General features: G+C 43.8%; 1 protein-coding gene across 2 annotated transcripts; it reads right to left on the reverse strand.

Annotated features, from left to right (window-relative positions):
* Window positions 1–4,638: 4,638 nt before the first annotated feature.
* On the reverse strand, window positions 4,639–59,301 carry LOC147123333 (cytochrome P450 4V2-like). Of its 2 annotated transcripts, none has more exons than XM_085970938.1 (11): window positions 59,159–59,301; window positions 55,327–55,439; window positions 51,451–51,536; window positions 48,228–48,418; window positions 34,896–34,965; window positions 31,642–31,768; window positions 27,963–28,157; window positions 20,194–20,296; window positions 18,282–18,416; window positions 11,345–11,524; window positions 4,639–5,813 (listed from the first exon to the last, which is right to left on the reverse strand). In XM_085970938.1, the coding sequence occupies exons 2-11, from the start codon at window positions 55,384–55,386 to the stop codon at window positions 5,650–5,652; spliced, it is 1,311 nt and encodes a 436-aa protein (XP_085827064.1). In that variant the 5' UTR covers window positions 55,387–55,439; window positions 59,159–59,301; the 3' UTR covers window positions 4,639–5,649. The 2 variants fall into 2 exon arrangements, with proteins under 2 accessions (XP_085827064.1, XP_085827055.1); XM_085970929.1 differs by having other exon boundaries at window positions 58,886–59,301.
* Window positions 59,302–72,089: the final 12,788 nt, after the last annotated feature.

A 72,089-nucleotide genomic window follows, 5' to 3' on the forward strand; every position in this document is an offset into this window, starting at 1 on the left:
ATGATGTCTCACCACTTTGTGTTGTGTTGCGCTTTACTATGCTGTTTAACAGTTTTCTTTATGTAATGCTGCAATATAATTCTTATTTCTGTGGTGGTGGACAATTATCCAGTATGTATCTCATGATGCTAAACTCAATAGAGATATGATTGCTGTGTTGACGTGTACTTATCCTTGGTTGAGTCCAGACTCTACAATGTTAGTACTGTATTGTAATTAGTTAAAGGGAAATGTGTTCTGGTTAAAATCGGAGAAAAAGCATCCCTTCATGGCCAGTTTGGCATCATACCAATACATGTAGACCAGTAGATCTCTGCGTCAATCCCCTTGCAATTACTTTAGTAAATATAACTGGCCTTTGTGCCCCTTGAATAAAAGCCACTTGATAACCCACAGACTCTCAGGGTTTTTGGTTCCCTATGTGTCTCACTACTAAATCTGGCACTAGGATCTCTAGGAGGAATTGCTCCCATTTAGTTTATTATGAGAGAAGAGTAAATTTTTGTCTTCACCACCTGGGTAATCTGGCCCATCCACAAGTCAATGGGATGAAAACAGGGTGGATTCCATAAAAGGCAGGTGATCCACTTTGCCAGATTACCAAAACGGCTCTCATCAAAGTCACAAATGACATCCTTTGTGACTGTAGCAAAGGTAAACTAGCCCTCCTCATCCTTCTCAAACTGTCTGCAGACTTTGATACGGTTGACCACTCCATCCTCCTCCAACACCTCTCCACTATCGTCCTGCTGGGTGGGACTGCACTCGCCTGGTTCCATTCTTATCTAATTGTAGCCAGAGAATCATCTGCAATGGCTTCTCTTCCTGCTACCACATCAGTACCTCTGGGGGTCCCCCAAGGATCTATCCTTGGCACGCCCCCCCCCCCCTCCTACTTCTCATCTACATGCTGTCCCTTGGTGACATCATCTGAAAATAGGACCTCAAAAGGCAGTAATCTCAGGATTGCTACCACTGCCACATGCTAGTCAGAGTAGAAATAGAAGGATATTTCAAATGAATACTTGGCTAGAGGAATGGTGCAAGGGGGAGGGATTCAAATTCCTGGGACATTGGAACTGGTTCTGGGGGGAGGTGGGACCAGTACAAACCGGACAGTTTGCACCTAGGCAGGACCGGGACCGATGTCCTAGGGGTAGTGTTTGCTGGTGCTCTGGGGGAGGGTTTTGTTGTATCCGTGTGTTAATGGAGACACGGAATGCAGGAGTTGGTTTAACAGGTGTTTACTGAACAAAGTCTGGAGGTGAACTAAAAAGATACAAGACACTATACAGGCTTATATAGCCCAAGTGGCCATTACCAGCATTACAGTACACAGGGGCTCAAAGGCATATACACCACAGGTTTAAACTAAAATGGCAAGGGGTTGGGAACCTGAGCAGGGAGACAGAGGAAAGGGAAACAAGGATGGAAGCAAGACATGAAGGAGAAAAACAAACGTGGCAGTCAGAGAAATCAAGGGTTTAAATCAAACATGGCCACAGTAAATAACAATTCTAAGATCTAAGAGCATTAAAAAAACAAGCCTGAAGGCTCGTCTTAATGCGAGGAGCACTCGTAATAAGGTGGATGAATTAGCTGCGCAAATAGAGGTAAGCGAATATGATATGATTGGGATTATGGAAACATGGCTCCAGGGTGACCAAGGCTGGGAACTAAACATCCAGGGGCATTCAATATTCAGGAAAGATAGGCAAAAAGGAAAAGGAAGTGGGGTAGCATTGCTGGTTAAAGAGGGGATTAACACAATTGTAAGGAAGGATGATGTGGAGATGCCGGTGTTGGACTGGGGTGGACAAATGTGAGAAGTCAACACCAGGTTATAGTCCAACAGCTTTATTTGAAATCACAAGCTTTCAGAGCGCTGCTCCTTTGTCAGGTGCACCTGACGAAGGAGCAGCACTCTGAAAGCTTGGTGATTTCAAATAAAGCTGTTGGACTATAACCTGGTGTTGTGTGACTTCTCACATAAGGAAGGATATTAGCTCTGATGATGTGGAATCTGTATGGGTAGAATTGAGAAATACAAAGGGGCAGAAAACGTTACTGGGAGTGGTATATAGACCCCCCAAACAGTAATGCGGAGGTTGGGGGTGGCATTAAAAGGGAAATTAGAGAAGCGTGCAATAAGGGCACAGCAGTTATCATGGGTGACTTTAATCTACATATAGATTGGGCTAACCAAATTAGTAACAATACTGTGGAGGAGGAATTCCTGGAGTGTATACGGGATGGTTTCCTGGACCAATATGTCGAGGAACCAACTAGAGATCAGGCCATCTTAGACTGGGTATTATGTAACGAGAAAGGATTAATTAGCAATCTTGTTGTGCGAGGCCCCTTGGGTCAGAGCGATCATAATATGATCGAATTCTTCATTAAGATGGAGTGTGAAATAGTTGACTCAGAGACTCGGGTCCTGAATTTAAATAAAGGAAACTATGATGGTATGAGGCGCGAGTTGGGTAGGATTGATTGGGGAATGTCACTCAAAGGGTTGACGGTGGATAGGCAATGGCAAACATTCAAAGATCCCATGGATGAACTACAGAATTTGTTCATCCCAGTTTGGCATAAAAACAAAACAAGGGGACTCAACCGTGGCTAACCAGGGAAATTAGGGATAGCATAAGACCCAGGAGAGGACATATAAATTGGCCAGAAATAGCAGTAAACCTGAGGATTGGGAGCAGTTTAAGATTCAGCAAAGGAGGACAAAGGGATTAATTAAGAGGGGGCAAATAGAGAATGAGAGCAAGCTTTCAGGGAACATAAAAACTGACCATAAAAGCTTTTATAGATATGTGAAGAGAAAAAGATTGGTGAAGTCAAGCGTAGGTCCCTTGCAGTCAGAATCAGGGGAATTTATAATGGGGAACAAAGAAATGGCAGACCAATTAAATACATACTTTGGTTCTGTCTTCACAAAGGAGGACACAAATAACCTCCCAGAGATGTCGGGGAACATAGGGTCTAATGAGAGGGAGGAACTGAAAGAAATCAGTATTTGTAGGGAAATGGTGTTAGGGAAATTGACGGGATTGAAGGCCGATAAATCCCCAGGGCCTGATGATCTACATCCTTGGGTACTTAAGGAAGTGGCCCTAGAAATAGTAAACAACAGAAAATTCTGGAAAAACTCAGGCAGGCCAGGCAACATCCGTGGAGAGAAATTAGAGTCAACGTTACGGGTCAAAACCCTAGAAATAGTAGGTGCATTGCTGGTCATCTTCCAAAATTCAATAGACTCTGGAACAGTACCCATAGATTGGAGGGTAGCTAATGTTACCCCGCTGTTCAAAAAAGGTGGTAGAGAGAAAACGGGGAATTATAGACCAGTAAGCCGGACATCAGTAGTGGGGAAAATGCTACCCTCCCCCCTCCCCCCCCCCCTCCCTCCCCCTCCCCCCCTCCCCTCGAGTGGCAGGCAGTGACTAGTGGGGTACTGCCGGGATCAGTCCTAGGACCCCAGCTATTCACAATATATATTAATGATCTAGACGGGGGAAACTAGATGTAATATCTCCAAGTTTGCAGACGACACAAAGCTGGGTGGGCGTGTGTGCTGTGAGGAGGGTGCCAAGAAACTCCAGTATGATTTGGACAGGTTGTGTGATTGGGCAGAAGCATGGCAGATGCAATATAATGTGGATAAATGCGAGGTTATCCACTTTGGTGGCAAAAAAGGAAGGCAGATTATTATCTGAATGGCAATAGATTGGGAGAAGGGGAAGTGCAACAAGACCTGGGTGTCCTTGTGCACCAGTCGCTGAAGGTAAGCATGCAGGTGCAGCAGGCGGTTAAGGCAGCAAATGGTATGTTGGCCTTTGTAGCGAGAGGGTTCGAGTACAGGAACAAGGATGTCTTGCTGCAGTTGTACAGGGCCTGGGTGAGACCACACCTTGAGTATTGTGCACAGTTTTGGTCGCCTTATCGGAGGAAGGATGTTCTTGCCATGGAGGGAGTGCAGCGAAGATTCACCAGGCTGATACCTGGGATGGCAGGAATGACGTACGAGGGGAGATTGGGCTTATACTTGCTGGAGTTTAGAAGAATGAGAGGGGATCTCATTGAAACTTATGAAATTCTAACAGGACTAGACAGACTAGATGCAGGAAGGATGTTCCCTATGGCCAGGGAGTCCAGAACCAGAGGTCACAGTCTAAGGATAAGGGGTAAGCCATTTAGGAGAGAGATGAGGAGGAATTTCTTCACCCAGAGAGTGGTGTACCTGTGGAATTCTCTACCACAGAAGACAGGGGCCGAATGGCCTACTCCTGCTCCTATCTTCTATGTTTCTATGAAAACACAGCATCAGTTTTCACATGTATGCTGATGACACCCAGCTCTACTTCACCACCAGTTCTCTCGACCTCTCCATGGTAAACTGGTCATTTTCAGGTTGGCAGGCTGTAACTAGTGGGGTACCACAAAGATCAGTGCTCAGGCCTCGGCTATTTACAATCTATATCAATGACTTAGATGAGGGGGCAGAGCGTAGCGCATCCAAGTTTGCTGACAATACAAAGATAGGTGGGAAAGTAAGTTGTGAGGAGGATGCAAAGAGGCTGCAAAGAGATATAGACAGGTTAAGTGAGTGGGAAAGAATGTGGCAGATGGAGTATAATGTGGGGAAATGTGAAGTTATCCACCTTGGTAGGAAAAGTAGAAAAGAAGTGTGTTTTTTTTTTAAAAAACAGACAAGATTGGGAAATGTTGTTCAGAGGGACCTGGGTGTCCTTGTACACAAATTACAGAAAGTAAACATGCAGGTACAGCAAGCAATTATTACAAAGGGATTGGAACATAAGAGTAAAGGAGTCTTACTGCAATTATATAGGGCTTTGGTGAGATCACACCTGGGGTACTGGAGTTTCCTTACCCAAGGAAGGATATACTTGCCTTAGAGTGGGTGCAACGAAGGTTCACCAGACAGATTCCTGGGATGACGGGATTATCCAATGAGGAGAGATTTAGTAGACTCGGCCTATATTCTCTAGAGATTAGAAGAATGAGAGGTGATCTCATTGAAACATAAAATACATAAGGGGCTTGACAGGGTAAATGCAGGGAGGATGTTTCCCCTGGCTGGGGTGTCTAGAACCAGGGGTGTCAGTCTCAGAATAAGGGGTCGGCCATTTAGGACTGAGATGAGGAGAAATTTCTTCACTCAAAGGGTTGTGAATCTGGAGTTCTTTATCCCAGAGGGCTGTGGATGCTAAGCGGTTGAGTATATTTAAAGACAGCAGTCGATAGATTTTGGATACCAAGCAAATTAAGGGATATGGGGAAACGGCAGGAAAGTGGAGTTAAGACAGAAGATCAACTGTGATCTTATTCAATGGCAGAGCAGGTTCAAAAGGCTGAATGGCCTACTCCTGCTCCTATTTAAGTTCTTGTGTAAATATCTGGTGCTAAATGTTGTAATGCTCATTAGTGCATAACAGCTATATTTGGAAAAAAATCTAAGATCAACACACACAATTTACATTAGTCACTAACAATATAGAAATATTTTTGGATTCATATAATGATTGCCCCTCAGTTAAGGGAGGAAAATTGCACAACAAATTTCCCTGCATCATTTTAAATGGCACTCGTGGCTGGGCGTGTTTTTCCTGACAATATTTATTGCATTCTGTGGTGAAGTTCAATCCAGATGCCATCTTGTGGTCGCAGAATCAATTCACCCACAAGATGGAGCTCTTCACGACTCTGCGTTGCTTCTATGTGGAATCGTCGAAGAATGGAGGACAAAATTACCTTCTCCTCATTTAGTGCAAATTTTTGGCCTAAATTGAATTAAAAAATCATTAGGTCTAAAATTTCAAAACATCACTGCAGCCTGCACTATTATAGTGCCTTTAATATAAAGCATCCCAAAGCACTTCACAAAGGCAAAACCGGGCACTAAGGAGTGATGGGAGAAGAGCCAAGGAAGATGGCTGAAGGCATGGTCAGATTTTGAGGGGAAAGGGGTAGTATTCCAGAATGTGCAGCCTAGATAGGTAAAGGCTTTATGACGGAAGATGGAGTTTGGGGGGGGGGGGGGGGGGGGGGAGGAAAGAGAGAAAGAGGGAGGATGAAAAAAAGGCCAGAGTAGGAACAGGTGAGGGCACACACTGGTACATAGGGCTGAAGGAGGCTGCAGAGATAGGAAGGGGCGAGGCTATGAAAGGACTTTTTGACGAGGACCAACATTTTGAATGTTACGTATTGGGGGGACAGGTAGCCAGTGGAGGTTGCCAAGGGCAGGGGTGACAGAGGACCAAGCTAGGGTGTGGGCAAACCTTTTCTCTTCCTTTCAGGTGTCAAGGATCTTAAGCTTCCACAACGCTTGGACATCAACACCCCTTCGGAACCTTCTTCCCCTTCACTTTCCTCTGACCCCATCCCTTCTTCCAATCTCACCCGACGTGTTTTCACTATCCCCTTTGACCTTCCACTCTCTGACCCTGAACAATCAGTCCTCAGCAAAGGCTTGAGCTTCACCCCCTTACACCCCCACCTCATTGAATTGCGAGCTCTTTTTCCATCACCTTCGTCTCCGAGACCACTTCTTTGGCCAGGAGTCTTCCCCCCCCCACCCCTCCCCCACCGCTGACCCTTTCTCCCATTTTCACAATTCTCGTTCTAACTGGACCCCTCCCTCTGGCCTCTTGCCCTCTAGATTTTTCATTCCGAACTGCCGGCATGACATCGGCCATGAAATATCGCTGCTCCCCTCCCTCTGAACTTGCAGCACTCTGTTCTCTCATAGGATATACAGCACAGAAACAGGCCATTCGGCCCAACCAGTCCATGCCGGCGTTTATGCTCCACTCGAGCCTCCTCCAGTCTTTCCTCATCTAAATCTATCAGCATAACCCTATTCCCTTCTCCCTCATATGCTTGTCTAGCCTCCCCTTAAATGCATCTATACTATTTGCTTCAACCACTCCCTGTGGTAGCGAGTTCCACATTCTCACCACTCTGGGTAAAGAAGTTTCTTCTGAATTCCCGATTTGATTTCTTGGTGACTATCTTATATTGACGGCTGATAGCAAAATACTGCAGATGTTGGAAATCTGAAATAACAACAGAAAATGCTGGAAAAACTCAGCAGGTCAAGCAACATCCATGGAGAGAAATTTGAGTTGACGTTTCGGGTCAAACCCTTCTTCAAAACTGGAAAGAAAAGAAACTAGATCGAAGGCAGGGCTGCGATCGGACAAAAGCATAAAAGAAACAAGTAAAAGAGATTAGAAGCTAGACGAGATGGTAATAGGCTGAGATTAGGTATAAAGTGTACTGGCAGGGCAAGAGATAGCTGCCAGGTGTGAGAGAAACAAGGAAGGGGGGGGGGGGGGGGGAAGGAGTGGAAAAATTACAAGAAAAAATGAAATAGGGGCCGGAGCTTATGATCTGAAATTGTTGAACTCGATATTGAGTCTGGAAGGCTGCAGAGTGCCTAATCGGAAGATGAGGTGCTGTTCCTCGAGTTTACGTTGAGCTTCCGTGGAACAATACAAGAGGCCAAGGACGGTGAGGTCCGAGTGGGAATGGAGCGGTGAATTAAAATGACAGGCGACCGGAAGCTCGGGGTCACCCTTACGGACTGAATGGAGGTGTTCCGCAAAGCGGTCACCCAATCTGCGTTTGGTCTCCCCAATGTAGAGGAGACCGCATCGTGAGCAGCGAATACAGTATACTAGATTGCGAGAAGTACAAGTAAATCGCTGTTTCACCTGGAAGGGGTGTTTGGGGCCCTGGACAGTGGGGGAGGTATAGGGGCAGGTGTTACATCTCCTCCACTTGCACGGGAAGGTGCCAGGCGAAGGGGAAGGGCTGTTTGGGGTGATAAAGGAGTGGACTAGGGTGTCTCGGAGGGAGCGGTCCCTGCGGAATGCTGAAAGGGGAGGGGAAGATGCGTTTGGTGGTGGGATCACTTGAGGTAGCGGAAATGCCGGAGGATGATCCGTTGAATGTGGAGGCTGGTGGGGTGAAAGGTGAGGACAAGGGGAACCCTATCGTGGTTCCAGAAGGGAGGGGCAGGGGTGAGGGCAGAAGTGCGGGTGATAGAACTGACACGGTCGAGGGCAGTGTCAACCACGGTAGAGGGGAATCCTCGGTTGCGGAAAAAGGAAGACATGTCTGAAGCACTGGTGTGGAAGGTGGCATCGTCGGAGCAGATACGGCGGAGACAGAGAAACTGGGGAGAATGGAATAGAGTCCTTACAGAAAGCGGGGTGGGAGGAAGTGTAGTCCAGGTAGCCGTGGGAGTCAGTGGGCTTGCAGTGAATATTGGTCGATAACCTATCTTTTCTTTCCAGTTTTGAAGAAGGGTTCGACCCGAAACGTCAACTCAAATTTCTCTCCACGGATGTTGCCTGACCTGCTGAGTTTTTCCAGCATTTTCTGTTATTTTATATTGATGGCCTCTACTTATGCTCTTCCCCACAAGTGGAATCAGTCTCTCTGTATCCACTCAATCAGAACCTTTCATAATTTTAAAGACCTCTATTAGGTCACCCCTCAGCCTTCTTTTTTCAAGAGAAAAGAGACCCAGCCTGTTTATCCTTTCCTGATATGTATACCCTCACATTTCTGGTATCATCCTTGTAAATCTTCTCTGCACCCTCTCCAGTGCCTCTATATCCTTTTTATAATATGGCGACCAGAATTGTACACAGTACTCCAAGTGTGGTCTAACCAAGGTTCAATACAGGTTTAGCATAACTTCCCTACTTTTCAATTCCTTCTAGATATAAACCCTCGTGTTTGGTTTGCTTTTTTTTTTTTTATAATGGCCTTGTTAACCTGTGTCACTACTTTTAGTGATTTGTTTATTTGCACTCCCTTTGCTCCTCTACCCCACCCTGCAAGTAATAAGTGATCGCTCTATTCTTCCTACCAAATGCAATACCTCACATTTATCTGTTGAATTTAATTTGCCAATTATATCCCCATTCTGCAAGTTAATGTCCTCCTGTAATTTGTTGCAGTCCTCCTCAGTATTAACTATCACCCCCCCAATTTGGTGTCATCTGCAAATTTAGGAATTGTGTTTTTGATCCCAAAGTCTAAATCATTACTATAAATTGTGAACAGCAGTGGTCCCAGCACTGATCCTTGTAGACCACTACCCACCCTCTGCCACTGTGAATAGCTACCCTTTACCCCTACTCTCCGCTTGGTCTTGAAGCCAGCTAGCTATACATTCTGCTACTTGTCCCCTGACTCCGCATTCTCTGACCTTATTCATTAGTCTATTATGTGGTGCCTTATCGAAGGTCTTTTGAAAATCTAGATAAATTACATCTACTGCATTACCCTTGTCTATTCTCTCAAAAAATTCAATGAGGTTGGTCAAACAAGACTTTCCCCCTTTTGAAATCCATGCTGACAATTCATTATTATATTTTTGGCTTCTAGATGGTCTTCTATTTTCTCCTGCAGTAGGAATTCCATTATTTTTCCTACCACCGATGTTAAGCTGAGTGGCCTATAGTTCACTGGATATGTTCTATCTCCCTTCTTAAAGATAGGTATTATGTTAGCTATCCGCCAGTCCTCTGGCACTAAACCTTTTTCTAATTATTAAATAGATGTAGTAATGCCTCTGCTATCTCTTCCCTAGAGTCTTATAAAATATGCAGATGTAATCCAGGAGTTTTTCCCCCCCGAGTTTGATTAGTTTATTTAATTTGTTTTTATTTTAAATGCAGTTATTTGATTACTAATCTCATGATCCAATGTCATGTCCACCTGTTCTATCTCCCTGGTAAATAGAGAGGCAAAGTAATTATTTAATATTTCTGCCAACTCAGATCCAACCCCCAACATGGTCATTAAACCTGCTGACAAGGGTGGCGCTGTTATTTGGCGAACCGACCTCTACCTTGCGCCAACTCTGATGCCTCCTCTTACCTCCCTTGGACCATGACCCCACTACTGAACATCAAGCCATCATTTCCAGGACGGTCACTGACCTCATCGCCTCTGGAGATCTTCCCTCCACAGCTGCCAACTTCGTAGTTCACCAACCCCGCACAGCCTGCTTCTACCTCCTTTCCAAGATCCACAAACAGGATTGCCCTGGTAGACCCAGCGTTTCTTGCCCCATGGAACTGATTTCTTCCCATCTCAATTCTATTTTTCTACTTGTCCAGTCTCTTCCCCACCTACAGCTGCGACTCTTCCGACACCCTCCGTCACTTTAACAGTTTCCCGGCTCCAACCGTCTCCTTTTCACCATGGACGCCCAATCTCTCTACACCTCCATCCCCCACCAGGATGGCCTAAGGGCACGCTCCACTTCTTCCTTGAACAGAGGCCCAACCAGTCCCCATCCACCACCACCCTCCTCCACCTGGCTGAACAACTTCTCCTTTGACGCCACTCACTTCCTCCAAATTAAAAGGTGTTGCTATGGGAACCCACATGGGTCTGAGCTGTGCCTGCCTTTTCATGGGATACGTGGGACATTGTTTCAGTCCTACTCTGGTCCCCTCCCTTACCTCTTTTTCTGGTACATTAATGACTATCGGTACCATTTCCTGCTCTGGCCCTGAACTAGAAAATTTCATTCACTTTGCTTCCAATTTCTACCCTTCTCACAGTCCAACTCCGACTCTTCCCTTCCTCAACTACTCTGTCAATAGCCTATCCCCAGGAATAGAGACAAACATTCACTATAAACCCACTGACTCCCAGAGCTACCTGGACTACACTTCCTCCCACCCCGCTTCCTGCAAGGACTTTATTCCATTCTCCGAGTTTCTCCGTCTCATCTGCTCTGACGATGCCACTTTCCATGCCATTTACTAAGAAACTGACTAGTGTACGCCAATGAAACTAGTAAATGGTTCTGTATAGTTTTTTTTTTTTTTTTAAATTGTCAGTGATTTAAAATCAGCTTACTCACAAGTGGAAGACTAGACAACGCTTATTAAAAATCTTGATTAAACCCTTTTTCAGCAGCAATAAAACTGCACCAGGTTACCACTCAAATACATCAATCAATAATTTTTAATGCAAAGAAAAAAAAAATTACGCTCCACTACACTGCCCGATTGCATGGGTGTGAGATTATGCAAATAAGTTCAGGCAGAAACTTAAACCATAACTTCACTTCGGAAAACAGCACAATTTCAAGCGCAATTTGCGCCCAGTTTCCCAATTGCGCCCAAAGCGGAAACTCTAACCATTTGGCTTTATAAGGTTAAGATAAAAGCAATATTATGTTAAAAACTAGATGGATAGTTATTCACATATAGCTGTACTGGGTTTCCAAAGCACATCACATGCTGGATGTTTCTTGTACTCTAAGGTATACACATACCTATGCAGTTTCTCAGTCCAGCAGAAAATGGAATAAATGCATATGGATTCATTTTCCTTGAATTCTCCTGTAAAAATCGCTCAGGCCTAAAGGCCTCAGGGTCTGGGAAATACCTCGGATCTCGGTGTAGGGCATAAGGAATGATCATAGCGTTGACTCCTTTCGGTATCTTAAACCCTCCTGAAAGACAAAAGTTGAATAATACAACACTGATAAGTATCATTCACGTAATCATCTTATCGGGTCCATGGACAGTCTATACATAGCCCAGCCAGAACTGGACACATTTTTGCGCCTTGTTGTTGGATTCTGCAAGATCTGCAACAGTGCAGGGTTCCTCTAACGATGGGCACTGCAGGAGATGTTGCATAGTCTGTGTCTCAGTTCCACATTCACAAGTTGTCGGGCTGGTTGAATATCCCCATTTGTTTAGTGACACCTTTGAGCAACCTACACAGGTCCTAAGTCTGTTAAGGCACTTCCAGATTGCCCAGTTGCAATTAGCTCCTGGGGGAAGGCTTTCATCAGGTAAAATTTCCATCGCTGGCGAGCCGGTCTTTCCACAAGGCGATGCGGGCTTCAGATGAGGTTGATTGTAATGGAACAACACTGTTCATGAAGCTCTTCCTTGACTTTAGGCGGCTGGGTGTAGGTGTATGACAATGCAGAGGGTGCCTCTCATCTGATGTTTGACGGAGTCGCTCTTTCTTGCTGGCTACCGTTCTTATATCAGGGGGAGCGATACTCGCCAGGATATATAGGCTGTTGGTGTTTGTTGGTTTTAAGCAACCGGTGATAAATCGGCAGCTTGCATTCAGAACGTAATGAGCTGCCCTGAGGAAAATGTTATATAGAAACTTAAAATCATTATGGGGTGGTAGCAAGTTATGTTTTTTCTTTTAAATATACCATTACGTGGCAAAATACCTTTTAATGACTAGCAAACGGAGCCCCATTTGAAAGATCACAATTTCAATTCATATACAGTATGATCAGGTATTTTTATTTTGTTTTTCATATTTCCCTTTTCATACCGTTCCCTTGGAGAACAGTGTTAAGTAGCAGGAGGATCACAGGCTGACAGGCCACAGTGTGAATGCTACTGCCATGGCTGTAACCCATCTTTATACCAGCCCATAGGGTGGTTAGTCCTCCACAGTGGGAGGTTTTTATGGGCTACGACAACCCATACAATGGGGAGGGGTGGATACCCACACCCATCGGGCACAAGTATCCTGCTGGACATCAATCCAAAATTCAGAGCTGAGACTGTCTGGAGAGCAGTTCAATCCCAGCAACTTCTGACTCGGGGGCGGGATTGCTACCACTAAGCTAAAGGCGCACCCCCACCAGGCAATTAAGGGCAGTAATATAGTTGGGCACCGTATGATGCCATTTCATGTTAACTGAACCCTCCAATATATCACAGCTTTGTAACACATCATCCGGCATTCCATTTTAGGTGGTTAGTGACAAACTATGAATCTTCAAATAATTTTTAAAACCCATAGACAAGACGATTTGGTATCTGGGATGGTTAAATTCACCATTTCTAGCCAGATCATCAGTTCAGCCCTAGTGCTCTCCAATAATTCAGTTGAACTATCTTAATTGGACAAATGTTGCCAACTCTCCTAAATCCTGTCCAGTAACTGTGTACTTACTAGCTAATCAGAGGTGTTAAAGTTTCCAGGGAGAGGTCAGCACCCCAGTTCATCCTGGTCTTTCAATGAAAAAGAAAAATCGGGCGCAGTGCAAAATGGGCTGCTGATTTACTATCAGCCCGTTTGGTACTATTGGCATTGACCAATTTCACTCCTGTTGTGTTTGCAGGCATTGTTCTTTACAAGGTTTGGAGGGCTTTGGCTAAATGGCATGATTGGAGCGGTGCGTGTTGTGACATCACCATGTCTTGACTGCCTCATTTAAATACACCTGACCATTTTAGGACAGGTGCTGTTGCCATCCACTGGAAACGATAGTGGAAAATTTGACAGGTGCTAAAGTGAGCGGGATCCAATGCAACAGACAACCACCCACTGCCCAAAATATATGAGCAGCACGAAGAAAGTCCAGGCTTAGGGGTCCCTAACTATGCTCTACATGATGCTTGATGATAAAACTTGTTGCACTAGAAAAGAAAAAAAGTAAAAGTAAAAGTTTCACTTTTTTTTTTTAAAAAAGGCACACAGCCAAGACCATCAAAAGTAGAAGATATTTTATCTGTACTTCACTTACCAGATGCAGTTTAGCAACTTCAATAAAAGTTCATTTGCATTACTCAGTAGAACAAATATTGTCCTTAGGAAAAGATAAAGTTCTGTTAAACTCTTTACCCCAGTGTGACATCAGTATTTGTTCAGGATAAATGGAAAGTATTGAATAAAAGGAGCACCAGCACAGAAATATATAAAACGTGCAAGTCCTTTTGTCAGAACAGACAGGATGTCACTTATAATGTGATCTTGATATACAACCATTCTTTCTCCCTATTTTATTCATGGGTCAACTGATCCTGCTCACCCATCACCTTTGTCCTCGTAATGTTTCACTGACTCCTGTTTAACCAACAAATCAACTTCAAAATTCTAATACATCCTCAATCGAGGACTCCCCTCCACTGTGGTTGACAGTGCCCTCAACCATATCTGCTCCATTTCCCGCACTTCTGCTCTCACCCCTTCCCCTCCCTCCCAGAACCACGATAGGGTTCCCCTTGTCCTCACCTTTTACACCAGCCTCCACATTCAACGGATCATCCTCCACCATTTCCGCCACCTCCAGCGTGACCCCACCACCAAATACATCTTCCCCTCCACTTTCAGCATTCCAAAGGGACCACACCTTCTACGACACCCTGGTCCACTCCTCAATCACCCCCTCTCCTTACCACGACACCTTCCCGTGCAAGCGCAGGAGATGCAACACCTGCCCTTTTATCTCCTCCCTTCCCACTGTCCAGGGCCCGCCTTCCGGCTGAAACCACGATCTACTTGTACTTCTTGCAATCTAGTATACTGTAGTCGCTGCTCACGATGCGGTCTCCTCTACACTGGGGAGACCAAACTCAGATTGGGTGACCACTGTGGAACACCTCCGTTCAGTCCATAAGCGTGACCCTAAGCTTCCAGTCGCCTGTCAATTTAATTCTCCGCTCCACTCCCACTCTGACCTCTGTCCAGCCTCTTATACTGCTCCAACGAAGCTCAACATAAGCCAGAGGAACAGCACCTCATCTTTCGATTAGGCACTTTATAGCCTTCCGGACTCATTGAGTTCAACAATTTCAGATCATAACCCCTACCCACCCACCCCGCTCCATTTTTTTTCCCCCCAGATAGCAGCTGCTGATGATTCTGCTGTTGCCATTTACAGCTCCACTGCACCTATCTTTTGTTCCTTTACTTATCCCAGTACCATCTCCTTTTGCATTGTACAGTACCATCATCCCTTTTGTCATTCAATCTCTCCTGCCTTCCTCCCCATCACAGACCTTCTATTTTGTTCTTTCCTCCCATTCCACTTTCCCTGCCTCTATACTTGCTTAAAACCCGTTACATCTGTAACATTTTCCAGTTCCGACAAAGGGTCATCAACCTAAAATGTTAACTCTATTTCTCTCCACAGATGCTGCCTGACCTGCTGAGTATTTCCAGCATTTTCTGTTTTTATTTTAAAATCCTTGGCCTCACTCCACTCTATCTGAGCAATCTGCCCCAGCCATAAATCTCTGCCTGCAGTAAACCTGAGGATTGGGAGCAGTTTAGGATTCAACAAAGGGATTAATTAAGAGGGGGAAAATAGAGTATGAGTGTAAGCTTTCAGCAAACATAAAAACTGACTGTAAAAGCTTTTATAGATATGTGAAAAGAAAAAGATTGGTGAAGTCAAGCGTAGGTCCCTTGCAGTCAGAATCAGGGGAATTTATAATGGGGAACAAAGAAATGGCAGACCAATTAAATACATATTTTGGTTCTGTCTTCACAAAGGAGGACACAAATAACCTCCCAGAAATGGTCAGGGAACAAAGGGTCTGATGAAAGGGAGGAACTGAAAGAAATCAGTATTTGTAGGGAAATGGTGTTAGGGAAGTTGACTGGATTGAAGGCCGATAGATCCCCCGGGCCTGATAATCTACATCCTAGAGTACTTAAGGAAGTCGCCCTAGAAATAGTAGATGCATTGCTGGTCATCTTCCAACATTCGATAGACTCTGGAACAGTACCCATGGATTGGAGGGTAGCTAATGTTACCCCACTATTCAAAAAAGGTGGGAGAGAAAAAACAGGGAATTACAGACCGGTAAGCCTGACATCAGTAGTGGGGAAAATGCTAGAGTCCATTATAAAAGATGTAATAGCAGAGCACTTGGAAAACAGTGACAGGATCAGACAAAGTCAACATGGATTTACAAAAGGTAAATCGTGCTTGACTAATCTACTGGAATTTTTTGAGGATGTAACTGGTAAAATAGATAAGGGAGAACCAGTGGATGTGATGTATTTGGACATTCAAAAGGCTTTCGATAAGGTCCCGCATAAGAGATTAGCGTGTAAAGTTAATGCACATGGGATTGGGGGCAAGGTATTGACTTGGAAAGAGAACTGGCTGGCAGACAGAAAGCAGAGTTGGAATAAACGGGTTTTTTCCCCCCGAGTGGCAGGCAGTGACTAGTGGGGTACCGCAGGATTGGGTCCTTGGACCCCAGCTATTCACAATATATATTAATGATCTAGGCGAGGGAACTAGATGTAATATCTACAAGTTTGCAGACGATACAAAGCTGGGTGGGCGTGTGTGCTGTGAGGAGGATGCTGAGAAACTCCAGTATGATTTGGACAGTTTGGGTGATTGGGCAGAAGCATGGCAGATGCAATATAACGTGGATAAATGCAAGGTTATCCACGTTGGTGTCAAAAACAGGAAGGCAGATTATTATCTGAATGGCAATAGATTGGGAGAAGTGCAACGAGACCTGGGTGTCCTTGTGCACCAGTCGCTGAAGGTAAGCATGCAGGTGCAGCAGGCGGTTAAGAAGGCAAATGGTATGTTGGCCTTCATAGCGAGAGGGTTCAAGTACAGGAACAAGGATGTCTTGTTGCAGTTGTACAGGGCCTTGGTGAGACCACACCTTGAGTATTGTGTGCTGTTTTGGTCGCCTTATCTGAGGAAGGATGTTCTTGCCATGGAGGGAGTGCAGCAGAGATTCACCAGGCTGATACCTGGGATGGCAGGAATGACGTATGAGGAGAGATTGGGCTTATACTCGCTGGAGTTAAGAAGAAGAGGGGATCTCATTGAAACATAAAATTCTAACAGGACTAGACAGACTAGATGCAGGAAGGATGTTCCCGATGGTCGGGGAGTCAAGAACCAGGGGTCACAGTCTAAGGATAAGGGGTAAGCCATTTAGGGCAGAGATGGAGGAAGAATTTCTTCGCCCAGAGTGGTGAACCTGAGGAATTCTCTACCACAGAAGGCAGTAGAGGCCAATTCATTAAATATATTCAAGAAGGAGTTGGATATATTTCTTAAGGCTAAAGGGATCAAGGGATCTGGAGAGAAGGCAGGAACGGGGTACTGAATTTGGATGATCAGCCATGATCTCATTGAATGGCGGAGCAGGCTCGAGGGGCCGAATGGCCTGCTCCTATCTTCTATGTTTCTATGCACCCGCTGCTCAATACCGTTTTTTCCCCCACCTTGGAGGCATTTGTAGACTTGGACAACGAATTTGAAGTTGTTGCAGTGAGGAACGGAGAACCAATCAAGATCCATGAGGACAAGGGCGATAGATGAATGTGGTTTTTTGCAAGTCAAAATTTGAGCAGCAGAAGTCTGGTAAGTTGCAGTGTAAATAGGGTAGAGGATGGGAGGACAGCGAGGAAAGGATTGGAAAAGCAGAGACTGGAAAAGGAATGAATCAGAATTTCAGGTGCAGTGGGGTGAGAGTCAGAGAGGGGTGATACTGGATGCTATGAATTTTCAAAATTTAAACAATTTTTTTTCAATTGTTCAATCAAAGCCTTGGTAAAGTTCAACCTCAACATCAGTAAAATGCTTTCTCCTGCACCAGTGATAACTCGCATTGGCCATCCTCAGGATTGTTCTGAGCAAGATTGCCAGTCAGTGCTAAATAAAGAGCAGATTTATGATGAGAATGTGTGTCCACTGGGAACAGGTTTGAGACTCCTCAATGCCATCGGAATAATAATTTAATTCCATTATTCCAGGTTAGGTTTAGATGAAAAGATACCATTCTAATCAGTCTTCCAATTCACATTTTTTTTACATTTACATGGGAGGGGGTGAATTTCTTGGGGCTTCTCCCCGTTCCACTATTGTAACATTGGCAGAGCGCATAAATGGGGTTTCCGCTGAAGTGATGGTGGTGGAGCGGGAGACAACCTGAGGAAATCCACCCCTGCTCTTTCCAAGTTGATTAAACGTAAGAAGTCGCACAACACCAGGTTATAGCCCAACAGTTTTATTTGAAATCACAAGCTTTCGGAGCGCTGCTCCTTCGTCAGGTGAAATCACAAGCTCCGAAAGCTTGTGATTTCAAATAAAACTGTTGGACTATAACCTGGTGCTGTGTGACTTCTTACATTTGTCCACCCCAGTCCAACACCGGCATCTCCACCCCAAGTTGATTAAATGCATCCATGATGTATTTTACACATTGAATCAGACCAACAATATATGGATGTTACTATAACTAGAACGCCAGCATTTAAAAAAAGTTGCTATTGTGTGTGGAAATATGGCACACCCTACCAAGATGCAACCATATTCCATCAAATGTTGCAGTGACATACTTACTTTTGAATATCAGGACTCATTATTTTACAAAAAACATTATAAAACAGATGATGGATTACACTTACTTCCCAACACTTAGAAAACATAAAAAAGGATAAAACCTGTAGCAACTTACCAATATAGCATTCCTCAAGCAAAGTACGGCCAAAAATTGGAACAGAAGGGAACAGACGCAGAGATTCCTTAATAACACACTGAAGAAACTGGAGATTCTTCAGATCTTCCATCGTAGCAGGACGATCAGAATTACCTGATGGAAAATGTAATCAAATCCAAAAAGTGAATTTTCAGGCGAAGCACATTTATATAAATATCTGCAGAATAATTCAGCCAAGGCAGAAACAGCAGTTATAAGGGAAGCAGTATACATCCCTTGGAGGGGGTAGGAAGGGTTACAGGAGGAAAGCTGGAAGGGGACACTAAGAGTGGGCGTGGGGAAGAGGAGAGGGGAAGAGGGATGTCACATTTTCAAAAGTCAAGATCTTCCTTTCTAAATCTATATGATCGTTTACCAGGTTATTATTATACCTATAATCCTCAAGTTTACTCTTAATAATGGATCCCATTATAATTACCTCAGAACTTAACTAGATGTGTACAGCAAGATCCATGACCTGTAAAACCATGCTGACTGCTTCTTTTCATATATTTTTTCTGATGTCTACTACTACGGTTTCAGGATGCTTCCGATCATACCCATTACGGAGGTCACGTGACAGGTCATTCGTTCCCTGGGTTGTCCCTTTGTTCTTCTATAAATTGGCAGCATCTCTCTCCAGCATCTATTTGCAACTTTCCTTGAAAGGTGTCAGGGAGTAACCGATTTAATTTGCCACCTGTTATTATGCTTCATTGAAGACAATCAGGACTTTGCTTCTTCTAGTGTCACTAATCTCCCTTTCACCTGTTTGTGGGCAAGTTCTATATCTTTCAGTTTTTATTCCTCGTGCCGTTTAAATTCAAGCCCTGTATGGGGAAGAAAAGCTTCAAATTCCTCACAAACACAAATAAATCATTAAGGACATTGTCCATTCTTCTCTTGTTTGATATCACTTCACTGGAATCCCTCAGGTGGCACAGTTCTCATTAACACTGGTTTTCCCCAAATATAGGGGGTAATTTTAAACTAATCTGTCTGCGGGGAAACTGACATGATCAGATTGGTTGCCTGTTTATACCCATGTAAGTTGACCCCATGTCTGACTATGATGTTGCCAAGAGGCAGCATGTAGATGAGGAATAGGTGGGGCCAAGGACAGCTCCTTGGGGGAACCTGAGGCAACAAACTATGGTGCTGGAAAGAGAATAAAAGGCAACAGAGGAATAAGTGTCTGGTAGTGTCTTGTTCATGTTCCTCCACTCCCTCACCACCACTGGCAGCTGTGCTTTCCGCAGCCTAGGCCCCATGCTCTGGAATTCACTCCAGAAAACCTGCCATCTCTCCACCTTCCACTCCTCCCAAAACCCTCCTTTGAAACCCAACTCTTTGTCCAAGTTTTTGAACTCCCCTCCTAATTTTTCCTCTCGTTTCGGCAAAAAACTTTATTTATTTATTTATTTAAATTGCACCTCAGTGAAGTGCCTTGGCATGTTGTTCTAAATTAAAAAGTGCTATGCAAGTGCAAGTTGTTATTTTTAGTGGATTCCATTCTATGCAACACATACAATTGCTTACTTCGGTGCAGTTCTGACAGAGTACTGCACTGCTGGAGGTGCAGTCTTTTGGATGAAACATTAAACAGAGGCCCTGTCTACCGGTTTATAACTATTCTTTGATTATAAATCACTTGGGTACATCCTGAAGAGATGATAAGGTGCTGACAAACTGCAAGTTCTTTCTTTACTTACTGTGGCATATTTGCATCTAGGACATGTTTAGGTATGTAGTACTGGTCACATTGAAAGTGCTCCTAATATATCAAACATTTGAGATGGGCAAGTTACCAAGATGCACAAATGAAAATTACTACAATGTAAACATTTTGGTGAAGTAAATGTAGGAATGTAAAAGTCCCTCAAGACCTTACCAAAAACATCATCCAGCTCTTTGTGAACACTCTTCAGCACATCAGGATGGGAGCCCAAGAGGTGAAGGGCCCAGTTTATTGCAGCAGCTGTAGTATCGTGACCCTGATGGAAAAAATAGAAAGCAAACTTTTTGCTTACTCAGGTCAAAAAAAATATTTTCCAATAGAATGGATCCATTGCATTTTCACTGTACACTGAACAGACTAGCAAAACAGTTGTCCCCACGGTTGAGGATTGGAGCTAATTCTTAAAATAATCAGTTGTATTAATGTAGTTTTATTTTACAAACATGACAGAAAACAGAAATAATTATTGTAACTAAAGTAGAATAGGTCTGTTCTTTAATCACCGACTTACCCTGGACGATCTCTTTCCTATAATTCGCAAACCTTGTACTTTACACTCTGACCTGTTCTTCCACAGCTAAATGGAAATTATATAGCGAGGTAAACATGTTTATATAGGATCAATTTACACTTTAAAAAGGACCTTATAAAATGTGTCATAACCAGATATGTTATAGCCAATAAAAGACAATGAAGACAACAAAGATTTAGAAAAAAGTGTTAAGTTAATGAGAGAGAGACTAAGAGGAATAAAAATAATGGCAAGGCAAGCACTTCATCCATGGTCTTTTTTTATTCCTAGGTTGCCCTCACTCCAAGAGCGTCGCCCTTTGAGCAGGACCTCCAAAACCTGGCCTCGTCACTAAATGGGGCTGCAACAAGTTTGCAGCCTAATAAGATTGACCTTTCAGTGCAGCTAGCAGCTATTTAATTATGTTAATCAATAGGCCACATTATCGAGCCACGGCATCTACACTATGATCAGGGATCACTATTGTAGGGAGCAACAGTAAAATAGCATTATTCTTGAAAACAGAATAGGAATCGATTGAAAATGCGTAACAAAATAATGTTGAATCTACTATGGATGATATAATATACCTGAAAATCAATTTTAAAAAGTTGTTATAACAAATACACTGGATTTTTCTAGTAAAATTAGGGGGAAATAAATCATGGATTGAAGTTAGCACAATATGAATAACCACTAATACAATAGCAAAATACTGTGGATGCTGGAAATCCGAAACAACAGAAAACACTAAAAACTCAGCAGGCCAGGCAGCATCCGTGGAGAGAGAAACAGACGTTTCAGGTCGAAGACCTTTCATCAGAACTGGAAAAAAGCAGGAAATGGAAAGCAAGTTTAGGGGCTGGGAAAAGGGGAAGGGGATGAAAGAACAAAAAAAGGTCAGGTCAGTGATAGGATAGCAAGCAGGAGAGATTAAGAGGCATTAAGAGATATTCAAGGCAAGAGCAGGTGGTAATGGGACAGGTTAAGGAACAAAGGATGGCTCTAGATGAAGTGTGAATTGTGCTGGCAGAATGAAAGACAGCTGCCATGTGGGAGAGAAGGAAAAAAAAGGCACAAACAAAAAGTGTGGATTAAAAAAATGTGTGATAGGGGCCGAGGTTATGATCTGAAATTGTTGAACTCTATGTTGAGTCCAGAGGGCTGTAGAGTGCCTAATCGAAAGAGGTGCTGTTCCTCGAGCTTACACTGAGCTTCCGTGGAACAATGCAAGAGGCCGAGGACGGCGAGGTCTGAATGGGAATGGAGCGGTGAATTAAAGTGACAGGCCACCGGGAGCTTGAGCTCCCCCTTACGGACTGAATGGAGGTGTTCCGCAAAGCGGTCACCCGATCTGCGTTTGGTCTCCCCAATGTAGAGACCACCACATCGTGAGCAGTGAATACAGTATACTAAATTGCAAGTACAACAAGTAAATCACTGTTTCACCTGGAAGGGGTGTTTGGGGCCCTGGACAGTGGGAAGGGGGGAAAAGTATAAGGGCATGTGTTGCATCTCCTGCGCTTGCACGGGAAGGTGCCGGGTAAAGGGGAAGGGGTGCTGAGGGTGGTAGAGGAGTGGACCAGGGTGTCGCAGAGGGAGCAGTCCCTACGGAATGCTGAAAGGGGAGGTGAGGGGAAGATGCATTTGGTGGTGGGATCATGCTGGAGGTGGCGGAAATGGCAGAGGATGATCCTTTGAATGTGGAGGCTGGGGGGGGGGGGGGGGGTGAAAGGTGAGGACAGGGGGAACTCTATCGTGGTTCTGGGGAGGGAGGGGCAGGGGTGAGGGCAGAAGTGTGGGAGATAGAACGGACACGGTTGAGGGCCGTGTCAACCACTGTAGAGGGGAATCCTTGGTTGAGGAAAAAGGAAGACATGTCGGAAGCACTGTTATGGAAGGTGGCATCGTCGGGGCAGATGCAGTGGAGAGGGAGAAACTGGGAGAATGAAAGAGAATCCTTACAGGAGGCAGGGTGAGAGGAAGTGTAGTCCAGGTAGCTGTGGGAGTCAGTGGGCTTGTAGTGAATGTTTGTCAATAACCTATCCCCAGAGATGGAGACGGAGAAGTCGAGGAAGGGAAGAGAAGAGTCAGAGATGGACCATGTGAAAAGGTGAGGGAAGGGTGGAAATTGGAAGCAAAGTGAATGAAATTGTCTAGTTCAGGGAGAGAGCAGGAAACGGCACCGATACAGTCATCAATGTACCGGAAAAAAGTGGTGAGGGAAGGGACCCAAGTAGGACTGGAACAAAGAGTGTTCCACATATCCCACAAAAAGGCAGGCATAGCTAGGACCCATGCAGGTACCCATAACAACACCTTTGATTTGGAGGAAATGAATGGAGTCAAAAGAGAAGTTGTTCAATGTGAGAACGAGTTCAACCAGGCGGAGGAGGGTGGTGGTGGATGGGGCCTTTGTTCAAGGAAGAAGCGGAGCGCCCTCAGGCCATCCTGGTGGGGGATGGAGGTGTAGAGGGATTGTACGTCCATGGTGGGGGATGGAGGTGTAGAGGGATTGTACGTCCAGTGCAAAGGAGGTGGTTGGGGCCAGGAAACTGGAAACTGTTAAAGTGACGGAGGGCATCAGAAGAGTCGCGGATGTAGGTAGGAAGAGACTGGACAAGGAGAAAAAAAGAGTCGAGATAGGAAGAGATAAGTTCTGTGGGGCAAGAACAGGCTGAAACGATGGGTCTACCAGAGCAGTCCTGTTTGTGGATCTTGGGAAGGAGGTAGAAGCGGGCTGTGTGGGGTTGGGGAACTATGAGTTTGGCGGCCATTGGGGGAGGGGGGGGGGGGGGTGGTGGGGGAAGATCTCCAAAGGAGATGAGGTCAGTGACAGTCTTGGAAACGGTGGCTTGATGTTCAGTAGTGGGGTCATGGTCCAGGTGGAGGTAGGAGGAGGTGTCGGAGAGTTGGCGTTCAGCTTCCGCTAGGTAGAGGTCGGTTCACCAAACAACAACAGCACCACCCTTGTCAGCAAGTTTAATGACAATGTCAGGGTTGGATCTGAGAGAATGGAGTGCTGCAAGTTCAGAAGGAGATAGGTTGGAGTGAGTGAGGGGAGCAGAGAAATGGAAACGGCCGATGTCACAGCAGTAGTTTGCAATGAAAAGATCTAGAGAGAATAACCGCTAGATGGAGCTATATTATAGGACATGAAAATACCCACCAAAGGGGTTTTACGGTGGTGAATCAGCTTTTTCTACTTTTTTCTTAACAAGTTGTTTATAAGCAGGCTTTCATTTAACTCCGATCAGAAACTAATTGGAGCTCACTGGATCACAAATCTGCCTTCATTAGAAGAATCACACACTGTACATTCACCTAACCACACCGAGTGATATTTTGTAAAACGCCATGGAAATTAAAATGAAAATTAACCAGCACAGGTACAATTGTACCAACAACCCCAGCATATCAACATACTCTCCTGGAGATGTGGTGTACAAAATATAGTAGGTTTTGTTCGGAATTAGCATTTCAAAAAAAAGGTTTTCTCAGCCAGATATTTACCCTAGACAAAGGTTGAGTGTGTATAAATAAGAAACAACTTGAAAGCAGTAGAACATGGTCAGTCAATCCTTAGACTAGAAGCACTCAAAAGATTAGTGGGGAGGGCAGTTCTTGGAAGTCTTTTATTCTTTATTGCACTCCAACTTTATAAAATAAAGAAATCGGAGAGGCTTTTATCACATTCTGAAAGTGCCTGAAGCAGCCTAGCAGGTAGAAAAACAGGTACTGTGACCACTTACAAACAATGGAATACCTACATCAAGGCCGAAAGCTGGATAATAATAATAACAATGCACCAACTCTCACTTGTTTTAGTTGAACAAACAAAGAAAAAGGTGTTTAAGAACATTAAATACATTCCCACATTTAGTCAATTCCTGACCATTAATAATCAAAGAAATGAATTTTAAACAATAAATGAATAGTTAAAAGAACTAGCAGCTATAAGTACTCACACACTGCTGAAAGACAGGGTTATTTATGGTGCAGTTCCATTTTACACCAGAAGGGTGCGGTAGTATTGTGATTTAGTTGTTTGACAGTAAACTACTCATAGTTCTTGGTTTTTTTTTTCCCCCCCAGTCTCCACTCAATAATGCAGATTTAATTTAGAACACTTTCTAAAATAGTCATCTGTGGTTAAAAATACTGTAACCAGGTTTTCTTTTTGACTATGCCAGTTTCGAAGTAATATGTAGAACAGAAGTCTCATGAGTTGATTAGAATCTAAACTTAAAATGGTTCTGTGTGCCGGCCACTAAATTAAAAATACTGAAAACTGATTTTTTTTGACCATCAATGTGATGAACTATGCCACTGTTGATTCTAACCAATATTCAAATTCTCTGCTGCTTGTGATGTGACCATTTGATGCTGAAGTACTTTGGAAACAAAAATTGTGCAGGGTGTATAATGGGTGTTCGATCTGCTACTGCTTATTCTGCATTCCCAGCTAGTTGAATTTTACTCAAAATGTTTTCCCTCATCCTTTGAAAGTTTCTAATTATCAGTTGAGTTTTTTGGTCATTCAAAATTGCAAACATTCTAATTACTGACACCTGGGGGGACACCAAGGGAATGAAAAGACAGGCATGAAAGAGGTACAGGCAGAGACACAGACAGCATGTCTTTCCTCATCCTAATTTGAATTCTTGAGAAAATAAGTGTGTTGAATTCTGAAAGCAAACAAAAACCCTCTAATTATCACCTGAATTTTGTTAATAGAAAATAAAAGCATTCAAATCATGGCACCCGAGAGGCAGGGAGACAGAGACATATACAGAAATATACTTCCAAAACCAATCACAAAATAACAAATTTAATTTTTTTCCAGAAACCTCTTAGAAAAAGTTACAAACCAGTGCTACCAGACCAGATATGTCCCCCTACCCACCACCACCCCAACCCCCCACAATTTGTCAGAGTAATGCTTGTCACTTCCCCTCAAGAAGCAACCAGTACTGATTGGTCGCACGAACACCATTTTCAAAATTAATGCAAAGTCAGTTTCACATAAGGAAGTCCAACAACATCTTTTAAAGAATCAAAATAACAGAAAAGCACAGGTAATCATTTAGCCTAGATTTTTTTTTAAACTCATTCACAGGATGTGGGTGTCGCTGCCAAGGCCAGCATTTATAGCTCATCCCGATGGTGCCTGTGCCTCGTTCCTCCTATGGAGCTATCTATTCTAATCCCATTACATTGTTCTCTCTCAAAGATTTTGATTTCAGGCATTTATCTAATGCCCTCTTAAATATCTTACTGGCTTTAATTCCATAGCAATTTGAGGTAATACATTTCAATAACCCTTTGCTTGAAAATATTGTAAATTTATGCCCACCCGTTACTGATTCACTGAACAGCAAGAATCATCCATCACAATTTACCCCGTCAAACCATTACAAAACTTCGAACACTTCCCTCTTAACCTTCTCTGCTCTAGTGAAGGTCTGATTTTTTCAGGCCTCTCAGAAGAGAAAATAGTTGTGATGAGAGATTTGAAAAATTAGGAGTGCATTCACTAGAGCAGAGCTTTTCTTATAAATCTACACAACCTTTTGTGAGGCTCCAATATTCTTTTATAACCTTCACACACTACTCTAACTGTGGCATAGCCAGTATCCTGTACTGGCTCATCATCACTTCCTTACCTTTGTGTATATAGCTATTCACAATATATATTAATGATCTGGATGAGGGAACTAGATGTAATATCTCCAAGTTTGCAGACGACACAAAGCTGGGTGGGAGTGTGTGCTGTGAGGGGGATACCGAGAAACTCCAGTAGAATTTGGACAGGTTGGGTGATTGGGCAGAAGCAGATGCAATGTAACGTGGATAAATGTGAGGTTATCCATTTTGGTGTCAAAAACAGGAAGGCAGATTATCTGAATGGCAATAGATTGGGAGAAGGGGAAGCGCAACGAGACCTGGGCATCCTTGTGCACCAGTCGCTGAAAGTAAGCATGCAGGTGCAGCAGGCGGTTAAGAAGGCAAATGGTATGTTGGCCTTCGTAGCGAGGGTTTGAGTACAGGAACAAGGATGTCTTGCTGCAGTTGTACAGGGCCTTGGTGAGACCACATCTGGAGTATTCTGTGCAGTTTTGGTCGCCTTATCTGAGGAAGGATGTTCTTGCCATGGAAGGAGTGCAGCGAAGATTCACCAGGCTGATACCTGGGATGGCAGGAATGACAGATGAGGAGAGATTGGGTCGATTGGGCTTGTACTCGCTGGAGTTTAGAAGAATAGAGGGGATCTCATCAAAACTTATAAAATTCTAACAGGACTAGACAGACTAGATGCTGGAAGGATGTTCCCGATGGTCGGGGAGTCCAGAACCAGGGGGTCACAGTCTAAGGATAAGGGGTAAGCCATTTAGGACAGAGATGAGGAAGAATTTCTTCACCCAGAGTGGTGAACCTGTGGAATTCTCTACCACAGAAGGCAGTAGAGGCCAATTCATTAAATATATTCAAGAAGGAGTTAGATATATTTCTTAAGGCTAAAGGGATCAAGGGATATGGAGAGAAGGCAGGAACAGGGTACTGAATTTGGACGATCAGCCATGATCTCATTGAATGGCAGAGCAGGCTTGAGGGGCCGAATGGCCTACTCCTGCTCCTATCTTCTGTTTCTATGTGTTCAGTGCCCTCCCCCCACCCACATATAAAATCCAGAATCCAATATGTCCTTTATATGGCTTTTTCCACCTGCAATCCTGCTTTTAAAATCCAAATCTCCAGCTATCTGTATTTCTCTACCCCATTAAGGATGTTACTGTTTGGGTTGTATTGCCATTCAGCAACCGCCCCCTCACCCCCCCAAAGAAATTACCATTTCACATTTATCTATATTCAATTTCAATGGCCACTTCTGTAACAAGCATTTATCTTCCTACAGTCACTCACATTCTTCCACACTTTCTTTAAGATGTTCTTTTAATTTGAAATGATATCAGTAGAAACATGCATCTTGAACATCAGTTGCACACCAAACAGACTAAATTTGTGTCTAAAGACTGAGCTCTGATTTAACTTCTCTCTGTCTCTCCACAATGAATCCATTTAACCAGATTACAAATAGTGGTGTAATTGGCCTTTCACTGTTTTAAAACAATTTTAATGTTACCTTATAGCCTGGAAATTATTGGCCAATATTAGCAGACAACCACTCAATGGGTTCACTATTTTATGACATGGCCCACTACTTTAATGGCGGCATTAACCCACTTATAATAAATGGGTTAACACCTCCATTAAGAATGGACAGAAGATCATCTAAATATGTTAATAGTCCATCCACTAACAGTAATTTCAAACCTTATATTACCATTTGATCCTATATATCAAGTGAAGTATAAAACTGCTTGCCGCTTCCCTGCGTATTAGATCTTACCTCAAACATGAATGTGTTCACTTCTTCGCTGATGTCCTGCTGACTCAGCTTCTTCCCATCTTCATCGGTTGCACTGAGAATCAGGTCAAGAAAGGCCTTGTGCTTCGGTTTTCTCGGTGAATTAGAGTCTGAATCAGAACCGGAATGGTTAAATTCTTCAGAATTCTCCATTTTACGAAGCCTCTCAGCAACCACCTAATAAAAAGCAACAAGTGAATGTTCTTAGAACTGCCCTTACCAAGTGATTAGAACGGATTATAACTGTTGTAGTTTTCAAACCCCTAGACTGCCTTTCTATTGCTTCCAGCCACCAGACCCCCCCCCCCCCCAAAAAGATATCCTTGCCTCAGATCCCAGGACCCCTCACCCAGCAATCTCAGATTCCACGACCTGCCACAGTGCTCCCAGACACCCTCTCTGGAGTGTTCATCGACTCGGGATTGCCTCCCTGTGCAACTAAACCCCATGGTGCCACTTAAAGTAGAGCTGGACTAGACATCCCACACCCAGTACTGCCAGACCCTGGGCCCATATGCAGTGCTCTCAGTCACCCCCAATGTGGAAAAATCAATGTCCCTTATAATACCCCATTCTTATCAAACCTGAGAGTTACCGTTAGCAACACCATGGGATCAGTTTGAATATATTAAAAGTCTTTGTTATATAGAACACACTTCCAGCTCACTATAGAATCTTACAGCACAGAAGGGTGCCATTCGGTCCATCGTGCCTGTGTCGGCTCTTGAAAAGTTATCCAATTAGTCCCATACCTCCACTCTTTCCCAATAGACCTGCAAATTTTTCACCTCAATCCAATCCACTTTTGAAAGTTATTATTGAATCTGCTTCCACCACCCTTTCACGCAGTACATGCCACATCATAACAGTTGGAAAATCATGTGCAATGCTCATCTGAATTTCTGACATGCAAGACCAGGTAAGGATCTCTGCTGGGAATCAGAGTTTGAAAATTACCCCCTTTATCTGCATGACCCAAGCTGCAACTTTCACCATTTCATATTATCTGTCTTTTTATTTCAACTTTACTATCTATTCCAATCTTATTTATTTTAAGTAGAAGATATTTTATTTACCTTTCATTTTTCCCACCCTGCTCCTACTTTTGATTGGAGAGATAGAAACACTTTTTGTCCCGTATTGTTGAAACTGAGCTTCCAAAGTTAGTTTCTAGCCAATGAAAGCTTAGTATGCAAAGACTGACCTGGTATACTCATGGAAAGAACTCTGGCTTTAAAATCCCAGCCCCCACTGGGACAAACAACAAGTGTTTCTTGTTTTGTTGTCGCTACCACTATTCAAAGAAAGGAAGAGGGGTATTTATCTAAAATTGATAGAGCTTTGTAAAACCAAATTACTAATGAGGTTAAGTGCAACAACTCAGTCTACATCATATAGTGTCCAACAATCACCAAAAGTTTCCAAAGAATCAGCATATACCACCGCCTAGAATTTCCATGGGAGTTCCCCGATCTCCCAACGTCATTTTAGCAGGTCAGTGGAAACCCTAGGGAAAAGGCATCAATGCCTAGTTACAGGGAGAGATTGAAAGAACCCTCGTGAATATTATACGCCCAAGTATCAGCTTTCCAAGGTCTCCATGATAAAAATAGTTCAAGAAAATCTATGTGCTCTATAACCAACAGCAAAAAAGTGCGCCAGACAATAAAACTAATCCAATTAGCAAATCAGTGCAAACCACCACCATTTTTGGACGAAGAAACCAATTTTGTGCTAATAAAAGGAGAACACCACACTATTTTCCATAGGGAATCAATGAGGCAGTGTTATCAGAGAATTCATTTACAGCAGTGATCTATTGAGCAAGCAGTTTAAGTAGTTAATACATTATATTTTTGATTTGGATTAGAATCTTCACTTATTTGACATATCTATAGCTCTTGCATCAATCCTCAAAGAAAACACACAAACTGCCATAAACTTAATTGCCTCATAAGCAGTCAAGGCAGGTATAATCATCTTGCAGTACTTTGGTTGCACTGAAAAATAATAGGTGTTAAAAAATTATACTTCCGATAGTTCAATTAATAACATAAGAATTAGGAACAGGTGTAGGCCATACAGCCTCTCAAGCCTGCTCCGCCATTCAAGAAGCTCATGGCTGATCTTCTAACTCATCTCCACTTTCAAACAGTTCCTGTGCCCAATTGCTATCCAACGAATCCTGCCAAGTGTGGATGTGAGCGTGTGCATGAGCATGATCTCAGGTGAAGCCAATATTGGTCTCAGTTGCATACTCTGCTGACACTCACTGATTAAGTGCCCATTGGTTCAACAAAGAACCAGAGTATGGCTGGTAGCCTTAGTACCAGCAGAGTCAATACCTCCGAGAAAATGGGAAAATGGGTGTCTTATAAAAGGGGACATTTTTTATGTGGCATCTCAAGAAGGGAAAAATCCAGAAATACACATTAATTGAGAGCCTAAAAGCAAAGTATACAGGCTGAGAATTAAAAAATGATATATATATTTTTGAAACACAAATTGGCAAGGTGGCCACAAGCATCACATTCCTTAGTGTTTCAAAAATCTTAATTCTTTAAAGACTGGACATTTAGTGTTCATATGCCAATAAATGGTTTTCAGTACCTCTAGTCTGTCTCACTCTTTCCACTTTTATGAAATGTTTATTAATAGCCTTGTTTTCTTCAATTAATTTGGTCAATTAACAAAAGCAAACAAGAAAGCAATCAAAAAAAATACAATACTAAAACTGCAGATGGTGGATATCTGAAACAAAACAAAATGTTGAAACCTTCAGCAGGTGAGGCAGCATTTGTGGAAGGAGGAATAATTAACAGAGTGCAAACCCAGTCAAAACTGAAATATATTACCGATCAATGGTACTTAAATGTTGTTCACCTGGAATATATTCCAGTTTTGACAATGGATTTGCACTCGAAATGTTGATTCCTCCTCTCCACAAATGCTACCTCACCTGCTGAGGGCTTCCAACACATTGGCCCAGAATCTGCAAACAGCAGCGAAGGCGTTTGCTGCTAGCCCCGAAGTACGCGCCACAGGAGAGTCTCGCAATCCCTGTGTTAAGAACTTCGGGTTTTCCGACCTTGAATTCATTTCAAATGGAACTTAATGTGGATCCCCTTGTGCGAACTGCTGGGACGCCAACAGGCTGTCTAAGCAGCCAATCAATAGGCAGAATTCTCAGACAGCGAAGGAAGTGGGTAAGCCCTTAAAATTTTAACTCTTTAAAAATAGTTAGAGATCAAAAGAAAGATTGGTGTTCTCACATGGGGAAAGAAGCAAACCCAAAATAAAAATGCACAAACTTAAAAGTAAAAGATTTTTTTGAAAAGTTTCTTAAAAATGGACAAATTTCACACTGCACAAAATTAAAGTTAGTTTTCCAGGCCCTTAACATTTCTTTAGCACTCAATACGCTGTTAAAACACCAGTTACACCTAATCCCTTTGGGTCTAACATTTAGTGAGGAATTTAACAGCTGAAGTTTTTGCCAGTTTCAATGATTTACAAGATTTCAGTGCTTTGTGGGGGAAGTTGTGGTCAGTTTCAAAGGCGGTATGATGGCGTACTGAGAGTAAGTCGTCATACCGACTGCAAATACAGGGCCTTTGGGTTTTTGTTTTAAAATATATATATTGTTTGACTATAAATCTACCTTTTCTGTGAAGGAGTGCAGGATTTTGAGAGCTTTGTCATGTTCCTTTCCTTCTCCAAGTGCATTGTACAGAAAATCAGGCCAAAACCAAGGCATTTTCTGTCTGCGGTGAATCAAATCACTCATCCTAAACAAAGAGAAATCATTATCTTCATTACAGCATACTCAAACTCCATTCTACTCAATTATTCACAACTGTGAAAGAAGACTTTTTATACCAACCTACAGCAGGACTTGAACAACATAAAGGCTTGGCTGACAAGTAGCAGGTAGCATTTGTGCTGGGCAATGCGTATCTTCAACGTCACTGCATCCCCCATTATCAACATCACTGCTGACCAAAAGCTTAACTAAATTAGTCATATTAACACCGTAGCTACAACAGCAGAGTAGGGGCTCAGTACTCTGCAATGAGTGGCTCACCTCCTGTCCTTTCAAAGCCTCTGCACCATCTACAAGGCCCAAGTCAGGAGTGTGATGGAATACTGACCACGCGCCTGGATGGGTGCAGTGATAACACTCAAGAGGCCCGACAGAATCCAAGACAGAACAGTGCCCCCCACCCCCCAAATGACAAGTCACCCCCTCCATCATCAATGCACTGTGGCTGCAATATGCACTATATACAGGATGCACTAAAGCAACTCACCAAGCTTACTTTAATAGCGCCTCGCAGTCCTACAACCTCGATCACCAAGAGGGTGAAGTGCAGCAATGTCATGGGAACACTACCACTTACTCTTCAAGTCACATACCATCTTGGACGTATACCACCAATCCTTCATAATGTCTGGGTGAAAATCCTGGAATTCCCTACTTAACACCATTGTGGAAGCACCATCACTACAGAGATGGCAGCAATTCAAGAAGGCTGCCTGTCACCGTGGTGGGAGTAGTTTATAGGCCCCCTAACAGTAGCTATACTGTTGGACAGAGTATTAATCAACAAATGATAGGAGCTGGTAAATAAGGCAATACAATAAGTGTGGGGGACTTTAATCTTCATATAGACTGGGCAATTCAAATTGGCAAAGGTAATCTGGAAGACAAGTTCATGGAATGCATTTGAGATGGTTTCCCAGAACAATACATAGAACCAACCAGGGAACAGGCTATTTTAAATCTTGTATTGTGTAATGAGACAGGGTTAATTAGTAATCTCACAGTAAAGGATCCTCTGGGGAAGAGTGATCATAATGTGATTAACTCAATGGGAAATTCTGAGTGTGAAATACGTGTGTGAAACTTAAATAGCGCCAATTACATAGGTATCGGGGTGAATTGACTACAATATATTAGGAAATAAGATTAAAAGGCATGACAGTAGATAAGCAATGGCAAACATTTAAAGAAATATTACAAAATTCCCAAAAATATACATTCCATTGAGAAATAAAAACTCCACCAGAAAAGTGACCCATCTGTGGCTAACTAAAGAAGTTAAAGATAGTATTAGATTAAAAGATGTTTATAATGCTGCGAGGAATAGTAGTAAGCGTGAGGATTGGGAGAGCTTTAGAAACCAGCAAAGGATGACCAAAAAAAATATTGATAAAAAGGGAGAAAATAGAATAGGAAAAACAAACAGGCAAGAAATATAAAAGCAGATTGTAAGAATTTCAACAAGTGTCAGCCATGGCTCAGTGGGTAGCACACTTGCCTCAGAGTCAGAAGGTTGTGGTTTTAAAAAAAAAAATTCATTTATGGGATCAGGGCGTCACTGGCAACGCCAGCATTTATTGCCCATCCCTAGCTGCCCTTGAGAAGGTGGTGGTGAGCCGCCTTCTTGAACCGCTGTAGTCCGTGATGGTGATGGTACTCCCACAGTGCTGTTAGGGAGGGCGTTCCAGGATTTTGACCCAGCGACGATGAAGGATCGGCGATATATTTCCAAGTCAGGATGGTGTGTGACTTGGACAGGAACTTGGAGGTGGTGGTGTTCCCATGCGCCTGCTGCCCTTCTAGGTGGAAGAGGCCGCAGGTTTGGGGGGGGGGGGGGGGGGGGGGGGGTGCTGCCGAAGAAGCCTTGGTGAGTTGCTGCAGTGCATCTTGTAGATGGTACACACTGCAGCCACGGTACACCGGTGGTGGAGGGAGTGAATGTTTAAGGTGGTGGATGGGGTGCCAATCAAGCAGGTTGCTTTGTCCTGGATGGTGTCGAGCTTCTTGAGTGTTGTTGGAGCTGCACTCCTCCAGGCAAGTGGAGAGTATTCCATCACACTCCTTACTTGCGCCTTGTAGATGGTGGAAAGGCTTTGGGGAGTCAGGAGGTGAGACACTCGCCACAGAATACCTAGCCTCTGACCTGCTCTTGTTGCCACAGTATTTATGGTCCAGTTAACTTGCTGGTTAATGGTGACCCCCCCCCCCCCCCCCCCCCAAGGATGTTGATAGTGGGGGATTTGGTGATGGTAATATGCCATTGAATGTTCAAGTCCCACTGTAAGTTAATTTACTACCTACCCGTTTTTAACTGCTGGGCTTCCTTACCATGCTGCCAGCATGCAGGCATGTGTGGGGAAGGGGTTTCTGGCAGGGTCTCAGAATGAAGGGGGGGGGTGGGGGGGGGGGGGGGTTGGTTGGGAGAGAAAAATCATCCAAGCTCTCCTTGTGGGGCCCAGAGAAACACACTTGCTCTTTTTGGACCCACGAAGTAAAAAACAAACTAATCTTTCAGAGCCTCATGTCCTGATCCTCTCCTGACTGGCTTTTCCACTCCAGCAAGAGTTAAAACTGCAGTTGAGCCACAATGACATCACTGGACCCTAATCTGCATACTTAAAGACCTCCGCGTCTTCAGGAGGGTGCCTTTGCCGCCTGCAAATGTTAAAAATCAGGATCAGCGCAAAGCAGGCGGAAAATTCAGTGGGCAAGTCACCAGGCCATCCTACTAGCTGGGGAGGATGGGAAGGAAGAGAAACTAACCTCAAATATCCCTATCTACATTGTTCAAATACAACAACGAATCACCATTGGCTGTGACCGTCCTTTAATCTACTGTTCGCCAGTAGAATAAGGAAATTTAAACCATCATTTAATTTGAAACAAGGTGTTCTCAAAAGATAAAGTTAATAGCAATGAAAACTTTAATAATTAGCATTAATGAGAGAAATATGGATTATCCTGCCACCATTCAAATCTTCTGAAAGGATTTTATCACCAAGGGTCACCTTCTACTTCACATCAGAAAACCTAGAAAATGTAAATGGCAATCAGGAAAAGCTATTCAAGGAATACAGTGACAGGGGACTCACTTGTAAATTGCACGAATATATTTCGAGTCACTGTTACGCTGAGCATAGACCTTCTTATCCATGGCAGTTTCTAGAATAAAAAATCCTTACAGTAAGTAGCATATTTGTGCTGATCAAATCATTCGTTAAAATTGTTTAACCTTAAATGTTAGGAATGCCCAAATAAGCTTACATTTATAAACACTAATCTGGTAGAACAGCAGAGAACAAATAGCATTGAAAATAAAGTGAATAGCCTGGAATTTGCAGTTATAATGACGGCAAAACTGTCAGCGCTCACCATCATTACTCTGTAAAGCCGACAGCAACTTCTGGCATCCACACATGCAGTAATCCGGAAGTTGCTGTCAGCGATACCCTGCTCCTCCACAAGGTGTGCTGTTACAGTCTTTGCAGATGGAACCACTGATTTGACGTGAACTTCAACTATTAATGCACATTCTCACTGTAAAAACCAATGAAAATGTTAAACCTTGTTCAACCAGGAGTAACTGAGTTTTTAAACAGTGCACAAAGTCATAATTACTGCTGAACAACCTCTGACCCTCAAAAACTAATTTTACAAGTGTGGAGACTCATTCCTTCAGAAGAACATTTAAATATTGCAGATTTTTCAAAGAGTTAATTTTTTTTAAAGATTGTTTTATGATATTTAAGCTTCTCCCTTAAGCTGCATGCTCTGCCTACATTTTTCATTCAACAACTTTAAGACTTTTCGGCAAGACTGGTAAGTTACAGGGCTACCCCCCACCTTCCCTCATGTTTCTGATACATCCCTGGAAGTCCTAGTGGAGGGAGTGAGGGCAACTAGGGAGCAACGCTTTACCAAAACCCACAAGGCTATCCACAAGGCCAGGATGAAGCAGGCATGGACAGAGGTGGCTGACAGGGTTAGTGCCACACCAGCATCATCCCCAGATCTTGGGTTCAATACAAGACGACACTCAATGACTTTAAGAGTAACATAGAACCATAGAAGATAGGAGCAGGAGTAGGCCATTCGAGCCTGCTCCGCCATTCAATGAGATCATGGCTGATCATCCAAATTCAGTACCCTGTCCCTGCCTTCTCCCCATATCCTATTAGCCTTAAGAAATATATCCAACTCTTTCTTGAATATACTTAATGAACTGGCCTCCACTGCCCTCTGTGGCAGAGAATTCCACAGGTTCACCACTCTCTGGGTGAAGAAATTCCTCCTCATTTCAGTCCTAAATAGCTTACCCCTTATCCTTAGACTATGACCCCTGGTTCTGGACTCCCCGGCCATCAGAAACATCCTTCCTGCATCTAGTCTGTCCAGGCCTGACAGAATTTTATAGGTTTCGATGCGATCCCCTCTCAATCTTCTAAACTCCAGTGAGTATAAGCCCAATCGACACAATCTCTCCTCATACGTCATTCCTGCCATCCCAGGTATCAGCCTGGTGAATCTTCGCTGCACTCCCTTCATGGCAAGAACGTCCTTCCTCAGGTAAGGCGACCAAAACTGCACACAATACTCAAGGTGCGGTCTCACCAAGGCCCTGTGCAACTGCAGCAAGACATCCTTGTTCTTGTACTCGAACCCTCTTGCTACAAAGGCCAACATACCATTTGCCTTCTTAACCGCCTGCTGCACCTGCATGCTTACCTTCAGCGACTGGTGCACAAGAACACCCAGGTCTCTTTGCACTTCCCCTTCTCCCAATCTATTGCCATTCAAATAATAATCTGCCTTCCTGTTTTTGCCAAAGTGGATAACCTCACATTTATCCACATTATAGTGCATTTGCCATGTTTCTGCCCAATCACCCAACCTGTCCAAATCGTACTGGAGTTTCACGACATCCTCCTCACAGCATACCCTCCCACCCAGCTTTGTGTCGTCTGCAAATTTGGAGATATTACATCCAATTCCCTCGTCCAGATCATTAATATATATTGTGAACAGCTGGGGTCCTAGGACCGATCCTTGCGGTACCCCACTAGTCACTGCCTGCCACTCGGAAAACGACCCATTTATTCCAACTCTTTGCTTTCTGTCCGCCAACCAGTTCTCTATCCAAGTCAATACCTTGCCCCCAATCCCATGTGCCTTAATTTTGTACGCTAATCTCTTACGCGGGACCTTATCGAAAGCCTTCTGAAAGTCCAAATACACCACATCCACTGGTTCTCCCTTATCTATTTTAAGAGTTACATCCTCAAAAAATTCCAGTAGATTAGTCAAGCATGATTTACCTTTTGTAAATCTACGTTGACTTTGTCCGATCCAGTCACTGCTTTCCAAGTGCTCTATTACATCTTTTATAATGGACTCTAGCATTTTCCCCACCACCGATGTCAAGCTTACCGGTCTATAATTCCCCGCCTTTTCTATACCACCTTTTTTGAATAGTGGGGTAACATTAGCTACCCGCCAATCCATGGGTACCGTTCCAGAGTCTAGAGAGAGTTCTGGAAGATGACCAGCAATGCATCTACTATTTCTAGGGCCACTTCTTTAAGTACCCTGGGATGTAGATTATCAGGCCCTGGGGATTTATCGGCCTTCAATCCCATCAATTTTCCTAACACCATTTCCCTACAAATACTGATTTCTTTCAGTTCCACCCTTTCATCAGACCCTATGTTCCCGGCATCTCTGGGAGGTTATTTGTGTCCTCCTTTGTGAAGACCGAACCAAAATATGTATTTAGTTGGTCTGCCATTTCTTTGTTCCCCCGATTCTGACTGCAAGGGACCTATGCTTCAATTCACCGATCTTTTTCTCTTCACATATCTATAAAAGCTTTTACAGTCAGTTTTTATGTTCCCTGCAAGCTTACTCTCATTCTATTTTCCCTTTCTTAATTAATCCCTTTGTCCTCCTTTGTTGAATCCTAAACTGCTCCCAATCCTCAGGATTATTGCTTTTTCTGGCCAATTTATATGCCCTCTCCTTGGACCTTATGCTATCCCTAATTTCCCTTGTTAGCCACGGTTGGGTCACCTTTTTGGTTTTATTTTTATGCCAAACTGGGATGAACAAATTCTGTAGTTCATCCATTCGGTCTTTGAATGTTTGCCATTGCCTATCCACCGTCAACCCTTTGAGTGACATTCCCCAATCAATCCTACCCAACTCACTCCTCAGACCATCGTAGTTTCCTTTATTTAAATTAAGGACCCTAGTCTCCGAGTCAACTACTTCATTCGCCATCTTAAATGAAGAATTCAATCATATTATGATCGCTCCGACCCAAGGGGCCTCGTACAACAAGATTGCTAATTAATCCTTTCTCGTTATATAATACCCAGTCTAAGATGGCCTGATCTCTGGTTGGTTCCTCGACATATTGGTCCAGGAAACCATCCCGTAAACACGCCAGGAATTCCTCCTCCACAGTATTGTTACTAATTTGGTTGGCCCAATCTATATGTAGGTTAAAGTCACCCATGATGACTGCTGTGCCCTTATTGCACGCTTCTTTAATTTCCCTTTTAATGCCTTCCCCAAACTCCGCCTTACTGTTTGGATATCTATAAATCACTCCCACTAACGTTTTTTTCCCCCCCTTAGTATTTCTCAATTCTACCCATACAGATTCCACCTCATTAGAGCTAATATCCTTCATTACAATTGTGTTAATCCCTTCTTTAACCAGTAATGCTACCCCACCTCCCTTTCCTTTTTGCCTATCTTTCCTGAATATCAAATACCCCTGGATGTTGGAGTTCCCAGTCCTGGCCTTCCTTGAGCCACGTTTCTGTAATCCCAACCAAATCGTATTTGTTTACTTCTATTTGCGCAGCCAATTCATCCACCTTATTACAAATGCTCCTCGCATTAAGACACAAAGCCTTCAGGCTTGTTTTTTTAACGCTTAGACCTATTAGAATTATTATTTACTGTGGCCATGTTTGATTTAAACCATTGATTTCTCTGACTGCCACTTTTGTTTTTCTCCTTCCTATCTTTTGCTTTTATCCTCGTTTCCCTTTCCTGTCTCCCTGCTCAGGTTCCCAACCCCCTGCCATTTTAGTTTAAACCCTCCCCCACAGCACTAGCAAACACTCCCCCTAGGACATCGGTTCCAGCCCTGCCCAGGTGCAAACTGTCCGGTTTGAACTGGTCCCACCTCCCCCAGAACCGGTTCCAATGTCCCAGGAACTTGAATCCCTCCCCCTGGCACCATTCCTCTAGCCACGTATTCATCTGAAGTATCCTTCTATTTCTACACTGACTAGCACGTGGCACTGGTAGCAATCCTGAGATTACTACCTTTGAGGTCCTGTTTTTTTTTTTTTTTTTTTAAATTTATCTCCTAACTCCCTATATCCCACTTTTTACCTATATCGTTGGTGCCTATATGCACCACGACAACTGGCTGTTCACCCTCCCCTTCCAAGATGTTCTGCAGCCGCTCTGAGACATCCTTGACCCTTGCACCAGGGAGGCAACACACCATCCTGGAGTCTCGTTTGTGGCCGCAGAAACGCCTATCTATTCCCCTTACAATTGAATCCCCTATTACTATAGCTCTACCCCTCTTTTTCCTCCCATTCTGTGCAGCAGAGCCACCCCTGGTGCCAGGAAGTTGGTTGCTGCTGCCTTCCTCCGATAAGCCAGCCATCCCCCCCCCCCACAGTACTCAGTGGTGTATCTGTTGGAGACGGGGATGGCCACAGGGGACCCCTGCACTACCTGCCTGCGCCTAGTACTCTGCCTGTTGGTCACCCGTTCCCTTTCTTCCTGTCCAACCTCTACCTGCAGTGTCTGTTAAGTCTGTGGGTTGTATTATAAATAATCACAGACTCCACTGTTAACAAAATAAAACACGTCTTTACTATTCAGAGGCTCGGGCGATTCTGCCCTAGTTAACGTATCACAACCCTTATATACTGGTGTGGTCACTATCGGTATTACAGTATACATGAGCCAATAGATAGTGCCACCCTAAAGTAGTGCTCTTAAAGGCGAACGGTTACATTCTATAGTTCCCTTAAAGGTAAACGGTTACAGTGTCCAACTCTGTAAATGTGCTATTCATGATGTCCTGAGCATCGTGAACGCTCCAGTATGTATCCAATCGCAGCTCCAGCGCCGCAATGCGGTCTGTCAGTAGCTGCAGCTGGATGCACTTCCTGCACATGTAGTTGTCAGGGACACAGGAAGTGTCCCTGAGTTCCCACATATCGCAGGAGGAGCAGATCACGGGACCCGGCTGTCCTGCCATGACTTACCCTTTAATTAATTGAATTTAAATTAAATCAATCAATCCCACTAATTACACTACAGTTAACTGGTTTACCAACAGTCCCTGCTACACTAGAGAGACCTTAGAAACTATAAACCAGAGTTAAAGTTTAAAAAAAGAGAAATACTCACCAACCAATCACTTACCTGCTTCCTGGTGACGTCACACTTTGATTACTTTTTACCTCTCTCCCCTGCTGTTGAATTGGTCAGGCCTCGCCTCGCCCCTCCTTTTAAACTTGCCGCGCTGCTTGTACCTCACGCAGGTCTGCTCTGGTCGGGCGTCACTGCTCACTCCACTCCCAGGTCAGCCGCTGTGGTCGGGCCTCGCCTCGCCCCTCCTTTTAAACTTGCCGTGCTGCTTGTACCTCACGCAGGTCTGCTCTGGTCAGGCGTCGCTGCTCACTCCACTCCCAGGTCAGCCTCTGTGGTCGGGCCTCGCCTCTCCTTTTAAACTTGCCGCGCTGCTTGTACCTCACGCAGGTCTGCTCTGGTCAGGCGTCGCTGCTCACTCCACTCCCAGGTCAGCCGCTGTGGTCGGGCCTCGCCTCGCCCCTCCTTTTAAACTTGCCGTGCTGCTTGTACCTCACGCAGGTCTGCTCTGGTCAGGCGTCGCTGCTCACTCCACTCCCAGGTCAGCCGCTGGGTAGGCAGCAAGGGTAAGTACCACTCTTCACTTCATCTCTCTCAACAGGACCTCAAAACTCTTCAACCTCTCCCCACCACATTCTTATTACAATCACAAGGCCACGCTAAAATACCTCTTTCTCATCCCAAACACACTCACTTCTTCCTTTCCTTTCTTCACACCATTCTTTTCTGACATACTACCACTTGTACAACCATCAACTACTCCCGCCACTCCTTCCCTGTTTCGCATTTCAAACAATTCCCTTTACATTCATCAACTCCTCATCCCATGTTGTTCTTCTCCACCACACCACATGCACTATACGCACAAGCCCTACACATCTTCACTTAACTTCTCAACAGTCGCTCATTAACTCTCACCCTCTCTTTCTGCAGGACAAGACCATGCACAATGCCAGGGAGAGGACCAAAACAGTTGGAGGAGTCTCCATCATCGCCCTCACACAGGCAGATCACAGAGCCCCGGAGATCAGTGGCCCGGGAAGGCTGTGCTCATCACGGAAGGAGAAACTGGCAGCTTACCTAAATAAGGTGTCTGCATTTTACTCAGCAGATATGCAATAAGCTTAGCAACTTCAATCTGTATTCTCATGACCTTTACCTGCTAATATCAAGCTTTTATCTCATGCCCTAACTCCTCTTTTTCTCTTTCTTCTAGATTGTTCTCAACAGCAAGAGGCTCCAGCAGAACAATCCTCCTGAGGATGCAACGTCAGTGGAAAGGGAGGCAGAGCAGCCAAAGGTTATGGTCCATGTTGGAACCAATAATATAGATATAGTAGGTTTGATGACTTGCAGAGGGAGTTTAAAGGAGTTAAGCACTAGATTGAAAAACAAGACCTCAAGGTTGGCAATCTCCAGATTGATTCTTGTGCCACATGCTGGACAGGTAAAAGATAAGGAATATTAAGAAGGTTAGTGCATGGTTGCAGGGATGATGCAGGACAGAAGGATAAACAAGAGCTGTGGGGAAGGGATTTAAACTAATATAGCAGAGGGGTTGGGAAAGTTTAGGTATGAGATTAGAAAGGGAGAAAAGGATTAATAAAGCTGTTGGAATAGAAGTAGAAGGCTTAGCTGACATAAGTAGTGAGAAAATATTAAAGAAAGAAAAGGAAACAGACTGAGGTAGTGAGAAATAAAAACACTATTACAAAAGGGGTAAGGGATATCAAAAAAAGTCTCCATGACAAAACCAGAGATAAAAATAATTATCAGCAGTCCAAAAAAGTGGAGTCAGGATTGAGTGGTATGTATGTGAATGCACAAAGCAGTCAAAACAAAATTGAAGAGTTAGAAGCATTAATAACTAGAGGGATATAATACAGTAGGTATAACAGAAATAAAAGCAGAAAATGCTGGAAATACTCAGGTCAGGCAGCATCTGTGGAGAGAGAAACAGAGTTAACGTTTCAGGTCAATGACCCTTTGTCAGAACTGGAAAAAGCTGGAGATGGAACAGGTTTTTAAGCAAGTGCAGGGGCAGGGAAAGGGGGGAGGGGAGGAAAGAACAAAAGGGAAGGTCTGCGATAGGATGGATGGCAGGAGAGATTAAGAGATTGTGCAAGGCAAAAGGAGATGGTAATGGGACAAGTTAAGAAACAAAAGATTGCTCTAGATGAAGTGTGAATGGCACTGGCAGAATGAAAGACAGCTGCCATGAGAGAGAAAAAAAAATGGGGGGAAAAAAAGGATAAGGGCAGAGGTTATGGTCTGAAATTGTTGAACTCTGTTAAGTCCAGAAGGCTGTAAAGTGCCTAATCGAGAGACGAGGTGCTGTTCCTCAGGCTTACATTGAGCTTCATTGGAACAGTGCAAGAGGCAGAGGATGGGGAGGTCTGAGTGGGAGTGGAGCGGAAAATTAAAGTGACAGGTGACCGGAAGCTCTGGGTCACCCTTACAGACCGAATGGAGGTGCTCCGCAAAGCGGTCACCCAATCTGCGTTTGGTCTCCCCAATGTTGAGGAGACCGCATACTCAGCAGCCAATACAGTATACTAAATTGCAAGAAGTACAAGTAAATCCCTGTTTCACCTGGAAAGTGTGTTTGGGGCCCTGGACAGTGGGAAGGGAGGAGGTAAAAGGGCATGTGTTGCATCTCTGTGCTTGTACGGGAAGGTGCCGGGCGAAGGGGAGGGGTTGTTGGGGGTGATAGAGGAGTGGACCAGGGTGCCGTGGAGGGAGCGGTCCCTTCGGAATGCTGAAAAGGTATAACAAAGGTGGTTTAGGTTTGGGCAGGAATGAGAACTTCATGTTCAGAACAAATAGGAAGGGGAAAGCAGGGCTGGTCTTGCTGGTAAAGGATTCTATGATCGTGCTAAAATACAAGGATATCAAAGGGGGTTGTATTGACAGAATCCAAATGGATAAAGTCAAAAAAAAAGGAAAATGGTACAATTCTTGGTGTGCACTGCAGGCATATAGAGGTGGCGGTCTATCGACAGTTCAGTAAGATATGCAAGAACAAGGCAATAATATTGGATTATTTTTGGCCAGCACTGAGGAAGAAGGTAAAAGACTTCAGGATGACAGACATGTTAGCAGAATTAGCAGACAAGTGAAAGATGTAATTTAATGCAGAAAAATGTGAGGCAATACATTTTGGGTGGGGAAAAAAGAAATTGGAATATACTCAATAAAAAGAAACTGAAGGTTGTGGATGAACAGAGACACCTCAGGATTCAAATATATAATTTCCCAAACGTGTCAATGCAAGTGGCTAAGCCATTAAATGGGGCCATAGAGTAAGAGTACAGAAGTAATGTCATTAATTAGGCCAATTAGCAAACTGTGCAGAGTTTTGCACAACTCGGAAATTTAAAAAAAGTCAAAGAAAAATGAGAAGGCAAAAGTGCAGGGTAGCGATAGAGGTAAAGATAACCAGAGTGTGACAGAGCATATACACATAAGAGTGCATCAGAAAGAGGGGTCAGAGTAGGGAAAAATGGTAGAAAGACAAAATTAAAAGCTTTATATCTGAACACACGTGGCATTCATAACAAGATAGGCGAGTTGACACACAAATAGAAATAAATGGGTATGATCTGATAGCCATTAGAGACGTGGTTGCAAGGTGAACAAGGCTGGGAACTGAATATTCAGGGGTATTTGCCATTTTGTAAGGATAGGCAGAAAGGAAAAGGAGGTGGTGTAGCTCTGTTAATAAGGGATGAGATCAGTGCAGTAGTGAGAAATGATATTGGCTTAGAAGATCAAGACGTAGAATCAGTTTGGGTGGAGATAAGAAATAATAAGGGTAAGAAGTCACTGGTGGGAGTGGACTACAGGCCCCCAAACAATAGCCACACTGTAGGACAGAGTATAAATCAAGAAATAATAGAGGCTTGTAAGAAAGGTACAGCTATAATCATGGGAGATTTTAATCTTCATATTGATTGGACAAAGCAAATTGGCAAAGGTAGACTTGAGGAAGAGTTCTTGGAGTGTATGCCGGATGGTTTCTTGGAACAATACGTTGTGGAACCAACCAGGGAGCAGACTATTTTGAATCTAGTAATGTGTAACGAGGCTGGATTAATTAATGATCTCGAAGTGAAGGATCCTCTTGGGAAGAGTGATCATAGCATGGTAGAATTTCAAATTCAGGTTGAAGGTGAGAAAGCTAGGTCTCAAACTAGTGTCCTGAACTTAAATAAGGTATGAAGGCAGACTTGGTTAAAGTGGACTGAGAAAATATATTACATGGTAAGACTGTAGAAAAGCAGTGGCAAACATTTAAGGAGATATTTCATAACTCTCTGCAAAGATGTATTCCAGTGAGAAAGAAAGACTAATAGAAGGAGGAGACATCCGTGGCTAACTAAGGAAGTAAAGGATGGTATCAAATTGAAAACAAAGGCATACAATGTTGCTAAGAATAGTGGAAGGCCAGAGGATTGGGAAATTTTTAAAAACCAGCAAAGGATGACTAAAAAAATGATAAAGACAGAAGATAGCTTATGAGAGCAAGCTAGAAAGAAATATAAAAACAGCAAGAGCTTCTACAGGTTTATAAAAAGAAAGAGTAGCTAAAGTAAACGTTAGTCCCCTAGAGGAAGAGTCTGGGGAATTAATAAGGGGAAACAGGGAAATGGCAGAGACTTTGAACAAATATTTTGTATCGGTCTTCACGGTAGAAGACACTAAAAGCATCCCAATAATGGATAATCAAGGGGCTAATGGGGTGGGGGGAAACTTAAAACAATCACTATCACTAGAGAAAAAGTACTGGGCAAACTAATGGGACAAAAGGTGGACAAGTCCCCTGGACCTGATGGCCTACATCCTAGAGTCTTAAAAAAAAGGTGACTGCAGAGATAATGGATGCATTGGTTGTAATCTACCAAAATTACCTGGATTCTGGAGAGGTCCCAGCAGACTGAAAATGTAACGCCCCTATTTAAGAAAGGAGGGAAGACAGAAAGGAGGCAACTATAGACCAGTTAACCTAATACCCGTCATTGGGAAAATGCTGGCGTCCATCATTAAGGAAGTGGTAGCAGAACATTTAGAAAATCATAATATAGTCAAGCAGAGTCAGCATGGTTTTATGAAAGGGAAATCATGTTTAACAAATTTGCTGGAGTTCTTTGAGGATGTAACGAGCAGGGTGGATAAAGGGGAACCAGTAGATGTCGTGTATTTGGATTTCCAGAAGGCATTCGATAAGGTGCCACATAAAAGGTGCACAAGATAAGAGCTCACAGGGTTGGGGGTAATATATTAGTATGGATAGAGGATTGGCTAACTAACAGAAAACAGAGTCAGGATAAATGAGTCATTTTCAGGTTGGCAAACTGTAACTGGTGGGGTGCTGCAGAGATCAGTGCTGGGGCCTCAACTATTTACAATCTATATTAATGACTTGGATGAAGGGACCGAGTGTAATGTAGCCAAATTTGCTGATAATACAAAGATAGGTGGGAATGCAAATTGTGTGGAGGACACAAAGAATCGCCAAAGGGATATAGAGAGGCTAAGTGAGTGGGCAAAAATCTGGCAGATGGAGTATAATGTGAGAAAATGTGAGGTTATCCACTTTGGTAAGAAAAATAAAGAAAGCAAATTATTTAAATAGGGAGAGATTACAAAATGCAGAGGTACAGAGGGATCTGGGGGTCCTTGTACATGAATCACAAAGTTAGCATACAGGTACAGCAAGCAATTAGGAAGGCAAATGGAATGTTGGCATTTGATGTAGTGTATTTGATAAGGTTCCACATGGCAGGCTGGTCACAAAGTTAAAAGCCCATGGGATCCAGGGCAAAGTGTCAAGTTGGATTCAAAACTGGCTCAGAGATAGGAAGCAGAGGGTAATGGTTGATGGGTGTTTGTGACTGGAAGGCTGTTTCACAGGGCTTAGTACTCGGTCCCTTGCTTTTTGTGGTATATATCTCAACGATCTTGACTTGAATATAGGGGGTATGATTAAGAAGTTTGTAGATGATACTAAAATCGGCTGTGTGGTTGATACTGAAGAAGGAAGCTGTAGACTGCAGGAAGATATCAATAAATTGGTCAGGTGGGCAGAACAGTGGCAAATGGAATTCAATCCAGAGAAGTGTGAGGTAATGCATTTGGGGAGGGCTAACAAGGAAAGGGAATGCACATTAAATGGTAGGACACCGAGTAGTGTAGAGGAACAAAGGGACCTTGGAGTGCATGTCCACAGATCCCTAAAAGGTAGCAGGCCAGGTAGATAAGGTGGTTAAGAAGGCATACGGAATGCTTGCCTTTATTAGCCGTGGCATAGAATACAAGAGTGTGGGGGGGGGGGGGGGGGGGGGGGTTATGCTTCAACTGTATAAAACACTAGTTAGGCCTCAGCTAGAATACTGCGTACAGTTCTGGTCACCACATTACAGGAAAGATGTGATTGCACTAGAGAGGGTACAGAGGAGATTTACAAGGATGTTGCTGGAAGTAGAGAATCTTAGCTATGAGGAAAGACTGGGTCTGTTTTCCTTGGAACAGAGGAGGCTGAGGGGAGACCTTATTGAGCTATATAAAATTGTGGGGCATTGATAAAGTGGATAGAAAGGACCTATTTCCCTTAGCAGAGGGGTCATAAACCAGGGGGCACAGATTTAAAGTAACTGGGGGAAGGTTTAGAGGGGATTTGAGGGGAAATGTCTTCACCGAGGGTTGTGGGGGTCTGGAACTCACTGCCTGAAAGGGTGGTAGAGGCGGGAACCCTAACCACATTTCAAAAGTACTTGGATGTGCACTTGGGATGCTCTAACCTGCAGGGCTACGGACCAAGAGCTGGGAAGTGGGATTAGGCTGGATAGCTCTTTATTGGCCGGCGCGGACACGTTGGGCCGAAATGGCCTCCTTCCGTGCTGTAACTTTCTATGATTTTATGATTCTTTATTGTAAAGGGGATGGAGTATAAAAGTAGAGAAGTCCTGTTACAACTGTAAAGGGCGTTGGTGAGACCACACCTGGTGTACTGCTTACAGTTTTGGTCTCCTTATTTAAAAGGAAGGATATACTTGCATTGGAGGCAGTTCAGAGAAGGTTCACGAGGTTGATTCCGAAGATGAAGGGGTTGTCTTATGATGAAAGGTTGAGCAGGTTGGGCCTATACTCATTGGAGTTAAGAAGAATGAGAGGGGATCTTATTGAAACACAAGATTCTGAAGGGACTTGACAGGGTAGATGCAGAGAGGATGTTTCCCCTCATGGGGAATCTAGAACTAGGGGGCATAATTTCAGAATAAGGGGGCACCCATTTAAAACAGAAATGAGGAGGAATTTCTTCTCAGAGGGTCGTGAATCTTTGGAAGTCTCTTCCCCAGAGAACTGTGGAGACTGGGTCATTGAATATATTTAAGGTGGAGATAGACAGATTTAAGGGAGTCTAGGGTTATGGGGAGCGGGCAGGGAAGTGGAGTGGAGGCCAAGATCAGATCAGCCATGATCTTATTGAATGGTGGAGCAGGTTCGAGGGGCCAAATGTCCTACTCCTGCCCCTACATCTTATAACAATATTAAAACCATAGATTCACCGGGAAGATGCCAGGGATGGGAAATTGTTATGAGGAGACAATTGAGAAAGTGGGACTATTTCCACTGGAGCAGAGACTCAGGAGATTAAACAGAGGTTCTTAAAATTCCAAAGGGTTTTGATAGAGTGAATAGGTAAAGACTTCCCTCAAGCTGGTCCATCAGTGACCAGGGATCATCAATTTAAAATTGTTACTAAAGCAGTGACAAAAGAGATTAGGAAACATTTATTTTGTGCAGCAGGTTGCTGCTTTGCCAGAGAGAATGTTTGAGGCAGAGACCATTGTATCTTTTAAAGTGAAAATCAGATAGATATTTGAAGCAGAAGATAATACGTGGCTATGGAGGAAGTGGAGAGCAGTGGGATTCATTTTGAATTAATTGACAGGCACAATGGACCAAATACCCTCCTTCTGTGATATATTGATAGAGATCAGGTTGCCCAAACTCACCACAGATAATGTCCAAAGCACAGAGTGTGATGTCACTGAAGCAATTAAAAGGTCCCTTTCCTGCTTTCTTCTCCAATTTTCCCACTAAAATATTCGCCTGTTCATTCATAACCTCCAGAAATTCCGTCAGAATTGTGAAATGAAATGTTGGAGTTAGCAATTTTCTCCTAGCACGCCATTTATTTCCTGTACTACAAAACAAAGATTAAGAAATTATTTCTACATAAGGCACTATTGTAATGCAAATCATTTTAATAAAGTAACTTTAAAAAAGAACGCCATACCCAATGTCACTGATCAAACCTATCAATCATAAGCGGTGATAAAACACCAACTCCCCCAGTGTCTGCTGCACCACAAACTTGTCCTGTGGCCAGTGTGACAAGTTGAAGCAGACTATTTATAATTGATTGAGAAATTGGACCAAACCCCAAAATTCCACAAATAAAATCATTTGCTTTTCACCATGAAATTAGATAAATGTAAATCAGTTGCATAGCATTGAATATAGGCTAAAAATGTGATGTTATTGTACAAAATCTTAAGGCACTCGTATCTAATTCCTCTTCATTTTAAACAACCTGTAGGCAATACTTCCAGTAAGCTAGCAGAGAAAGGAGTTTTATACAAGTGAGTTAAGCATTTGTATAATGACTCACCAGTCAGTCATTCTCAAACTTTAGTCATTTGAACTTTGGAATAACACAAAGAAAATCAACTGTTTGCATCTTAATTTGAGATTAAACAATGGCATTTTGACTATCAAAAATTAAAATGCCACTATTCTGCAGTAGTATAGAATCATACAGCACAGAAGGCGGCTATTTGGCCCAATATGCCTGTGCCAGCTCTTTGAAAGCTATCCGATTAGTCCCACTCCCCTGCTCTTTCCTCAAAGCCCTGCAAATGTTTCCTTTTCAAGAATATGCAAGCCAATAGGACTATTGCATAATAGATTTCAATTAATTCCTTTAAGAAAAAATAAAACGGACTTAATAATGGGACCTGCTATATGTAATGAGTGGCACTTTCCTCAGTCTCAGAGATAGTGTTACCACATTGAACACATATGAAGTAGGCCAGAGCAGACCAGAGAGAGTGACACACTCTTTTTGATACAAATATCAGATTTTAAAAAATTATTTCGATATTACACCAGGTTAAAAGATTAAAACCAGCATGGATGGTTTCAGCTTAAGAAAAAACACAATATAGGATAAAAGGCAGGCCTTCATATGGAGGAGGCAGAAATTAAACACGATAGTTAATATCAGAGAGCAATACCCTGTATTGCCTTCTGGTGTGTTCACTAACTAGGCAACCTGCCAAAAAACTGAACTTTCAGCTCAATTTATTTCCTAATATCAGAGAGCAATACCCTGTATTGCCTTTTGGTGTGTTCACTAACTAGGCAACCTGCCAAAAAACTGAACTTTCAGCTCAATTTATTTCCTAATCCTACAGCACAGCACCAAACTCTAACAACTTTTCTTAGATTACACAAAGTGAACTATGAACAAATAAAAACAATGCGTGCAGTTTTGCGGATACATAATAAGTTGTACCTGTGTGAATAGATTAATGTTTCAAGGTGGTATACACAGTTTATTTTTAATACAAAATCAATGTTCAGTTGCTAGATCACTGATGCTTGGAGAGAAGTTCTAACATTTAATCCCAGTTCCAAACTACCTTTATTTCATCATACGGCACATTGGGGGCCCTTTTGACTTTGGGTGATAGTGTAAAACAGGCAATATCAATTCAGTCGCCTCATATCTTTTCTGATTTTCATGGACTTCAATGGAAATGAAAATCAGCAGAGATGTAGAACGGGCAGCTGAATCGACGACGCCCATTTTACAATATCACCCAAAGTCAAAATTACCCTCGTTGTATCACCAACATTTGCGAAGCTAGGTGTGCTGAACTCTAATGGCTGCATAATTGAGCCTACTGATAATAGCACAAGGAATCAGAGATAGGTCAGTAGCATCCTCACAACTTTTGAGATCAAACATAAATTTAAGTCCACTTTTCTCAAACAGCCAAATTCAGCACAATGAAATATAAATCCACTGTACTGGAAATCTCCCTCTCAAATTGCTACCATTTCCCATGTCCCGATGTTGCCACATACACATGAAGTGGAACATTATGTACTGCCGCATATGGGAATGATTCTTTTACACATCAGAATATTGGTCTCCTGGCCTTATGGTATGTGCCAGTTAAATAGCTACCATGTGGGAAAAGCCACAAATTCAGAGTTAGATGACTTTAAATGAATGTTTGTTTTAAGTGGTCTAGTTAAAAGGAACCATCCAATCTTTAGATTATTGCATTCCGTACTGCATAATTTCAATCTGGGTTTTTTTTTTTTTTCGGTGAGATGGATGCATCTATTTCTCTAGTGGTGTTAAACTGATGAATTGAAGAAAGGTGACTTAATGTCTAATTTCTAGAGTCATAATGATGTTTTGTCAAATATCTACTGTGACACAGCTTTGATTGCAAATGGCCAAATGTAATGTGCTCTAACAATTATTAATGGCATTTATTAAAGATGCCAGTCAGATTCGTACAAGCAGCAGCAGGTGTAGCATGATCCTTCTCAAAATGAAGTATTAGGGCACAAGTTGAGGGCAGCAATTCCCCCTTCACGAACACCACCAGAGGTGGTGAGCAAAGGTCAGGTGATTCCCGACAGAGGGGAAGCTGGGAAAAAAAACTGTTCCGTTACTCAATGACATTCTTGAGCATTTCCTGGTTAAGGAGACCACCACTAAAATAAAACTTGGCAGCAAGTCCCCTGCTTGTCCTCTAGCCTGCAAAAGAGTGAGAGAGACGGAAGGAGGAGGGAACAAAATGTTTCAAATATGCTCAGATTACAAAACTTTTAAAAAAGATAATCTAAACATACTTGCATGTTATCTTACATGATTACTGCAATGCCACACTTTGATACAGGACACAGACCTACAGAAGATGACAACCAACAACTGCATTGCTCAGCTGATAATACAACCAAACTTTCATATGGTAACAGCGGATGAGCACATCAGCTTTTGGTGTCACTAAGAATTCTAAAAAGGTCAAAGACTACCCCTGTATTACCCATGATGATAACTCTCCAGAAAATTATTCCTATATAATCTTAAGACATCATGTTCTGACAGCAACAAAGGCTATTTGAGATGCATACATGCAGATGTATTAATACCTTGTCAGCAGCCCATTACCAAGCCAGGGGTGAAGAAATTTGTATGCGTAGGATTTATCAAGGTGCTTGGAACTGCTCAGTACCACCTATAGGATTACAAAACGACACACTGTTAGATTCTTCACTGCCTGTACTTTTAATACATCATCAATTAATTATGTGTGTGTGCCCTTGTAAAACAGATAACAAACTTCTAGCACATTCTATTCTAGTTGTTCAAAAACAAAGCCACAAACACTCCTTGCCAAAATTAGAGTTTGGGTAACTCAGGATGAATTATGCAGTGTGCTGACTCCATTGAGTAACAGGACTGTGAACATGTACAAATTTCAGATATGTGGCCAGATCCTGAAAGTTTGATGTTTAGTAGAAATTAGATTTTCTTTTAAACTTAAGCAAAGATCGCTCAAAAAAAAGGTTTTGCTATCAGGACTCCAGTAGGAGTGACTACACCACCTGCATTCATACCACTACAATGTTGCACTGTCAGTGCAGGCCTGGTGAAATACTGAAGCAGTGAGAGTACAGCATGCACTTATTTTTCTTAAATGTTGCTCATGGATGGTCCGGTTTCTGATGTTGCCACAGTCCCACTGCAGCCATAAAAACTTTCCCCATCGTTGAAATATAGCAAATTTGTTTAGGTATTAAATTAACAAACAAAGCCGAGACTGTGCGAAGCGTGCACGGTGCACACAGTTAGGCCAGAAATAGAATACCATGTGCAGTTTTGACTCCCCAATAATAGAAAAGGACATTAAAGCCACTGAAAGCATACAGCATAGATTCACCACGACCATACCAGGGAGAAGAAACTATAGTTATGAGGAAAACTTGATACTGGGACTACCTGCACTGGAGCAAAGAAAAGAACTAATGAAGGATTTTTAAATTATGAAAGGTTTTGACTGGCTGAATACAGAAAGTCCATTCCCTCTAGTTGTCAATAGCAAGTGATCATTAATTTAAAATTATTACTGAGTGTGAGGAGGAAAATTAGAATAAATGTATTTATACAGAGATTTATTAGCGTATAGAATGCTTTCCCAAGGGAATAGTTGAGGAAAAGGCCATTCTGTCTTTCAAGGGGAAAAAACTAAAACATCTGAAGCAAAGAAAGATACAGAGCTATGGGATTAGTTTGCGATTGCTCAAGCAAAGAGCCCGGTGGGCCGAATGGCTTCCTTCTGTGCTGTAAACATCTATGGCAATAAAACTTGCACTTCTGTGAATAAGAGACAACAGCACAGTGGTATACAATCGACGGAGTGACCCTGGCAGTCCTCAACATCGACTCTGGACCCCATGATGACTCATGGCTTCAGGTCAAGTATGGGCAAGGAAACCTCCTGCTGATTACCACCTACCGCCCTCCCTCAGCTGATGAATCAGTACACCTCCATTTTGAACACCACTTGGCAGAATCACCAAGGGTAGCAAGGGCATAGAATGTACTCTGGGCAGGGGACTTCAATGTCCATCACCAAGAGTGGCTCGGTAACACCATTACTGACCGAGCTGGCAGAGTCCTAAAGGACACAGCTGCCAGACTGGTGTTCTCTCATTACCTGTCGCAAGCCCAATGAGGGAAAAACCTACTTTACCTCGTCCTCACCAATCTACTTGTCAGATGCATCTGTTCATGACAGTACTGGCAGGAGTGACCACTACAGTCCTTGTGGAAACAAAGTCCCTTCTTCGCACTGAGGACACCCTCCATCGTGTTTTGTGGCACTACCACCATGCTAAATGGGAGAGTCAGAACAGATCTAGCAGCTCAAAACTGGGCATCCATGAGGGACTGTGGGTCATCAGCATTAGCAGAATTGTATTCCCCACAATCTGTAACCTCTTGCCCCTGCATATCCCTCACTCTTGCCATCAACCCAGGGGACCAATGCCAGTTCAAAGAGTAGTGTAGAAGAGCATGCCAGGAGCAGCACGAGGCATACCTGAAAATAAGATGCCAATCTGGTAAAGCTACAACACAGGATTATATGCATACTAAACTGCAGAAGCAGCATGCTACAGACACAGCTAAGTGATCCCACAACCAACAGGTCAGATCAAAGCTTTGCTGTCCTGCCAAATCCAGCCATGAATGGTGGACAATTAAACAACTAATGGGAGGAGGAGGCTCCGTGAACATCCCCAACCTCAATGATGGTGGAGCTCAACGCGAGTGCAAAAGACAAAGCTGAAGCGTTTGCAACCATAAGTGCCAAGTGGATGATCCATCTTGGCCTCCTCTCGAGGTCGTCACCATCACAGAGCCAGTCTTCAGCCAATTTGATTCACTCCACGTGATATCAAGAAACAGCTAAACGCACAAAGGCTATGGGCCCCAACAACATCCCGGTCATAATGCTGAAGACTAAACACCTCTAGCCAAGCTGTTCCAATACAGCTACAACACTGGCATCTACACAAAGTGGAAAATTGCCCAGGTATGTCCTGGCCACAAAAAGCACAACAAAATCGAATCCGGCCAATTACCGTCCCATCAATATACTCTCAATCAGCAGCAATGTGATGGAAGGTGTCTTCAACAGTGCTATTAAGCAGCACTTACTCACTAATAACCTGCTCACTGATGCCCAGTTTGGGTTCCGCCAAGACCACTCAGCTCCAGACCTCATTACAGCCTTGGTCCAAACATGGATAAAAGAGCTGAATTCCAGAGGCAAGGCGAGAGTGACTGCCCTTGACATCAAGGTAACATTTGACTGAGTGTGGCATCAAGGAGCCCTAGTAAAATTGAAGTCATAGGGAATCAGGGGGGGAAACTCTCCTCTGGCTGGAGTCATATCTAGCACAAAAGAAAAGGTGGTTGTTGGAAGTCAATCATCTCAGCCCCAGGACATCACTGTAGGAGTTCCTCAGGGCAGTGTCCTAGGCCCAACCATCTTCAGCTGCTTCATCAAGGACCTTCCCTCCATCATAAGGTCAGAAATGAGAATGCCTGCTGATGATTGGTGCTGAACACTATTCATTCACAACTCCTCAGATAATGAAGCAGTCCATGCCCGCATGCAGCAAGACCTGGACGACATTCAGGCTTGGGCTGATAAGTGGCAGGTAACATTTGTGCCACACAAGTGCCAGGCAATGACTATCACCAACAAGCAACAGTCTAGCCACCATCCCTTGCCATTCAACAGCATTACTATCACCGAATCCCCCACCATCAACATCCTAGGAGTCACCATTGACCAGAAACTTAACTGGACCAGCCACACAAATACTGTGGCTACAAGAGGTGGTCAGAGGCTGGGTATTCTGTGACGAGTATCTCACCTCCTCACTCCCCAAAGCCTTTCCACCATCTACAAGGCACAAGTCAGGCGTGTGATGGAATACTCTCCACTTGCCTGGATGAGTTCAGCACCAGCAACACAAGAAGCTCGACACCATCCAGGGAAAAGCGGACCGCTTGATTAGCACCCCATCCACCACCTTAAACATTCATTCCCTCCACCACCAGCATACCTTAGCTGCAGTGTACACCATCTACAAGGTGCACTGCAGCAACTCACCAAGGCTTCATAACAGCACCTCCCAAACCCACAACCTCTTCCACCTAGAAGGACAAGGGCAGCAGGCGCATGGGAACACCATGACCCCCAAGTCACATACCATCCTGACTTGGAAATATATTGCCATTCTGTCATCGTTGCAGGGTCAAAATCCTGGAACTCCCTCCCTAGCAGCACTGTGGGAGTACCTTCACCACACTGACTGCAGTGGTTCACCCTCAGCTTCTCAAGGGCAATTAGTGATGGGCAATAACTGCTGGCCTTGCCAGCGACACCCACATCCCAGGAATGAATAAAAGTTTTAAAATATATATTTTATCAACACAGACCTATGCCTTACCTCAACAGTCTCTGCATGAAACAGCACAACAAAAGGTAATGGTCCCAACCATAATTTCATTAATGGTTCATCTCTGCACTTGGTGGTAAGTTCAATCAGTTGAAGAAAGAAGTCTAGAGAACCCAAAAATGATAGTTAGTTACATATGTGAAAGAAAACACCAATGTGTACAATAAGAGAATACACTGAATTATAAAGCAGCCAAGCTGCATCCTCAGTTTTTGATATAATTTACATTGTTCAATAAGACTACTGCTTCTATAACCACTCCTGGAATTTTATCATCTTCAACAGTCTGAGAAATTAAGTATCCTAAAATTGCAAATCAGATTGTACACTATGCAAGACTCTGCAAAGACAAAGTTAAAATTCTGAATGATCAAGATATTTATAAACAAAGAAAAATCTATTTGACCCATTTTTATTGTATGAACCATGTGCAATTTATTACACCATGGATTCTACCCCACCTATTTATACTGTAGGTTTGATCAAGTATGTGCCATTTTAGCACTGAGCTGTGCTCAGACAAAGCAGAACTTTGCACAAACATACTTAAATAAATGCACTGAGCTTCATAGAGTCATAAAGGCACAGAAGGAGGCCATTCGGCCCATTGAGTCCGTGCCAGCTCTCTGAAGAGCAATCCAGTCAGTCCCATTCCCACGCTCCATCCCCGCAGCCCTGCAGGTTTATTTCCCTCAAGTGTCTATCCAGTCTCCCCTTGAAAACAGAGTGTCTCCGCTTCCATCGGCAGTGAAATCCAGGTCATCACCACTCGCTGCGTAAAAAAGTTTTTCCTCACATCCCCCCCGTATCTCTTCCCCAAAACCTTAAATCTGTGTCCCCTAGTCCTTGTCCCATCAACTAGTAGGAACAGCCTTTCCCCATCTAGCCTATCCAAACCTGTCATAATCTTGTACACCTCTATCAAATCACCCAACCTCCTTTGCTCTAATGAAAACAAATCCAGCTTCTCCAACTAGTCCTTGTAGCCAAGATCCCCCCATCCCCAGAACCATTCTGGTAAATCTCCTCTGCACCCTCTCAAGGGCCTTCACATCTTTCCAAAAGTGTGGTGACCAGAACTGGATGCAATGCTCCAGTTGTGGCCCAACCAGCACTTTGTAAAGGTTAAGCATAACTTCTCTACTTTTGTACTCAGTACCTCTATTTATGAAGCCCACGATCCCATATGCTTGATGCGCTATCAATTACTCATAAAAGACAGAGTTAAGAGAGTAACTAAAGGCTTTTATTAACAAAAGAATGAAGGTCTGCCTCGAGTGGTCGACCGGTCCAGAAATACAAAGGGCTGGGGAGCAGTCACTTTATACTAGGACTTGTGGGAGGAGTCAGCCGAGGCATGACCAGGCATGTACACAGTGGAATACAAACAGTGGTTTACCACATGCTTTGTTAACCACTCTCTCAATATGTCCTGCCACCTTCAGGGACCTATGCAGATTAACTCCCAGGTCCCTCTGTCCCTGCACACTCTTTAAAACTGTGCCATTAAGTGTATATTGCCTCTCCCTGTTCCTTCTGCCAAAATGTATCACCTCACACTTCTCTGCATTAAATTCCTTCTGCCACTTGTCTGCCCACTCTGCTAGCCTTTCTGTGTCCTGTTGCAGTCGATTGGTATCATCTTCACTGTTTGCCACATCCCCAAGTTTGGTGTCATCGGCAAATTTAGAAATTCTACTCTGTATTCCAATATCCAGGTCATTGATATATATCAAAAAAATCAGTGGCCCCAGCACTGACCCTTGGGGAACACCACTGTCTACCATCCTCCAGTCTGAAAAACAGCCATTTACCACAACTCGCTGTTTTCTGTCCTAAGCCAATTCCTTATCCAAGCTGCCACTGACCCACCTATTCCATGAGCCTCAATTTTGTTAACAAGCCTTCTGTGATACTTTGTCAAACGCCTTCCTAAAATCCATGTAGACAACATCTATTGCATTTCTTTTATCAATCCTCCTTGTTACTTCGTCAAAAATTTAAATTAGATTAGTCAAACACGATCTGCCTTTTACAAATCCATGTTGGCCCTCCTTAATTAGCTTAAACCTCTCCAAATGCCCATTAATATTTTTTAATTTACCCACCACTGATGTTAAACTGACCGGCCTGTAGTTACTAGGATTGTCCTTACACCCTTTCTTGAACAATGGTGTCACATTTGTCACTTTCCAATCCTCAGGCACCTCCCCTGCATCTAGGGAAGATTGGAAAATTATGGCAAGCCCTTCCACCATCTCCTCCCCCAATTCCCTTAGCTTGCATCACAGGTTGCTATCTGGACCAGGCGACTTGTCCACTCCAAGCATACCCAGCCTTTCTATCAATTATCACCCCTTCCATTGCTTCTACCTTTTCCATTTCTACCGATATTTTGTCAGCATCCACCTCCTTAGTAAATACCGATACAAAGTACTCATTGAGTATTCTAGCTTTGCCCTGCGCCTCTAAGCATATATCACCTTTGTTTCTATTAGGCCCCACCCCACTTACATGCCGGTAGAAGATTTTTGGGTTCCCTTTTATGTTAACCGCCATTCTACACTCATATTCTCTCTTTGCCAATCTTATTTTCATCTTCACTTCCCCTCTCAACTTATTGTATTTGGTCTGGTTCTCCCTTGAAGAATTCACCTGACATGCATCATATACCCTCTTTTTTTGTTTCATCATCTTCTCTATCTCCCTCCTGTCATCCAAGGAGCTTCACTTATTAAGGTCTCAATGATAATTAATAAAATTCTTTATTATTACTGACCCTTTACCAACATTGAAACTTTAAGGAGTTCTGACACTTTCAAAGTTAAACATTAACTAGTTAGCTGTACACTGGATTCAGTAAAATGCAGACCCCTTGGCATAAGTTGCAGTTCTAACAGAATCTGAGTTAATGGAATAGAAAAGCCACACTGAATTGGCACAAAATTGTTAATACAACTGGGCTTTTCATCCAAGAAAATGTCCACAAAGTTTCTCTTTAGGCCCCAATCATACAAAATAGCCTTACAATCTGTGTTATCATTCTTGATCTTTGGCACAACACTTCCAGTTTCTCGACAAGCCAAGAACCAGCATTTCCACCACAGCATTCAATTACTTATACGTATATCCTGCAACCTCTTTCCTTTACCAAATGTTAAACATTGTAAACTTGCTATAATAGAAAATGCTGGAAACACTCAACAGGCCAAGCAACATCCCTGGAGAGAGAGAAACAGAGTTAACGTTTCAGGTCTGGGACCCTTCGTCAGAACGGTTATTTCAGATTGCCAGCATCCGCAGTATTTTGCTAACGTGTAAACTTGCTGCCCGAACAGTAAAGTTCATGTGGTGCGTTTGCACAAACATTCCACACACATCAACTTGTGATTAACGAGAGTGACACGGATTGTAAACCCTTTTACAAACGTTGCGATCTATATTTATATAGCATCAAAGTAGTTTTTCTAATCAAATTTGACCCTCGGTAGTTTTGCAGAGTGTCGCGCCTGACACCCGGAAGAAGTCAGCTGGGTGGCTGAATATCTACCTTCTCCGCTGGGTTTGAAGAGCAATGCGTTGCCCAGTATCGGGTAGGTCGGGCTGAGCCCGGGGATCCGCTTCATCTTGTTCCACTTATGCACATAATCACCGAGCAAGTAGAAAGATAGCACAGCCAGGCCAGCGAGGAGCGCGGCGCTCAGCAAAGCGCCGGAAAGAAGGGCCTCCATCCCGTCACCGCCGCGCCAGTGAGTGGGGGAAGGCAGGCGAGCGGCTCCAGCTGTTTACTACCCAGGGGTGGAGCCTGCCCAACTTGACTTACTGCTTTCTTCTCAAACTCTCACTGGCATTATGTATCATTAGGACATTGTTGCCGTGCAACTTAAACTCCCCCAAGTGTTCACGAGTTTTCCAGCCAGGGTGTGCCAACTCTGGTTGGAGGCATTCCTGGAGGTTTGATCACATGACTGTCGGACCACGTGATGTTTACAAATGTTGCAACTTTCTCTCCCTATCTCTACTGACTCTTCATCATAGGCAATTGCCTGTTAAAAGTCAATCATGTGCCCCCTTTTTAAAGGGGCACAACCAATAAAAAAACTGTAACTTAACTTCACATGAAATTGGCTAGGGACAAAAAGCAGTGAGTAGTGGTGAATGCTTGTTTTTTCAGACTGGAAGGAAGTGTGCAGTGGTGTTCCCCAGGGGGCAGTGTTGGGACTATTGCTCTTTTTGAGATATATTAATGACCTGGACTTGGGTATACAGGGCATAATTTCAAAGTTTGCAGCTGACACAAAACTCAGAAATGTAGTAAACAGTGAGGAGGATAGTAACCGCCTTAAGGAGGACATAGACAGACTAGTGAAATGGGCAGACACATTACAGATGAAATTTAACGCAGAGAAGTGTAAAGTGCCATATTTTGGTAGGAAGAATGAGGAGAGGCAATATAAACCAAATGGTACAATTCCAAAGGGGGTGCACATACACAAATCTTTGAAGGTGACAGGACAAGGCTGTTGAAAAGACATTTTTTTTTAATTCATTGATGGGATGTGGGCGTCGCTGGCTGGCTAGGCCTGCATTTAGTGCCCATCCCTAATTGCCCTTGAGAAGATGGTGGTGAGCTGCCTTCTTGAACCGCTGCAGTCCATATGGTGTAGGTACACCCACAATGCTGTTAGGAAAGGAGTTCCAGGATTTTGGCCCAGTGACAGTGAAGGAACGGCGATACAGGTCCAAGTCAGGATGGTGTGTGGCTTGGAGGGGAACTTGTAGGTGGTGATGTTCCCATGCGTCTGCTGCCCTTGTCCTTCTAAGTGGTAGAGGTCGCGGGTTTGGAAGGTGCTGTTGAAGGAGCTTTGGCGAGTTGCTGCAATGCATCTTGTAGATGGTACACATTGCAGCCACAGTGCGCCAGTGGTGGTGGGAGTGAACGTTGAAGGTGGTGGATGGAGTGCCAATCAAGTGGGCTGCTTTATCCTGAATGGTGTCGAGCTTCTTGAGTGTTGTTGGAGCTGCGCTCATCCAGGCAAGTGGAGAGTATTCCATCACACTCCTGACTTGTGCCTTGTAGATGGTGGAAAGATTTTGGGGAGTCAGGAGGTGAGACACTCGCCGCAGAATTCCCAGCCTCTGGCCTGCTCTTGTAGCCACAGTATTTATATGGCTGGTCCAGTTCAGTTTCTGATCAATGGTAACGCCCAGGATGTTGATAGTGGGGGATTCAGCGATGGTAATGCCATTGAATGTCAAGGGGAGATGGTTAGAGTCTCGCTTGTTGGAGATGGTCATTGCCTGGCACTTGTGTGGTGCGAATGTTACTTGCCACTTGTCAGCCCAAGTCTGAATGTTGTCCAGGTCTTGCTGCATATGGACACGGACTGCGTCAGTATCTGATGAGTCTCGAATGGTGCTGAACAGTGTGCAATCATCAGCGAACATCCCCACTTCTGACCTTATGATGGAGGGAAGGTCATTGATGAAACAGCTGAAGATGGTTGGGCCTAGGACACTGCCCTGAGGAACTCCTGCAGTGAGGTCATGTGATTGAGATGAATGACCTCCAACAACCACAGCCAACTTCCTTTGTGCTAGGTATGATTCCAACCAATGGAGAGTTTTCCCCTTGATTCCCATTGACTTCAGTTTTGCTAGGGCTCCTTGATGCCACACTTGATCAAATGCTGCCTTGATGTCAAGGGCAGTCACTCTTGTAGTGATCAATAACATGTCATTCTGTGGTGGACACTAGGTGGAGCAGTAGAGCTGTATATAGCTGTATGTATAAGACTACACTACCCAGCTGTATATATATTAAGACTACATTACCCATGAGGCTAGGCTACCCACAAGGCAACAGTCAAGATGGCAGCCTGCACACAGGAGCACACTTGCTGCATCTCTACAGATACTGTACCTAGAGAACATGTACTGAATAAATGACTAGCTAGAAGCTAGCTGTGTTCATAATAAGAATGTCTAGTTATTAATGAACATAACATGGTACCAGGGTGGTGAAGATCTGCTGAAAATTGTGAAAAGCGACATGGAGAATTTGAAGCCACCAGAGCGTTTGAATCTCACAGAAAAAATCGACTACAACTGGCAGACTTTTAAACAGCAATTCGAGCTCTACATTGCAGCCATCGGATTCGGTATGAAGCCAGATGCAAGGAAGATAGCGTTGCTGCTTACGGTTGCAGGCCCACAGGCGATAGAGGTATTTAATACATTTGTATTTAATCCAGCGGAGAACAGAGACAAATTAGAAGATGTGCTACAGAAATTTGATGCACATTGTTCTCCCAAAAAGAATGAGACGTATGAAAGATACATCTTCCGTTCTTGGACACAGCAACAAAATGAGACTTTTGATAGCTTTATAACTGATCTGAAACTGAAAGCACAGACATGTAATTTCTCTGAGCTCAAAGCATCCATGATTCGTGACCAGATTGTGTTTGGTATTCATGATAAAAAAGTCAGGGAACGTCTGTTGAGAGAAACCGAACTAAATTTGGAAAATGCGGTGAAAATATGCCAAGCCAGCGAGCTAGCTCAAAATCACGCGAAGACTTTCAGTGAAATCAATAATGATGCGAATGTAATGAGTAATAATGCTGCTGTCGGTGCTGTGTCCTACAAGGGGAAGAAACGTGGGCAGAACAGAAATGAAAAGCAATCGGAGGATGAAGTTTTTTATTGTAAACACTGTGGTTACAAACACCAGTTAAGACAATGCCCAGCGTTTGGAAAAATGTGCACAAAGTGTAATGGAAAGAATCACTTTGCCAAACAATGCTTTTCAAAAGTAAAAACGACGAAAGGGCAACGAGTTAATGTGATTGAGGACACTGATTTAAGTGAGACATTTTTTGTAGGAATGGTGTCATGTGACGATATCAAAAAAGATACAGAAAATTGCAGCCCTCAGAAATAGACAATGCTGAACATGAAGTTACTGCAGTAAAAGAGGACAAATGGATGATCCCACTGCAGATAAATGGAGCATTAGTTACATTGAAACTGGACCCTGGGGCAAAAGCAAACTTAATCAGTATGAGTGACATTAACAATATGAAAGAAAAGCCCAAAATACAGAAAAACTCAGTACTACTGAAGGACTATAATGGACAGAAAATAGATAGCTTAGGTGTATGCAGACTTAAAGTGACAGTCAAAGACAAAGTGCATCATCATGTTTTCTGTTGTGGCTGAAAGACTTGATTCGATACTAGGTGACAAAGCTTGTGAAGACTTAGAACTGGTCAAGAGAGTCTACCATATAAACTGTACCATAAGCAGACCAGATGACTCAGGTGATGAAGCAGAGAGCCCATCAAGGATGAAAAGGCCAAAGGGTATCCATGTCTTCAAAAAGCCTAGTTTCTCCAAGAAGAAAGAAAAAGACTTTAAGGTCAAAGAGAAGCCAAAGGAAGAAAAGCACAAAGAGGAAAAACGCAAGGAGAAAAAGTCCAAAGATATAACCGCAGCAGATGTTGTTAAGCAGTGGAAAGAGAAAAAGAAAAAGAAGAAGCCTGCACCAGAGCAGGAAGCAGTTCCGGTGGATACTCCTTCTTCCCTCAGGCCAATCTTTGGTGTTCCATTAGCCGAGGCTGCTGAGAGGACTATGCTGTATGATGGGATCCAGCTGCCAGCAGTTTTTCAAGAGTGCATTGACTACATTGAGAGTTATGGCATGAAGAGTGAAGGAAACACTGAAACCCTCGCCAAGCAAAGATCGCAAGGAGACCTCGATCTATACAAGAGCAGATTGATGACAATGTCGCAACTGCATCTTGTCATTCACCGCCAGAACAATCTCATGAAGACACATCAGACTTACCCGTGTTGAGAAGATCCACACGTGAAGTAAAAGAGCCTGATAGACTTAATCTTTGAGTACAATGTAAAGCTTTGAAAATGTGTTGACTGTTTTGAAAATGTTTATGTTTATAGAGCACTAACAAAAGTGTTACTGATATTATCTTTATTGTTTTCTTGAAAGTTGATTGATATTGATTTTGTTAAACCTCAAAGAAAGGAGGATGTAGTGATCAATAACATGTCATTCTGTGGTGGACACTAGGTGGAGCAGTAGAGCTGTATGTATAAGACTACACTACCCAGCTGTATATATATTAAGACTACATTACCCATGAGGCTAGGCTACCCACAAGGCAACAGTCAAGATGGCAGCCTGCACACAGGAGCACACTTGCTGCATCTCTACAGATACTGTACCTAGAGAACATGTACTGAATAAATGACTAGCTAGAAGCTAGCTGTGTTCATAATAAGAATGTCTAGTTATTAATGAACATAACAACTCTCACCTCACCTCTTGAGTTCAGCTCTTTTGTCCATGTTTGGACCAAGGCTGTAATGAGGTCAGGAGCTGAGTGGCCCTGGCGGAACCCAAACTGGGCATCAGTTAGCAGGTTATTGCTGAGTAAGTGCCACTTGATGACACCTTCCATCACTTTACTGATGATTGAGAGTAGACTAATGGGACGGTAATTGGCCGGGTCGGATTTGTCCTGCTTTTTGTAGACAGGACATACTTGGGCAATTTTCCACATTGCCGGGTAGATGCCAGTGTTGTAGCTGTACTGGAACAGCTTGGCTAGGGGCGCAGCTAGTTCTGGAGCACAAGTCTTCAGTACTATTGCTGGAATGTTGTCAGGGCCCATAGCCTTTGCAGTATCCAGTGTCTTCAGCCATTTCTTGACATCCTGTGGAGTGAATTGAATGGGCTGAAGACTGGCATCTGTGATGCTGGGGACCTCAGGAGGAGGCCGAGATGGATCATCCACTCGGCACTTCTGGCTGAAGATAGTTGCCAATGCTTCAGCCTTGTCTTTTGCACTCACGTGCTGGGCTCCACCATCATTGAGGATGGGGATATTTTTGGAGCCTCCTCCTCCTGTTAACTGTTTAATTGTCCACCACCACTCACAACTGGATGTGGCAGGACTACAGAGCTTTGATTTGATCCGATGGTTGTGAGACCGCTTAGGTCTGTCTATCGCATGTTGCTTCCGTTGCTTGGCATGCAAGTAGTCCTGTGTTGTAGCCTCACCAGGTTGACACCTCATTTTTCGGTATGCCTGATGCTGTTCCCGGCATGCTCTCCTGCACTCTTCATTAAACCAGGGTTGATCTCCCGGCTTGATGGTAATGGTAGAGTGAGGGATATGCCGGGCCATGAGGTTACAGATTGTGGTTGAATACAATTCTGCTGCTGCTGATGGCCCACAGCGCCTCATGGATGCCCAGTTTTGAGTTGCCAGAGATATGGGATCCTTGGCTTTATAAATAGAGGCATAGGGCAGGATTTTCATTGTGCCGTGGAGTTGGGATTGGAGGTGTGTGGGGGGGGGGTTAAAATCCCGAAATCAGGGGTCCCGACCCCTTCCTACACCCAAACCCGCCTCCATGCCAGTTTCAAAGGAGGCGGGTACCTGCCCCGCATTGGGACCCGCCTACCCAAGGCGGGAAGGGATTAGTGCCAATTAACTGCCTGTTAACAGGTAGTTAACAGGCAGTTTTTAGCCTAATCCCTATTTTTGATGTTGAAGTGTGGGATTCCCGATGGCTCCAAACCACGCCAAGTTAGAGGAGGCGGGCCGTCGGGTTGAAGGACTTGGAGGGGTCGAGATGTCGGTGTTCAGGTGAGTGATGTGTGCATGAGTGCAAAGGTAAGTGTGTTTGGTGTGTCTAAAGTGATTAAATAAGTTTTACATACCTTTTCTTACCTTTTCAGCCTTCCTTCAGGTTCCGGGAGTCCCTCATCTCACCGGCACAGAAAGCAGAATGGCTGCGAACTGTCAAAAGTGACAGCCTTCAGCTTACTGTGCAGGAGAGATTTCTAACTGAGTCTGTGGAGAAGGACTCATGTTAGAAGTAAGACTGTCAGTGTTTGACAACTTCAAACAGCTGTGAAACACTGATATTTCATCTGTCAAAAGCTCTTGACAGATGAAATTTCAGTCTGTGATGTCACCTGTTGCCGGGTGGTCCTTAATTGGCCTGCTGAACCCGCTGGGCGGGCTCAACAAGGTCAATCAAGTTAAAATCACGTGGATTGGCCGCATCTCGATGGAGGCGGGACTACAACCCCGAAAGTTGTAGTCCCACCTCCAACCCGACTCCCGAGTTAAATTCCTGCCCATAGAGTACAAAAAAAAGGAAGTTATGCTAAATCTTTGTAAAATTATGGTTATTTATTGGAGTATTGTGGCCAATTCTGGGCATCACACTTTAGGGAGGATGTCAAGGCCTTAGAGAGGATGTAGAGGAGATTTACTAGAATTGTACTAGGGGTGAAAGACTTAAGTTATATCGAGAGACTAGAGAAACTGGAGTTATTCTCCTTAGAGCAGAAAAGGTTTGATGTAGTCTATATGGATTTTAGCAAGGCTTTTGACAAGGTCCCACATGGCAGACTGGCCAGAAAAGTAAAAGCCCATGGGATCCAACGGAAAGTGACAAGTTGGATTCAATCTGTGGAGGCGTGTTGGCATCGGGAATGTTAGTCGGTGGGTTCCGTTTCCGGTTCCAGTCCCGCTGCCAGCCCCAGCCGGCCTGCTGACACATTTTTACGTTAATTGAGCTTGTTAAGCCCGCCGTGTGGGTTACCCGCCCTGATCACAAGGTGCGGGTCTGCTGAGCTGCTCTGCTGACGTGTTTGCAGCCGATGTATTTAAGGGGGCCATTGCACAATTAGATCGCACGTCATTTCTGGTGTTCCTGACTCCTGCTGCTCACCATGATGTCTGCAGAGAGACAAAAGGCAGCTCCTTGCTTCAACAATGACTCCCTCCATGTTCTTGTGGAGGGAGTCAGAGGACGTCGGCAGATCCTATACCCGGGTAATGGGAGAAGGAAACCTCCTCAGCAGACAAAGGCAGCCTGGCTGCGAATAGCTGAGGAGGTCAATGCCAGGTCCATGTTGAGACGCACCTGGGTCCAATGCAGGAAAAGGTTCAATGATCTCCTACGCTCTGGAAAAGTGAGTATAAAAGCACACTCACCTTATTTCTGCTGTGCCTGTCATCACATCCCCATCACTCTGCCTTATCAACCCTACTCCTGCACATCCTAACTCTACCTAACATCCCTGGCATCATCCCCCATTCCTCTCTCCCTATGTACAGAATCACTTCCCCATCTAACAATGCACCCCTCACACTCACCCTCAATGTTATGCAATGACAACAACTAGCAACTCAAAAGGAGGGAACATAGTATTGGTAACCCACTCCATCACAGTCTCCCTCTAAACATCCATCGTATCCATTCTTTACACTCATTCCATCACTCTCACTGAAATTCCACTTCTTTCCCTCATTGCAGGAAAAGAGAGCTCACAATAAGAGGGAGAGGGAGACAACAGGAGGAGGACCACCATCCTTCTCACAGCCCGCCCACGCCGAGGAGGCCGCTCTCGACATTGCGGGATCAGTGGAACAGCTCAAAGTGAAAGACGGAGAGACGGGCTCAGTAGAACAACCTGGTGACAGAATGCTTCTATTTCGATCTTATTTGGCTTTCATGAATGACTCATATGGGATGTGATGTCAATAGAAATTGAAAGCTCATCATGTGAACAATGGGATGTGTCTGCAATCTACATATCACATGTCTAAATCATGTCTTTACTCTCCCACAGGACCATCAAGAGCCCCCCTCACTACAGTCCAGGAGGAAGAGCAGGAGGACTCCTGAGAGAATGCTGCATCCTCTGAGGGAGCAGCGGCAACAGAAATGAGTGTGCCCAGCACCAGCGCAGAGACGCACACCTCGGTGGGTCATTTGCGAGATATAGTATTGTCACCTGGTGTATCAGAATGCACGATTGAGCAAGAGCAGATGGTGGAGACAGGGATAGCAGTGGAGACGGGAACAGCAGTGGAGAGTCCTCGTCGGAGGCTGCAGAACACTCCTAGCTCTGCTCAGCTGTATATAGACGCTGAGCCTTGGGGGCCATCCAGAAAGTGAGTGGTGCTGGAGTTTCAGGAACAAGTGCAGGAGTCTCTGACTGGGTTTGCAACCATGGTGACAGCGAGTGTGCAGAGAATGAAGGAGTGCATCTCAAACATGAGCAATGCCGTGGTGTATTCAATGGCAAATGTAGGTACCTCCATGGAGGACATAAATCGCCAGACTCAAATGAACATGGTGACTCATCTAAATAGATGGTCAGCTATGGAGGATAGATGGGCATCTATCGTGGAGAGGAACCAGAGGTCCATGGATGTCCCCGTTATGAGGATTGCCAGTGCAAAGACGGGTCCTCATGGCCCCACTGATGTGCAGCAAGGTGCTCTCCAGCTACTTGCAAGCAGAGAAGTGTGGGTGGCCCATGAGAGATATGATGGTGGGAGGTGACATGCAAGTCGGGGCTCCTCTCCAAGCACCCCAACTTCCATCCCGTTGCCAACCCCTCGGTCAGAGCCCCAGATGACTGCCCGAGCAGTAATGGCCAAGTCTGCCCCTGTGCAGCTGCAGGAGGAGCAGACTTTGGCGGGGTCTTCACAGGTTCCAAAACCCAGAGGACGACTGCCAAAGGCATCTAAGCAGGCGCAGCAGGGAAATGAGCAGGCTGTCTCTACATCTGCTGAAGCCACAGGGATAGCACCACATAGAAGCACACGTGGCTGTGGCATTTGAGTTGAAAGAGAGTGTGGTAAGTGGGAGAAAAAGTCATTTAAGTGTATTTTGTGAATCTTAGTGTGTTAAAAAGTTAATTATTTGAAGTGAGTTTAATTTTAAGTGTAAATTAAACTGCTGGAGAGTTTAAGCCGGAAGTAGAATCTGGGTATAAAAGGGGCGGGATTAGTGCGGCTGCACAGAGTGCAGTGCATTGAGTGTAAGCAGAGTTTGGTAAGTGGGAGAGTTTGGGCAAGTGGGAGGTGAGGGGGTGTTTTTGCTCTGTTTTGTTCCCCACTCCCAGGCTTAGACAGCACTGTGGAAGTGGAGCAGCGAGAAGAGTCCACCAAACAGGCCCCACAGACAGCATTCAAAGAGGAGGTTGGTGATCAACTGGTTGGTAGGTTCTCTTCCTTCTCTTTTATACCTTTAAGTTGGTAAGTCCTATTGAATAGTGGTGTGATACTATCATCTATATCCGGGCAGGGTCTTCATAACTAATAATAAGAAATTTAATTAATTATATAGAATGGAGCAGGTGATGTGTTACTGTTGAGATGTGGGAGCCAGTGGACCCCATTGAGGCTCACGGTGATTACATCTGCGACAAGTGTTTGCTGCTAGAGGAACTCCGGCTCCGTATTGAGGTGCTTGAGACTGAGCTGCAGACACTGCGACACATCAGGGAGGGGGAGAAGTTCCTGGACTCTATGTTTCAGGAGGTAGTCACACCTATGAAATTAATTAATTCAGATGTAGTCCGTGGTCAGGGACAGGATGGTGTGACTATGAGTGAGGCAGGTACAGGGATCCAGGATGTAGTGTTGAAGGAGCCACAGCCCTTGTTCTTGTCAAACAGTTTTGAGATTCTTTCTCCCTGTGAGGGCGGGAGCGGGGACTGCAGGGAGGATGAGCAACCTGGCCACAGCACCGTGGAACAGGGGGCCATTCAAGTGGGGGGGGAGTAAAAAGAAATGTTGTAGTGGTAGGGGATAGTATCATTAGGGGGATAGATAGGGTTCTCTGCAGTCAAGAGCGGGAGTCCCGAAGGCTGTGTTGTCTGCCCGGTGCCAGGGTTAAGGACATCTCTTCTGGGCTGGAAAGAAACTTGGAGTGGGAGGGGGAGGATCCAGTTGTCATGGTCCATGTTGGTACAAACAACGTAGATAGGACAAGGAAGAAAGTTCTGTTAAAGGAGTATGAACAGCTAGGGGTCAAATTAAAAAACAGTACCTCAAGGGTAATAATCTCTGGATTATTACCCGAGCCATGAGCGAATTTGGCTAGGATAAATAAAATTAGAGCGTTAAATGCGTGGCTCCAAGACTGGTGTGGGAAAAATGGGTTTTGCTTCTTGGGACACTGGCACCAGTACTGGGACAAGAGGGAGCTGTTCCGTTGGGATGGACTTCACTTGGCCAGTGCTGGGACTAGAATCCTGGCAAATCATATAACTAGGGCTGTAGAGAGGGCTTTAAACTAATTAGTTGGGGGGAGGTTTCTAGAGAGCAAATAATAAAAATGACTACGGAGAAGGTCATAGATTTAGGTAGCAGTGGGGGAATTAAAAAACAGAGTGTGTCAGGAAAGGACAGAAGGTATGGAGTAAAAGGTAAAGTAGTAAAAGGGGAAAAAGCAGGAACTAAGTGTCACAAAACATATTTGAAAGTTCTTTATCTGAATGCACGTAGCATTCGTAACAAAATGGACGAGTTAACGGCACAAATAACTACATATGGGTATGATCTTGTGGCCATTACAGAAACATGGCTGCAGGGTGACCATGACTGGGAATTAAATATAACAGGTTATTTAACAATCAGGAAGGACAGGCAGGAAGGAAGGGGAGGTGGGGTGGCTATGTTAATAAAGGAAGGAATCACTAATACAGAGAAATGATATTGGGTCAAAGGATCAGGGTAGTGAAACAGTTTGGGTGGAGATACGGAATAATAAGGGAAAAAACACCAGTGGGCGTAGTCTATAGGCCTCCGAACAGTTGCAACTCTGTTGGATGGAGTATTAATCAGGAAATAGTTGAGGCTTGTAATAAGGGAACAGCTATAATTATGGGGGATTTTAACTATCATATTAACTGGACAAATCAAATTGGGCAGGGCAGCCTTGAGGATGAGTTCATTGAGTGTATTAGGGATGGGTTTCTTGAGCAGTATGTAACTGAACCGACCAGGGGGCAAGCAACCTTAGATTTGGTCCTGTGTAATGAGACAGGATTAATTAAAAATGTCCTAGTAAAGGATCCCCTTGGAATGAGTGACCATAACATGGTTGAATTCCATATTCAATTAGAGGGTGAGAAGGTTGGATCTCAAACAAGCATGCTGAGCTTGAATAAAGGAGACTATGAAGGTATGAGAGTGGAATTGATTAGAGTGGACTGGGAAAATAGATTAAAGGGTAAGACGGTACATGATCAGTGGTGTACATTTAAGGAGTTATTTTACAACTTCCAAAAAAAATATATTCCACTGAGGAAAAAAGGGTGTAAAAGAAAAGATAGCCATCCGTGGCTAAGTAAAGTAATTAAGGATAGTATCCGAATAAAAACAAGGGCATATAAGGTAGCCAAACTAGTGGGAGGATAGAAGATTGGGAAGTCTTTAAAAGACAGCAAAAAATAACTAAAGGATTCATTAAGAAAGGGAAGATAGATTATGAAAGTAAATTAGCAAAAAATATAAAAACAGATAGCAAAAGTTTCTATAGTTATATAAAAAGGGTGGCTAAAGTAAATGTTAAGAACATAAGAACATAAGAAATAGGAGCAGGAGTAGGCCAATCGGCCCCTCGAGCCTGCTCCACCATTCAATAAGATCATGGCTGATCTGATCCTAACCTCAAATCTTCTATCACTCTGCATCCACCCGAACCCATGTGATCTCCCGGGAGAGGGGAAAAACCAGATGAAGACCCAATGGCCAATTTGGGAGAAAAAAATCTGGGAAATTCCTCTCCGACCCATCTAGGCGATCGAAATTCTTCCAGGAGATCACTGTCCCTATATTTTCTACAGTACTTACCTTCTGTAAAGGCGATCTCCACCCCAGCCAGGAACAGGAATAAAACCATCTCCTGAAATCTAACAGAATTAGAACACAGTAGGAGCAGAACCAGGCTACATGGCCCCTGTGCCCACTCCACTACCCACAGGGCCATGACCATTCCAAACCTAGACTCATGTCCAATTTCCTGCCCGCTCCCCGTAACCCTTAATTCCCTTTACTTCTAGGAAACTGTCTATTTCTGTTTTAAATTTATTTAATGATGTAGCTTCCACAGCCTTCTGGGGCAGCAAATTCCACAAACCCACCACCCTCTGAGTGAAGAAGTTTCTCCTTATCTCAGTTTTGAAAGAGCAGCACCTTATTTTAAGATTATGCCCCCTAGTTCTAGTTTCACCCTTCATTGGGAACATCCTCACCGCATCCACCCGATCAAGCCCCTTCACAATCTTATATGTTTCAATAAGATCGCCTCTCATTCTTCTGAACTCCAATGAGTAGAGTCCCAATCTACTCAACCTCTCCTCATATGACCACCCCCTCATCCCCGGGATTAACCGAGTGAACCTTCTTTGTACTGACTCGAGAGCAAGTATGTCTTTTCTTAAGTATGGACACCAAAACTGTATGCAGTATTCCAGGTGCGGTCTCACCAATACCTTGTACAACTGCAGCAATACCTCCCTGTTTTTATATTCCATCCCCCTAGCAATAAAAGCCAACATTCCATTGGCCTTCTTGATCACTTGCTGCACCTGCATACTAACTTTGAGTTTTGTGCACCAGGACCCCCAGATCCCTTTGTACTACAGTACTTTCCAGTTTCTTGCCATTAAGATAATAACTTGCTCTATGATTTTTCCTGCCAAAGTGCATAACCTCACACTTTCCAGTATTGTATTCCATCTGCCAAATCTCTGCCCACTTACTTAGCCTGTCTATGTTCCTTTGCAGGTTTTTTATGTCCTCCTCACTCACTACTTTCCGTCCCATCTTTGTATCATCTGCAAACTTTGATATGTTACACTCGGTCCCCTCCTCCAAATCGTTAATATAGATTGTAAAGAGCTG

This window comes from Somniosus microcephalus, chromosome 2, assembly GCF_052327205.1.
Source record: "Somniosus microcephalus isolate GS21.2 chromosome 2, FLI_Smic_1.0, whole genome shotgun sequence".
NCBI lineage: Eukaryota > Metazoa > Chordata > Chondrichthyes > Squaliformes > Somniosidae > Somniosus > Somniosus microcephalus.

Bases quoted from the DNA above. Each gene is read 5' to 3' on its own strand.
- LOC147123333 (XM_085970929.1), bottom strand. From the start codon at position 59,066: ATGGAGGCCCTTCTTTCCGGCGCTTTGCTGAGCGCCGCGCTCCTCGCT. The intron at 28,158-31,641 runs GTAGATTTATAG...GCTTTTTATTAG, and splicing joins TGCACTCCTTCACAGAAAAG to GTGGTTGCTGAGAGGCTTCG. The intron at 5,814-11,344 runs GTATGTGTATAC...AATTCAATTTAG, and splicing joins TGGACTGAGAAACTGCATAG to GCCAAAAATTTGCACTAAAT.